Source organism: Camellia sinensis, chromosome 14 (assembly GCF_055761805.1).
Source record: "Camellia sinensis isolate YWXY chromosome 14, ASM5576180v1, whole genome shotgun sequence".
Lineage (NCBI taxonomy): Eukaryota > Viridiplantae > Streptophyta > Magnoliopsida > Ericales > Theaceae > Camellia > Camellia sinensis.
Genome location: NC_138974.1, coordinates 27,757,738 through 27,829,826, shown reverse-complemented (window position 1 = coordinate 27,829,826; position 72,089 = coordinate 27,757,738). Strand labels below are relative to the sequence as shown.

The 72,089-nt window shown below is 42.6% G+C and overlaps 2 protein-coding genes across 2 annotated transcripts; one reads left to right on the top strand and one right to left on the bottom strand.

The window, feature by feature from the left end:
* The first annotated feature begins 28,277 nt into the window (after nucleotides 1-28,277).
* On the top strand, nucleotides 28,278-32,756 carry LOC114302482 (uncharacterized). The gene is made up of 5 exons (XM_082904704.1): nucleotides 28,278-28,636; nucleotides 28,685-29,503; nucleotides 29,576-30,152; nucleotides 30,234-31,424; nucleotides 32,262-32,756. Exons 1-5 carry the CDS (start codon nucleotides 28,278-28,280, stop codon nucleotides 32,754-32,756), a joined length of 3,441 nt encoding a protein of 1,146 aa, XP_082760830.1.
* A 30,747-nt stretch (nucleotides 32,757-63,503) lies between these two features.
* On the bottom strand, nucleotides 63,504-65,400 carry LOC145806869 (uncharacterized). The gene is made up of 4 exons (XM_082904702.1): nucleotides 65,037-65,400; nucleotides 64,752-64,857; nucleotides 64,156-64,682; nucleotides 63,504-63,880 (listed from the first exon to the last, which is right to left on the bottom strand). Exons 1-4 carry the CDS (start codon nucleotides 65,398-65,400, stop codon nucleotides 63,504-63,506), a joined length of 1,374 nt encoding a protein of 457 aa, XP_082760828.1.
* Between the last annotated feature and the right edge of the window lie 6,689 nt (nucleotides 65,401-72,089).

Sequence of the window (72,089 nt, the reverse complement as noted above, 5' to 3'; positions counted from 1 at the left end):
GTGCTTGATCTAATGCTAATTAGACTAACTAGCTTATAGCAATCCCGGTTGTCCCTTTACTATTCTGTTGTATTCCGGACTCAGTTCCGTGGAGTTGGTAGTTGTATCTACCTTGTTGTCATCCTTTAATTCCATTTGTTCGGGTTTTAGGATGTATTGGGCAGAGTTGTTACAGGTTGGTTAGGCTTTGGTTTCAATTCTTTGTTGCCCAATTTTAAAGAGGTCCGCTCGAGCAGGTCTTTTTGCGCTCGAGCGGAGATTGCACGCTCCCAGTGTTTTGGTGCTCTGCAGAACTTCTGCAAGCATGTTTTTCACGCTCGAGCGGGTTTATTTACGCTCGAGCAGTGGTGCTCGAGGGGGTAGTACTTTTTAGTGTAAGTTCTGGGAGGGGAAAATCCACGCTCAAGCGGACTGGTTTTCGCGCTCAAGCGGATGTACTTTATTCTTGTGTCTTGGCACTCGAGCGGGAATTTTTACACTCGAGCGGATCTAGTTTTTTGTTCTTGACGCTCGAGCGTTGTGTTCTCCACTCGAGCGGGAATGTCGTATATCAGTTGGTAGCTGGGCATTTTAAAATCACTTTTTACATTCTCTCTCTCTCTCTCTCTTACTTTCTAAAAAGCCATTTTGAGAGTTCCTCTCTCTAGAAACTCCCTTCTCTATAGGGTTTGATCTAGTTAGAGTATTTCTTCTTCCTTCGGCTTTTGTAAAAGTTGGGTTGATCGTCGAGGGCTATCCATTGATCCGAAAATATTGAGTTTTGGAGCACGTTGAGTTTCTTCATCTTCTTTCCTTGAGCTCCGAATTTGAGGTAGGGATTCCTACTCACTGTTATGGGTTTTAACCTAGATTTTGAGCTTATTGTTTAAATAGTTGATTTTGAGACTTAGGGTTTCAAAATGTGTTAAAGAGGGTTTTATGATTTTGAGCTCATAATATGTATTTTGGGTTTCAAAATGATGATATAGTTGTTAGTTGGTGATATTTGAACCTTTGAGTTGATATTGAGAGTTGGGGGCAAAAGCCCTAATTTGTTGTTTAAAATTAATTGGTATAATTAATTTGGGAAAATTGTAGCTATATGGAATTGAGTTGGAAATAATGAAATTGGTTCATTATATGGTAGAATAGTGGAGTTAGATTTATTAATCCCTCATTTTTGAAAACATTGATATTTTATCTGTTGGAGCTTTTATTATCTGTTTAGAAATAATTGCTTGGGCTACCGGTGGAGGGTAGTTTTGATTGTTGTAGACAATGCATGATAATTAGGCAAACTAAAACTAATCAATTGGATATGTCATAGGGTATGACGGTTGATAGAATACATTAACGTTATGTATTGTTTGATTGTGTATATGACCTTTGTGTATATATGTTGTGTGTGTGGAAGGAGATAGGGGATGTACTGCACGGTTTAGGGGAAGATAGGGGATGGACCTCTAAACCGGATGTTGTTTGGGAGGAGATAAGGGATGGACTCCACTGATACAGCTCATATGCTTGTCAGATAATGTGTTGATATATCTCATATGCTTATCTTTGGAAGTGTTGATACAACTCATATGCTTATCATTGGAAGTATTGATATAGCTAATATGCATATCTGTTGAAATGTGGATACAGCTTGTATGCTTATATGTTGAGATGTTGATACAACTAGTATGTTTATCTATTGTAAAATGGGAAATGTTTAATATGAGTCATTGTCTCATATAAGTGGTTGGCCAGGTTCTGAGCCGTTGATATAAATTGTGAAATTGATAAGAAATGGAAATTGAAATGAAACATGAACACAGTGGTCATGAAATGGAAATGGGTTATGAATTAGTTTATGGAAATTGTGCATTTATCAATTGCTAATGTCTTAATCATTGCTCATACTGTGTTTAGCATATCTCTACTGGGCGTTGGCTCACCCTTTATGGGACATTATTTTCAGGTACAGGTAGTATGCCACCTCCAAGGACATAGCTTGGGTGAGGATGAGAGTTGAAGACTCTTTTGTTTATTTTGATGTATTACTTGTAAATTCAAGCCAAGGGCTTAATATGTATTGAGTTAGCACTCTTCTTTTTATAACCAAGTGTTGACTTGGAAAGCTGTAAGCCCATAGGGCATTTGCTTTTGTTGTTAACATGTAATACAGTTGTAAGAATTACTCTGATGAATAGAAATGGTTGGTTTCTTTTATATCAATGCTTGTCTATAGTGATGGGTTTTATGTATTTTTTTTAGGGCGTTACAACTTGGTATCAGAGCGTACCAGGTTCGAATACTTTGGGTACGTGGGAAGTGATTAGGATCACAATAGGTTTGTCTCGCTTGATAGAGACTTAGATGTAGTGTCATATGCTATGTGGGTATGGAATGTAGTTTCTAGGATGTTGATTGGATCCTTGGGTTTCTGGGAGTCTTGTTGGAAAAGCACTTGATCAATACTGTTTCTAACCGGAACTCTAGTAACGCCTCAGGACTATCATTATCCGGAAATGAAATTCGTAAGTGCTTATGTGTTTATGTGCTTACGTGCAGTGAATTACAGTTGTCCATGTATTAGGACGCGAGTGTTTAGTTTTGGCACATTTATGAATGTGCTAACGTTCTTCGTTACTTTTATTAGGATGTCAAGACGAGGATGTGGTAGACGAGGCAGGTGTGGTAGGCAGGAGATACCTTTACTAGATGATATTCCGGCACAGCAAGAGAGGGTTGGCCAGGCCAATGTAGCCGAGCCAGCAGGTTAAGAGGCTTTGGGCGCTTTAGCTCGAGGGATAGCCAATGCTTAGAGGGAGTCTGTGGGTATTTTCTGAGTTGAGAATCCAGTTCAGGCTCCAGTTCAGGCCTAGGTTGTTGAGGCAGGGCCTTCCTTCTTGAAAAGGGAATTATTCCGGTTCAATCCGGACGAGTTTGTTGGGGATCTGAAGGAGCCACTTAAGGCTGACGAATGGTTGGAACAGATGGAGAAGACGTTCGAGATGCATGGCATCGAGGACGGGGCTTTAAAGGTGACCTTGGCATCCTTCCAGCTGAAGGGAGATGCGGGTCAATGGTGGAAGTACGAGAAGGGCAATGTTGGTAGTGCATGGGAGGCGTTTGTGAATGCTTTCCAGGAGAAGTTTTTATCTTCAGCTGCTAGGGAGAAGCTGAGGGAGCAGTTTTGCCAGCTTAGACAGCAGGGCTTGTCGGTGGCTGAGTTTGAGGCTACTTTTACTAGTCGGTCCAGGTTTGCACCTGAACTGGTGGCGTCCGAGGAACGCCGTTATTTTGAGTTTGAGCGGAAGTTGAGGCGTGGACTAAAGTTGAGGATTGGAGGGTCCTTTATCCGAGAATACAGACGTTTGGTTGATGCTACTGCTCATATGGAGATTATGATGCAGGAAGAAGACGAGGGGTAGGGAGGCTCCAAGAGGAGCCAAGATGGTCAGGGTGACGGCAGGAGATAGAGGGGTTCTAACCCTCAGCAGTCTTAGGGTGGTTTGGCTAGATCGACCTTTCCAGTGCCGAGTGCGGGCTCTGGGAGAGGTAGTCAGGGAGGCTTGACTTGTTTTGCGTGTGGCCAGCTGGGTCACAAGTATTCGGTTTGCCTGCAGAAGGGAGGGGGTCAGCGAACTGCTTCCTCTTCAGCTAGACCTCAGGGCCAGAGTCAGGGCAGGGGCCAGCCTTTGTCTTGCTATCAGTGTGGTCAGCCTGGGCACCTGAAGAGGTTTTGCCCACAGTTGAGTGCTACTTCAGGAGCGTCTAGTTCTAGGCAGACGCAGAGTTATCAGCCAGCTCAGTCTGTGCAGGCCTCGAGGGCCGATCCGGGAGCTTCGTCATCCTAGTCAGTGCAACAGTCTTTTGCTCCTAGAGGCGAGCAGGTAGATCAGGGGCCTACAGGGCGCATGTATGCTGTTACCGCGCAGGATCTAGTGCCGGCTCCATCAGTAGTGAGAGGTACCTTTCTATTTTGCAACTCGGTTGCTAGTGTTTTGATTGATACGGGTGCATCTCATTCTTTTGTGTCTGCTGCATTTGCATCTGTTTTGGAATTGGAGTTGGCACAGTTAGCATCTCCTATATGTGTAATATCGCCTGTTGGTGGTGAGTTGATCTTGAAACAAGGTGTTAGGGGTTGTGATATAGAGGTCGCCGACCATAGGCTTCATTTTCCCTTTGTTGTCATGCCTATGAGGGGTTTTGATGTTATTTTGGGTATGGACTGGCTATCGTCATATCGGGCTGTTATTGATTGCTACCGCCAGAGGGTCACAGTTTGTACCTTGAGCAGGGAGTGTTTCCATTTCTTGGGGGATCGGGTTGGTAGTGTGTTGCCACCGATGTATGATCCGCGAGAGCAGAGTGAGCTTAGTGGTCTACTTGCTAGCTTTATGAGTGGTGAGTGTGATGAGACCCAGATTGTATTGCCAATAGTGGTTTGTGAGTACTCAGACGTTTTTCCCGAGGATCTCGTTAGTTTGCCACCTCATCCAGAGATAGAGTTCTCTATTGATTTAGTGCCCGGCACAGCGCCGATTTCTATGGCACCTTATCGTTTTGCCCTAGCCGAGTTGAGTGAGTTGAAGACTCAGCTCCAGGAATTGCTAGATAAGGGTTTTGTTCGCCTTAGTGTTTCGCCATGGGGAGCACCAACCCTCTTTGCTAAAAAGAAAGATGGCGCCTTGAGATTGTGTATCGACTACCGAAAGTTGAATCGGGCTACGGTTAAGAATAAGTACCCTATGCCCCATATAGATGATCTGTTTGACCAGTTGAAGGGTTCCCGTTATTTCTCTAAGATAGACTTGAGATCGGGTTACCACCAGCTGAGGGTCAGAGAGGAGGATATTCCAAAGACGGCATTCCGTACGCGGTATGGCCATTATGAGTTTCTGGTGATGCCATTCGGGCTTACCAATGCACCGGCAGTCTTTATGGACTTGATGAACCGGATCTTCCGGGAATTCTTGGATCGATTTGTAGTCGTTTTCGTGGACGACATTCTTATCTATTTGCCTTCTGAGGAGGAGCACGAGGAACACTTGAGAGTGGTGCTCGAGTTGCTTAGAGCCCATAGGCTGTATGCCAAGTTTGGGAAGTGTGAGTTCTGGCTAGGAGAGGTCAAATTCTTAGGCCATGTGGTATCCGGGGAAGGGGTGTTTGTTGATACTTCCAAGGTAGAGGCAATGCAAGAGTGGGCACAGCCTAAGAGTATGTTTGAGATCCGCAATTTTCTGGGATTACCTGGGTATTACCGTCGGTTTGTAAAAGATTTCTCCAGGTTAGCTTCGCCGTTGACTAGATTGACGCGAAAATGGGTCAAGTTTGTGTGGAGTGAGACTTGTGAAAATTCGTTCCAAGAGTTGAAAGTTAGATTGACCACCGCTCCAGTTTTGATTATTCCGAAGAGAGAGTTGGGTTATGCAGTCTATTGTGATGCCTCACGAGAGGGTTTGGGTTGTGTGTTGATGCAAGAGGGGAAAGTGGTAGCTTATGGCTCACGTCAGTTGAAAATACACGAGAAGAATTACCCTACACACGACCTAGAGTTAGCAGCAGTGATCTTTGCCTTAAAGATTTGGAGGCACTACCTTTATGGTGAGAGGTTCGAGGTGTTCTCGGACCACAAAAGTTTGAAGTATCTGTTTACACAGAGAGACTTGAATTTGAGGCAGAGGAGATGGATGGAGTTCATTGAGGACTATGATTTTGAGTTGAACTATCACCCGGGAAAGGCCAATGTTGTGGCCGACGCCTTTAGTAGGAAATCCATTAGTGATGTAGCTTGTATAGCCATCCGGGAATGGGAGATGTTGGGTACGCTTAGCGAGTTTAACTTGCTTCTGAGTGAATCAGCTGAGGCTGCGGCCTTGTTTTCTGTTGTTGCGCAGCCTACACTTGTGACTCGAGTGTTAGAGGCACAGAGAGGTGACCTTGAGGTAGAATCCCTCTTAAAGAAGATCTCAAATGGGAAGGTTGAGAAGGGTTTAACGGTGCATCCCGACCTGAGTGTGAGATACCGAAACCATTTGTTTGTGCTGGAGTCTTGCCGAGAGGAAGTACTCCGAGAGTTCCATCATTCACGTCTTGCGGTGCATCCGGGAGGCACTAAGATGCATCGGGATTTGGGTCCCCAGTTTTGGTGGCGGGGTATGAAGAGAGATGTGGCTGTGTTCGTATCGAAGTGCCTTACTTGTCAACAAGTGAAGGCCGAGCATCAAAGGCCGGCGGGTTTGTTGCAACCCTTGCCTATTGCTGAGTGGAAATGGGAGCATGTTACTATGGACTTCGTTGTAGGTCTTCCGAGGACTCAGCGGGGTAGTGATGCCATTTGGGTGGTTGTAGACCGGTTGACTAAGTCGGCGCACTTCATTCCTATGCGCGTGAGAGATTCGGTAGATCATCTCGCCGACTTGTATATTCGGGACATAGTGAGATTGCACGGGGTCCCAATGACGATCGTCTCAAATAGAGATCCTCGTTTTACTGCTAGGTTGTGGCAGAGTTTGCAGAGTGCCTTGGGCACTAGGTTGACCTTTAGTACGGCTTATCATCCTCAGACTGACGGGTAGTCCGAGCGTACTATTCAGATCCTTGAGGATATGCTTCGAGGTTGTGTCCATGACTTTAGTGGGACGTGGGAGAGGCACTTGCCCTTGGTGGAGTTTGCCTACAACAACAGTTTTCAGTCTAGCATCGGTATGGCACGTTTGAGGCCTTGTATGGCCGACCGTGTAGGTCTCCAGTGTGTTGGGACGAGGTGGGTGATGCACCTTTGTTGGGTCCGGAGTTGGTTAGGGAGACGACGGAGAAAGTTGAGCTTATCCGTAGGAGGCTTGTTACAGCCCAGAGTCACCAAAAGAGTTATGCTGACCGTAGGAGGAGGCCTTTGGCGTTTGTGGTAGGTGATCATGTCTTCTTGAAAATATCACCTAGGCGAGGTTTGATGAGGTTCGGGAAGAGTGGGAAGTTATCCCCTCGGTTTATCGGTCCCTTTGAGATCCTTGAGAGGATCGGCGAGGTTGCTTATCGTTTAGCTTTGCCGCCGCAGTTGTCCAGAGTGCATGACGTGTTTCATGTGAGTATGCTTCGGAAGTATGAGCCGGATCCGTCCCATGTGTTAGATTGGACCGACTTAGAGGTAGATGAGGATGCCTCGTATGAGGGGAGACCGGTACGGGTCTTGGATAGGCGGGATCAAGTCCTGCGTGGCAAGACCATTCCTTTGGTGAAGGTTTTGTGGAAGCATCACAGAGTGGAGGAAGCCACTTGGGAACGTGAGTTGGAAGTCCGCGAGAAATATCCGGACTTGTTTGTTGATGTGTAACCATGTATTGGAATTTTTGTAATATCGTTGAACTTTAAGGGCATTATATGTGTCTTAAGTTGTAAAACATTGTGAATGTTTTGGTAATGCAGGTTGTTATGTGTAATGTGATATGCCTCTTGAAAAGAGATGTGATTGACCGGTAATGGGTCGGGTTGTTTAATATTATGTTGTAATATTGTTGAGAATGGAGAAAACCTGTTTTTGAAAAACTTGTGTTTAATTTCGGGGACGAAATTCTTTAAGGGGGGGAGGTTATAGCGATCCCGGTTGTCCCTTTACTGTTCTATTGTATTCCGGACTCAGTTCCATGGAGTTGGTAGTTGTATCTACCTTGTTGTCATCCTTTAATTCCATTTGTTCGGGTTTTAGGATGTATTGGGCAAAGTTGTTACAGGTTGGTTAGGCTTTGGTTTCAATTCTTTGTTGTCCAGTTTTTAAGAGGTCCGCTCGAGCGAGTCTTTTTGCGCTCGAGCGGAGATTGCACGCTCCCAGTGTTTTGGTGCTCTGCAGAACTTCTGCAAGCATATTTTTCACACTCGAGCGGGTTTCTTTACGCTCGAGCAGTGGCGCTTGAGCAGGTACTCTGGCGCTCGAGCGGGTAGTACTTTTTGGTATAAGTTCTAGGAGGGGGAAATCCACACTCGAGCGGACTGGTTTTCGCGCTCGAGCGGATGTACTTTATTCTTGTGTCTTGGCGCTCGAGCGGGAATTTTTGCGCTCGAGCGAATCTAGTTTTTTGTTCTTGACGCTCAAGCGTTGTGTTCTCCGCTCGAGCGGGAATGTCGTATATCAGTTAGCAGCTAGGCATTTTAAAATCACTTTTTACATTCTCTCTTTCTCTCTCTTACTTTCTAAAAAGTCATTTTGAAAGTTCCTCTCTTTAGAAACTCCCTTCTCTCTAGGGTTTGATCTATTTAGAGTGTTTCTTCTTCCTTCGCCCTTTGTAAAAATTGGGTTAATCGTCGAGGGCTATCCATTGATCCAAAAATATTAAGTTTTGGAGCACGTTGAGTTTCTTCATCTTCTTTCCTTGAGCTCCGAATTTGAGGTAGGGATTCCTAGTCACTCTTATGGGTTTTAACCTAGATTTTGAGCTTATTGTTTAAATGGTTGATTTTGGGACTTAGGGTTTCAAAATGTGTTAAAGAGGGTTTTATGATTTTGGGCTCATAATATGTATTTTGGGTTTCAAAATGATGATATAGTTGTTGGTTGGTGATATTTGAACCTTTGAGTTGATATTGAGAGTTGGGGGCAAAAGCCCTAATTTGTTGTTTAAAATTAATTGGTATAATTAATTTGGGAAAATTGTAGCTATATGGAATTGAGTTGGAAATAATGAAATTGGTTCATTAGATGGTAGAATAGTGGAGTTAGATTTATTAATCCCTCATTTTTGAAAACATTGATATTTTATCTGTTGGAGCTTTTATTATCTGTTTAGAAATAATTGCTTGGGCTACTGGTGAAGGGTAGTTTTAATTGTTGTAGACAATGAATGATGATTAGCAAACTAAAACTAATCAATTGGATGTGTCATAGTATATGACGGTTGATAGAATACATTAACGTTATATATTGTTTGATTGTGTATATGACCTTTGTGTATATACGTTGTGTGTGTGGGAGGAGATAGAGGATGTACTGCACGGTTTAGGGGAAGATAGGGGATGGACCTCTAAACCGGATGTTGTTTGGGAGGAGATAAGGGATGGACTTCACTGATACAGCTCATATGCTTGTCAGATAATGTGTTGATATAGCTTATATGCTTATCTTTGGAAGTGTTGATACAACTCATATGCTTATCATTGGAAGTATTGATATAGCTAATATGCATATATGTTGAAATGTGGATATAGCTTGTATGCTTATCTGTTGAGATGTTGATACAACTAGTATGTTTATCTATTGTAAAATGGTAAATGTTTAATATGAGTCATTGTCTCATATAAGTGGTTGGCTAGGTTCTGAGCCGTTGATGTAAATTGTGAAATTGATAAGAAATGGAAATTGAAATGAAACATGAACACAGTGGTCATGAAATGGAAATGGGTTATGAATTAGTTTATGAAAATTGAACATTTATCAATTGCTAATGTCTTAGTCATTGCTCATACTGTGTTTAGCATATCTCTATTAGGCGTTGGCTCACCCTTTATGAGACATTATTTTCAGGTACAGGTAGTATGCCACCTCCAAGGACATAGCTTGGGTGAGGATGAGAGTTGAAGACTCTTTTGTTTATTTTGATGTATTACTTGTAAATTCAAGCCAAGGGCTTAATATGTATTGAGTTAGCACTCTTCTTTTTGTAACCAAGTGTTAACTTGGAAAGCTGTAAGCCCATAGGGCATTTGCTTTTGTTGTTAACATGTAATACAGTTGTGAGAATTACTCTGATGAATAGAAATGGTTGGTTTCTTTTATATCAATGATTGTCTAAAGTGATGGGTTTTATGTATTTTTTTAAGGGCGTTACAACTAATCCCAGGAAGTGAGGAATGCATGCATGCTTGATCCTTCACCCAAAAAAGCCACTGTTTTGCTGTTGCAGCCTCTGTTTGCACATATGATCATTGAAAATTCTGCCAACTTCTAGAACACCTCTGTTTCACCTCTGGAACACACTGTGCAAGAACCACTGATGGCCGACAAGAGGGACAAGGGGCCAGTTGGCTACCATTGGTGGTCGGTCGGCCACTGATGGTGGTGGTCAACCACTGCTGGTTTACATTTCCATGCTGTAACAGAGTGCAAAACAGAGCAAAACAATGTATTCTCACAGGTTATCTGTATTGTTTACCCTCCTTATTATCACACAAGCTCAAAGGAGAGAAACTCTTTGCCCTCAAACCATCAATCAAACAATTTCCATGCATGATGGCTAAGGAACCAAGTTTGTAAAAGTTCAATAAATGCACAATAAGACCAAAAAGACCATCACCCTATCATGCATGATTAAAGGCAATTGAGACTAAGGGAAATGGCACATTTCATCACTTTTGAGTATGAATTGTCCCATTTTCCTTGTGTTCAAATTAACGTCCGATTTGAACACATGCAATGCAACACAAAGAATGCTTAATCTTGCCTCTTTTACTTGTCCATTTTGTTTACTCATTTTAATTACCAAACCATTCCTTAATCTATTTGTCCATTGGTGAGTGTTCTCTAAGGGAAAGAAGGCTCAAACCACAAGGTTGATTTAGGCATGAAAGAGACCTCATGTCGTTAGTAATGAACCCCAAAAGGGATTAAACCAATAAGCACAAACACCTCAATTTCATGCTATAAACAAGCAAATGGTTTGAACCACTCGCAAAGAAAAAATAAAACTAAGAAAGGAGGGAGGTTGCAGAGATGGTTAAGTGTTGAAAATGAGTGATAAAAGCATGAACAAATGCTATCAACTCAAACAAGAAAGTGTCTAGAGCCTAAAACACCAAACTTCTGAGGACTATTGCACTACAGCCATGCAGAATAAGACTCAACTGACCCAAACGACCCAAAACAGAGCTAAAAAAGGTTATTTCAGAGACAAAAACATGCTGGAATTAAGCTAAGTTAAGCTAGAAAAATATGCTAACATATGAAGCTAACTAAGCATGCAAACAAGACACAAGGAGGGGAGACTAACCCCTCCACATTTGGACTTCAAAACATAATTTTAGGCACTGAAATAGCTCTGAAAAATAGTGTTTAAAAGCTCTGAAAAAGATGATGCAAGGGTGGGAAACACAAGGGCAAAGGCCTCTAAAACAAGGTATAAAGAAGGGCTATCAACCCCTCGACATTTAATAGCCTTAGAACCTAAGCTTCAGCCTAAAATCATAGAGTTTTTATAGCCCAAAATCAGTTGGAAAACATGCTGGAATGAAGACAAAAGTAGCTAAAACAATAAGCTAAAACATGGAGCTTTTGAGCTAGTAAACAAACATAAAGAGGGGTAGCTAACCCCTCTATTTTTGGGACATTAACACAACATTTTTAGCCTCTGAAAACATCTGAAAATTAGTAGTAAAAAGGCCCAAAAAAATTGATTTGAAAGTGACAAACAAAGGCACAAAAACTTTACAAGCAAAAAAGCAAGAAAGGTGAACCACCCCTTAACTGAAAATGGCCTCAAACCACCACTTTTTAGCCACAAAAATAGAGTTTTTTTACAGTTCAAAATCAGCCCAAAAGCAGTTGAAAGAGATGGGAAAACAAGTATGCAAAACAAGTGTAAAAATGAGAGTGGTATACCTCTTGAAGCCAAGACACAATTGAGGCAATAAATCAAGCCAAGACCACCTTCTAGAGCTCAAAGAGGGTCCCAAGTAACCTCAGCCCAAAGATAAGCAACTTTGGTTAAGGGTTGATAGGTAAACTTGAAGTGTATCTACATTTGTATGCACAAAAGTTCAAGAGAGAGAAAGAAATCTAGAGAGAGAGAATTGTAGAGAGAGAGAGACTTCCAAAATTTTTCCAACCTTGAAAACAATAGAGAAGTTCCTCCATATATAGAAAAATGTGAGCTCAGGTCAAAAATATCAATATAGGACAGCTGGAGTAGTGGAGAACAGTTGGAGGGAAAATATCTGCACAAAAACTGCCTTTTTACACCAGTGGCCGACCGGCCACCACTGGTGGCCGAAAAAAGTCACCCTTGGATGACACATGGCCAACAAAGCCCATTCAGGGTCGACACATGGACGTTAAAGCCCATCCATGGCTAGAAAACTCCACCAGTGACCGGCCAGAAAAATCTGCTCTCCAGGTCCAACTTCAAATGGGCATATCTCCTTCATCAAAACTCCTTTGCAGATAATTTTTGAGTCTAAATTGAAGCCCCAGAAGTCTTCTTTCCAATGGTGGAAGCCTCATATCTAAATTTCAATTGTGCAAAAATATATGCATATTTTAGTGAAAATTGCTCAGTTTTGGTCCTAATTGGATTCATGCCTAACTTCTCCTCAGCTAGTTTTCTTTCCTCCCCTCCTATTTTATTCAATTCCAAACCCCTAAATAAGATGTTTTGAAAGATTTTTCAAAGAGTTCACCTCTCTTTCATTTATTTCCACTTTGTCCTTCCTCAGTTTATCGAAAAATGCAACATTTAACGAAATATGAGCCTCGGAACATCGTAGAAACTTTTTTCAAAAATATTTTGAAAGAGAGGGTTTTAAGGTCTAAAATCATTTTGGTCAAAATAGTTTTCGTCCAAAAATAGGATGTAAGGTTAGGATTTGAAGCTCCTCTTGCTAAAGAAATCGAACCTTTGCACAACATAGCCTTTATCCTCGAGTAATCAACCAGAGGCGCCCAAGTCTTAATGGCGATCAAAAATGGGGTGTCTACAGTGTTAGGTGTGAGAGGTATATTAGGTAGTCTTGCCGAGGTACCCTTTTTGACTAATCGACCTAGTTACATATCGGAAACCATAGAGACTGTTCCAAACTAGGAAAGGTTACTTACCCGAATGCAGGAATTGTATAAAACTGCTTGTTTTGTGTAGTGAACCCCTAGCTCCTGACGAAATTAGGACAGGGTAACCTTACCCCATCATAGGGGTGTTTTGGCTTTCACTTGCTTGATATGTGCTTTTGGAGTGAAACTTTGCATGAATGTATGTATCGGTTGCAAGTCTGGTTATCAGTTTTGGAGCAGAAATCAGTGTTTGAGTACAGTTCTCCAGTTTAAGATTGCAACTGTGGGTTGTTTGTGTCTGAGCCGAGGTGCTGTGCAATTTCTGATTTTTGTTTCTTTTGCTTTATTTTCTTTTTGCAAGATAATTTTTCACCATTACTTCAAATGATTCTGTTACCCCCCAAGCACTATGGACCCGAGTAAGGCGACTTTACCGATCTGGAAATCTTGTAAGAGGACAGCTAGTGTTTGCTTCATGCCCACCGATTACCAGACGGAGGAGGATCATACTTAACTCACCAGTCCAGCAGTCACCTTTTCAGGCCTAGTCGTCTACTTCTACACTGGAAAAAGAGTATTCACCAGTTCTGATAGCTCAGTATTCTGCAGTCAGCATGGAAGATATGTTTTGTCAGCTCTAGTAGACTATTGAGACCATGCAGCCAGGTGCTACCTGACAAGTTGAGGTCACAACCCGCCAAACTGAGGTTATAGCATGCCAAACAAAAGTGATAGATAGGCTTCAGCAACAGCAACCAGAACCGGCAGTAGCCTCTGCATCCCATGCACCCCCAGCGGGAATTCCAGCACCTGGGGTCACAATTAATGTCCAAGAAAATGCAGGCATTTAGGTAGATCCCATCCCACATCAGACCTCCAAGGCACCGATTTACCCGACGGAGGCGCCGTTTGAATTTGAGGTTGACCCTACCGCATTGAAGGTCAACAAGCTAGAAAAACACTTCAAATGAACACAGGGTGTAAACTCAATCCCTGATATTGAGGATGGCTATACTGACTCAGCAGTGACTTTGCTAGACAGATTCATGATGCCACACATAGAATGGTTTGACGGCTCTGGGGGATCCTATGGTCCATCTCCAGTTATTTTCAGATATCCTACGACCAATGGGTTTCACTAGACCGCAAAAGTTGTCACTTTTTGGCCGGACCCTGTCAAGTATAGCGGCCATCTGGTATGCCAAACTTGAGGATTCTATGAAAAGAAATTGGGAGGAAATGGCTAAGGCCTTCATAGCGCAGTACTCCTATAATACTCAAATCGAGGTCATTACTCTTGATCACGAAGCAACTCGCCAGGAGCCAAAGGAGGGCTTCTCAGATTTTGTGGCCCGGTGGAGGGTCAAGGCTTCTATGATGACTATCCAGCTATCTGAAAAGGACTAGGTCAGAATGGTGGTCCGTAACTTGCAAGGAAGATTATTACAGAAGATGATAGTCTTGCCTTTGTCTATTTTTGCTGAGTTCCATGAAATAGGGGTTCAAATTGAGGATGCGATGAAGCAGGGGCTGATAGACCATGAGAAGGAATAGCCCAAAAGGCCCTTTACCCGCAGTTCCAATGCAGCCATGACTGGTGGCACCTGTGCACAGCCTTCAGATGTGAGCATGGTCACCACCACACCTAAGACTACTAACTCCTTTATCGGCATATCCAACACAACTTCACAAACCTCAATCCATCAAGCCCAAGGCCAGAGGGTCTTTACCCTACTTTACATGTCCTTCTCTAAAGCCCTAGGGGTCCTGATCAGAAAAGGGCATCTTAAGCCGTTAGAACAAACGCCCACTGCCCGATCCTCTCCTACCTACGCACAACCCAGCCAAATACTGTGCTTTTCATTAATAGCATGGTCATGACACTAATCAGTGCTACAGACTGAGTCATGAGATTTAAGATCTCATTGACATCAAGGTGATAGCACCTCTCGAAAAACCCAACATCACTACAAATCCTTTTCCACCACATAATCAAGCTCCTCCCACCCCAGCACATAAACCTCATCCATACACTGGTTGTCTCTTATGGCCCCAATATATATATCACCCGCTCTTACCTATCTAAGCTGGCATTGTTCATCCCTGAGAGCACAGACTTATGCATAATGAACACGTCAACAATCCAAACTAAATCCGTGGTGGTGACAATGGAAGATGAAGGAAGGTCAGCCTTGGCAGAGAATATCAGTCCGTTGCCTGAGGGCTCTGAGGACTTATCTGATCGGGTGTACAACCCGAGCTGTTATATTGTCCCAATCAACCAAGATAAGCCAGAAGTGGTGTTGCCGATAGGGATAGAGGTCAGTGTAGTCCAAGAAGATGGACCAAGCCAGGGATTAGATGATCTAGTTGACCTGGAGGAGGATATGGACAATTTACAGTTCTTTGATGAACATGATCAAGGAGACATGCATATTAATTGGTTCGATCTGAACGGGTCAACCGATAATTCAGAGTTGCTAAGTGATGAACTCGATATAGATGAGGGAGCTGAGCCGAAGCTGGAAGAATAGAAAGTGGGAACCGCAGCAATGGCCAGAACGGCCGATAAGAAAGGTAAACTGTCAGAAAACACTAGTGAAAAACAAGTAGCTCAGGAATTGGACATAGTTAGTACTGTACCTACAAAACAAGAAGCCGCACTAGAGCAGTTGAGACAATAAATGAGTGGAAGCGATCAGAAAACTGGAATAGCTCAACGCCCTGCGGGGAATGTTTCTGCTGAGAGAACACTTAGACTGGAACCGGACAATTACTTGTCAGTTGCGGAGGTATGTGGTGGGAAGATGATAGTCTGCATTTTTCCCACACTGATGAAGATTAGGGTGAGGGCCTTCTTGATAACACCTGGTATATGGAAGAAGTTGACCATATGACAAGAAGCGGCCGATATTTCAAACCCCCGCATCTAGACCAACCCAAGGCATCGAGGAAGGACAAAGAGGTAAAAAAACAGAAGGAAAAACTGTTAGAGGAAGAGGCTGTACTGAAACAGCTGAAAAAGATTCAAGCTGACATATCTATCTGGGGGCTACTTATGGCTTCGCGAGTGCACAGACAGGTTGTACTATCGGCGATGGATAAAACTAAGTTGTCCATTGAAATTACCCCGAAGCAATTGGTGGGATTGGTCTTCCTGAGAGGCGCTGCACTAACTTTGACCTTTTCGGATAAGGAATTGCCGCCGGAAGGCTCTATACACAACAAGCCTCTATACATATCAGTAGAGTGTTGAGAAAAGTGGGTACCAGTGGTATTGGTCGACACCGGGTCAGCAATCAATGTCTGTCCATGCCGCACGGCTTATGCTATGGTCTGAAACTAGCCAATTTCATGCCTACGGCCTAGGTGATCCGGGCGTAAGACAATACAAGCAGAGAGGTGATGAGAACAGTGCAGATTAGAGTACAGGTTGGCCCGGTTCAACAGGATATTGAGTTCCACGTCCTGGATGTTTCGGCCACTTTCAACCTATTACTTGGGTGACCCTGGCTGCATCAAGTAAGAGTTGTCTCTTCCACTCTCCACCAAATGCTGAAGTACCCCCATGGAAAAGGGGTGGCCATAGTCTTCAGAAATTCATCTATACATCCTCCGCCAGAGGTCACTCCACCTGTGCTGGAAATTGTGCATGGCGAAGAGGATGTTTTCATTTTAGGGTTTACCTTGGCTGAGGCCCAAGTAGTGCAGAATATCTTGGCTGTTGATGAGAGCCTATAGGTTAGTGTCCAGTCTGTATATCTCATGAATAAGTTGTAGCACATGCCCGAAATGAGATTAGGAAGAAGTGGCCGAAAGGGCATTACTACATTGGCCGACGTGCCACATAACCTGCACGCTTTTGGTCTTGGCTATACGCTCACCAAAGAGGACTGGGTAAGGAAAGGGAAAGAAATGGTTGGAAGAGTTAGAGCTAAGCAAAGCGTGAAGCGCTATGAACTTGTGCATCGACCTATCCAGGGAACCCTAAACGGCTATTTTGTTCGGGAAGGTGAAGACTTCCCATTTTGTGGTTTCCTCGAACCTTAGTTCAACCCTGAGAAGCAACGGGTTCCCAGCTTTGAGATTTTCTTTAAGTTGTAGCTGCAAGAGAGTGATACAGAGGAACAGATTGAACTAATCGTTGAGGCTGCAAAGAGCACATAAAGTGATTCCAATAGCAATGAACTTGAGGTAGGAGCAGCACTGGTATGTCTCCTTTCGGATCCTTAGATCAACTTAGAGAGCTTGGGGGATGACCTAACAGTTTAAACGATCGGAGACCAACCAGGTGCCAACCCTTCTAGTGGTATTCTGGATGCATCTGACGCACCGTCCCTCATTTGGCAACTGGAGGAGGGCTTCCTATCCAGTAGTTCTGAGTCGGGTAGTGAACCAGAATCTAATTCTACAGAGTCTGTGGAGTCGGAATCAGATTCCATTTCCTTTGAGTCGGAGTCCGGTATTCCTGGGGTTGATAACCCGAATGCTGAAGTTTTGTCCAGGTCGTCTTTTTCCTTTTCTTTTGAGTCGATTGTAACCGAGGAATTTGATGAGCTTGACTTTCTGAATGTGAATACCATTGCAGTTTTTGAGTACTTCTTTGTGCCATTTGTATATTGCATTGATTATGATTTTCAAAAATTTTGATGAAAACGATGAGGAAAGAATTCCTCTGGTTTTGAAACATTTGATTGATTAAGAGGAGGAGAGGTTTGTAAAACCTCTTGTTGATGAAATCATTCCAATTAATGTAGGTACCAAGAAGGATCCGCGTCTGGTCCAGATCGGGCCCACGTTGTCTTCGGAGGAGTGCGAGCGCTTAGTCACTTTATTAAATGATTTCAAAGATGTTTTCGCATAGTCCTACGAAGACATGCCTGGAATCGATCCTGAGATTGTACAGCATTGGATCCCTCTTGACCTCGAGGCCCGACCCATCAAGTAGAAGCTTCGGAGAATACGCCCGGATTATGCTTTGAAGATTAAGAAGGAGGTCACCAAGTAGATAGATGCGGGGTTCTTGCTAGTATCTGAGTATCTAAGTTGGTTGGCCAACATTGTTCTGGTGCAAAAGAAAGATGGCAAAATTCGGGTGTGTGTGGACTTCAGAGATCTGAAGAGAGCCAGTCCGAAGGGCGACTTTCCTCTACCACACATCGACGAATTAGTGGACTTTACTGTAGGCAATGCGTTGCTCTCCTTCATGGATGGATTTTTCGAGTATAACCAGATTCTGATGGCACCTGAGGATAGAGATAAAACTGCTTTCACTACGCCGTGGGGAACCTATTACTATAAGGTGATGCCGTTTGGGCTGAAGAATGCTAGGGCTACCTATCAACAGGCTGCAACCACAATTCTGCATGATATGATCCGTAAAGAAGTTGAGGAGAGAGAGGGCCACTACACCGCCTTGAAGAAATTCTTTCAACAGATTAGAGAGTACAGATTGAGGTTGAATCCATAGAAGTGTACTTTTGGCATAACAACAGGGAAAATACTGGGGTTCATGATCACATAGAGGGGCATCGAGGTAGATTCTTCCAAAATCAAGGCCATCATAGAAATGCCACCACCAAGGACTGAAAAGGAGGTGCGAGGCTTTCTAGGTAAAATGCAATTCATAAGACGGTTTATTTCAAAATTAAACTTGACTTGTGAACTACCATTTGGTCTCCTGAAGAAAGAAAAGAAATTCTGATGGGACGACCGATGTCAGTTTGCTTTTGAGTAGATCAAACAATACCTTCAAAATCCACCTGTGTTGTCACCGCCAGAGCTGGGGAAGCCGTTGATTCTATATCTGTCAAAAATGGACACGAAAATGGGATGCATGCTTGCTCAGGAATCTGTGGATAGGGTGGAGAAAGCCATCTAATATTTGAGCAAGAAAATGCTGGACTATGACACCCGTTACACCCCATTGGAGAAAGTTTGCTTAGCCTTGGTATGGGCTACTAGGAAGTTGAGGTACTACTTGTTAGCCCATTCCGTAATTCTAGTTTCAAGATTAGATTCCATCAAATATCTCTTTGAGAAACCAGCCCTTATAGGTAGGCTAGCTCGTTGGTTGATTCTCCTTTCCGAATTTGATTTGAAGTATATGATTCACAAGTCTGTCAAGGGGAGAGTGGTAGCAGAGTTCTTAGCAGATCACCTAGTGGAAGGGGGTGAAGTGGTAGAATACCTGTTCCCAAATGAAGCTATTCTGCAAGTCGAGGAAGAAATTTGGACAATGTACTTTGACAGAGCGTCTAACCAGTACGGCAATGGAATAGGGGTGTTGCTGATAGCACCCGACAATTACTATATACCCTTAGCCTTCAAACTCCGCTTTAAGGTATCTAACAATGAAGCAGAATACGAGGCATGTATCGCTGGTTTGGAAGCCACCCTAGAACTACAAGCAAAAAGGTTGGACGTCATTAGGGACTCGAACCTAGTTGTATCTCAAGCAAATGGAGACTGGAAGGTCAAAGAAAAAAAGATGAAGATCTATCACCAGACTCTGGATGTTCTGATTCCTAGGTATGAGAAACTGACCTTCACGCATCTACTAAGAGAGAACAACAGGTTCGCTAACGCTTTATCAACTCTATCTTCTATGATAGACATCCCGTTTGGAGTCCGGATGCGTCCGATCATCATTGAATAGTGATATATGCCGGCCTACGAGACTATCACCGCAATAGATGAAGTGCAAGATCAAAACCCTTGGTATTATGATATCTGGAACTTCTTGGAAAAAGAGGTTTATCCACCAGGGGTGAATGCTAAAGATAAGAGGGCAATATGGCGAATGGCCGCTCAATTTATTATCTGCGGAGGTAAGTTGTACAAAAGAGGTCATCTGGGAATGCACAAGTTGTGCGTCGATGCAGAAGAATTGAAGCGTCTAATGGAGGCCATCCATTTGGGAGAGTGTGAAGCACACATGAACGGAGTAATGTTAGCCCGAAAGATTCTCAAGCAAGGTTACTACTGGTCTACCATGGAGAAGGATTGTATTGGTTTTGTTCGGCAATGCCACAAATACCAAATCCATGCAAATTGCATGAATATCCCACCGTCGAAGCTGTACAACAAGACTTCACCATAGCCTTTTTCAGTTCGGGGAATCGACGTCATTGAGGCAGTTACATCAAAAGGGTCAAATGGGCATGAGTATATTCTGGTGGCAATTGATTATTTCACAAAGTGGGTGGAAGCTCAGTCTTATGCAGTGTTGAAAGCAGCACATGTGGCTAAGTTCATCCGAAACAACATCATTTGCCGATATGGAGTCCCGAACGAGATTATTTCAGACAATGGCTCCCACTTCAAGAAAGAAGTGATCGACTTGTTAGAGAAATACAACGTGACCTTTCATAAGTCATCTTCATATCGGCCACAAACCAATGAAGCTGTTGAGGCAGCCAACAAGAACATCAAGCACATTTTGTAGAAAATGGTTGAGACCTACAGGGACTGGCTAGAGAAATTGCCATTTGCCCTCTGGGGCTACAGAACTTCAATTCGGACATCTATTGGGGCAACTCCGTACTCTCTTGTTTATGGGATGGAAGCTGTTCTATCTATTGAAATAGAGGTTCTGTCGCTGCGGGTTATGGCTGAATGCCAGATAGCAGAAGCGAACTGGCAGCAGAGCAGGTTCGAAGAACTAATGCTGTTTGATGAGAGAAGGCTGAAAGCACTGTACCATGTTCAAGGATATCAACGCAGGATTGCTAGTGCTTTTAACAAGAAAGTTAAGTCTCGGAATCTTAAGGAAGGGGATTTGGTTTTGAAAGACAACTAAGCTCCCATCCATGACCGTAGGGGCAAGTTCAGACCCAATTAGACTGGTCCGTTCATTATCAAAACTATTTGGTTAGGTGGAGCTGTTATTCTCATGGACTTGGATGGCCTAGAATTTTTCCAACCGATCAACATGGACACGTTGAAGAAATATTATCCTTGAAAGGTTCTAGGCCGTAAACCTGAAAGGGCGACCTAGGCAAAAATTAGAGCACAAAAAATTGGAAATGATGAAAAACTGAGCTCGCAAGGTTGAAAACCCAGAAAGGGCGGCCTTGGCAAAAGTTAGAGCGCAAAAGGAGAGCGTTAATACTCGAGTGAACCTGAACTGAACTACATAAGACCTGATTCCCATCTTGGGGATACGTAGGCAATTTCATCTCAAAATTTGGCCGTAAACACCTCCAAATCAACTATGTCCATGTGTTTGATCAAGGCATCTTTGTCTGTTCCTTATTTGAAAGTTTGGTTGTGATCCTTAAGCAGTGCTATTCAGACAAGGGGCAATTTTCCATTTCTGGATTCAGGGTTGTACATCTCGAGGATAGATTCCATGTATGTCACGTTGTGATCCTTATTGAAAATGGTTTTGAAAAGTTTTAATAAAAGTTGATTTTGTTCAAATTAATCTTTTTATAACTTAGACCATTTTTTGACCAAAAAGAAAGCTTTCAGTGCCCACAACTTCAATTTCATTGATTTCAATACAAAGTTCTCCAACTGTCTTGATACAAATCAAAGTTGCTTTTTATTACATTAAAAAAGAAAACTTGAAAAGTAAGATCAAAGCAATAAACTTGGGGCATAGATGAGTTAAGTGTTCCTGCGTCCCTTGCTTGTGCTTGTGGAAGCTCCATATGCTAAAGTGGGCCTAGCTTGTGCCTCATCTATAAGCCAAGCCATGCATTTGCCAGAAAGTGCGCAGTTGAAACTAAGGGAAGGAGCCATAAGCTCTCTTGTTCTCCAAGCAGTGGAACATCGAGCCAATTGTGAACCTCGGAATGGGAATGAAGCCAGGTACTCTACCCCTTCCTATGGACAAATCTGGTCATGTCCAAACTAACGGCTGAACTGAAACGGAAAGTAGAATACACAGTGTGTAAGGCCAATCTGCTGAATACCCAGCTGCCAAGTCATGTTGTAGCTCATCTCGGGCAAATCAAACCAGGGGCAACACCAAACAATGTCAGCAGTAGACCTATTGCATATCCAATGGCACCACCACCCTTCGTTCAGGAAATCAACTAGCCGTTGGCGAAAGAAATAGCCCGTGCTGAATATGTAGGCCAAGAATCCCCTACCTTCAACTTGTCCATGAGCCATATCTGGGAAGGAATGAAAAATAAGAGAGATTAAAGAATAGAGAGGTGTGCGTTGAGAGAAAAGTGAGAAAACGGCTTTGAGAGGAAAAGCAGAGCATGAGTGCCAAGTGATATGAGAAAAACATATGAGATGTGTGGAAAACATTACTTGAAGAAGTAGTGGACTCCCCACAAATTTATTTGTCTCCGCCAATGGAAAGTGTCTAAACCAATCAAAGTCTCAGCCAATGTCAAGCTAATACAACTCCTGCCCTCTTTCAGGCCTTGTGCCGCTTCAACTAGCCGAATGCTAGACCCTCCGAAACTAGGGGTAAAGAGGAAGTGTGCTAGAATACACAAACAAAGGACGTGTTGTCGAAAACCCCACCAAAGAAGGTTTCCTCGGTCACCGGCTTCAGAAAATCGATGAATCAGATTGGGAATACCAGCTCTCCATTGTGAATAAAGGATCGGGCCTCGTATAGAGTAAGCCCACACATCCGTCCTAAAGCTTGGGCGTGACCGAAACGGGGTTGAGGCAAGATTTCCTCATTGCGCCGGGACTCTATTAGTGCTTGAAATTCTTCAATTTTTGGGCATAGCTCTTGTCCCCCGAAGCTAAAGACGTGCGTAATCGGGTTTCAACATCTAGCCGCGACATGGAGGAACGGAACGCAAAGAGAAGTTTGGCTCAAAGAGAAAAGGGCATTGAGGCTAAAACCACGAAAATTCACTTTTTCCGAGCCATCCAAGGCAGTTATCCAGTCTCGAAGTCTGTTGACAAATAATATCTTCATTTTGAGAGCAAAACATCAAGAACTTATGTGTTTGCCAAAAAAGCAGCATAGGAGGTTTATTTATAGAGTTTGAAAAGCAGATGAGCATGACACTTGGACAGCACTGACCGACGTCACACCAATGGCCGGCCGTGCATTAGTGATGGTCGGCCGTGCATCAATGAGGCCCGGCCGGGTCTTGGTGCTAGCCCAGTGCAAGTCTGCTACAGTGAAGCTTGGCCTTTGTGGGGATGAATAACAATTGTACTTTTGGGTTTTGTTTTGCTCGAACTAAGTGTTTGTCAGCTTTTTCGAGTTGTTTTCGTTTTATTTTTCGTTATTGAGTTGTATTTTGTGTTTTGATCGGTTGTAAGTTATTAACCGATTTATGAATCCATCCAAGAGCAAGGCATTTACTGTTCCGACAAATGCAAAAATCATAGTGTACAAAGAAGCCATTCAAAAAAACTTACTTTTCATGATTGTTGGGCCCAACTCCGATCATTGTTTTATACGACGAAAATAAAAGAAAGCTTTTGAAAAATAAAAGGATAATCCGAAGATAGTTTTATAACTACATAACAAAACGAAAACAAAAGCAAAGTAAAATGAAATTAGCATCGCTGTCAATAGCCCATCCTTGCTTTTTTCCTTCTCGACTGTGGAGGAGGCGCATTGCTGTCATCACTAGGGTTGCTCGATTGTAGGTCCATCTCCTCTCCCTCATCCTCAGGTGTTGTGGACCCATCAAAAGACTCCTCGAAAGGCGAGCGCTGCCTCACTTGATCTCTCTCCCGATCAACGCCTCCCCGGCCTCTCACTGAGCCCCGTCTCTGCCTACTGACTGCAGAAGGTCTTGTAGGCACTGCTGGTGCTGGCTCAAGCTGAAAAAGATATCAGATATCAAATAGAGTGACCCGAAGTATACAACATGGTAATGATAGTAAGTTATACATAGAATGTACCTCAATCCCATGGGTGACTAAGGCAGTCTGCCTCCTCCGTACCATGATAAGTAGTCGGTTGATCGTTCGAAGGAGCTCGTTACCATATGCTCGAGGAATTTGCAAAACAAAGGAAGCTAAGAAAAATAGATAGAGGTAATTGAACAATAAATAGTAATGGCTGAGAATAAGCTAAAGTGCAACATGGACTAGCATAAAAATAAAGTGTACTTGCTCAATGCCAAGGGCAAACACAAGTCTGCAGTCCCTCTCCTCAATGGGCTAGAGCGAGATCTGCTCAATCACTCCATCTGGGCGCATGTACATAATCTCGATAGGGAGCACAGGCAATCCAGGAATGGGGGCAGCGACAGGCGCACCTCTAACGGGCACATCGCCAGCCCCAGTAGGAGGAGCAGCAGTAACCTCTGGTACAGCTCGAGCAATGCCCGGGGTAAGAGGGGCCATCACCCGAGTGCGTAAGAAAGTCATAAAGTCGCCAGGCTCGTGGTGACAATTGCCATTCTCACCTATCATCAAAAGGTCTAGGTCAGGACCATCTTGTAAATCATCTACTATCCTCATACCAGCAGGAGCAGGATGTGGAACATCAGGGTTAGCAACGCCCTGAGTTTGGTAGATGAATCTCTCCCCCAGGTAGTATGGTCGGCTAAAAGGTCCCTTAAATAGGATCCTCAGCGTGGAAGCATGCCAGACAGTGGTATAGGTCGCCCTCGACACGTGGGGAATGCCTGCCCAAGGGTGCTAGTCGACCTGAGAAAATCAGTGCAATGTCAGAATGGTAATGTGGTGAGAAAATTTGTGTAGTGTCAGAAAATCAATGCAGTGTCAGAATGGCAGTGTGGTGAGAAAATCAGTGCAGTGTCAGAAAATCAGTGCAATGTGAGAATGGCGATGTGGTACAGTGCAACAGTACAATAGTATAAGAAAGATCATATAATGTGGGAAATGGTGCAATACCTGATTCGCTATGATAGTGTCGAAGAAACGGCGAAAATATGGAAAGTTGCGATCCATAAGGCGACGTCACTCCAATCGTGAGTTGTAATACCGAGAGCATGGTACGGACAACTTGATCGACCTCACTGGAATTGGGGCCAATGAAGTAAAGTAGGTATAGACCTAAAGCTATAAATCAAAGATGGATAGATGGCATGAGAAAATAGATCAAATGACTAAGAAATGCAACAGTGAACAGAATATAAAGTGCATCAGGAAGATGAGTGTAGGATGTGCCTCCCAAACCCTCCAGTAGCCACTAAGTGAATCTGCCTTGCGGCGGGAAACGAAGCTCATATAGCAGTATAAGGTGGCTAAACCTGCACCGCCCTAGTCGTAATTTGCTACCCAAGGAAGATGTACCAGTGCCCCGAGGGAGTATAATCCCACGGTATTCTCCCTATTTGCAAACAGGGTAGTACCGAGGAGATATGCTAGAAAGCCGCGAGTGTACTAAGCTACCTCATTTGCAGTAACCGGCTGTGTATCGGAGAAATGGTTATAAAACTAATGTCCGGAATCGCCCGAGAAGATGGAGCTATGTATCTCTCCACTGAGTCATATTTGGCTCGAAAGGGGCCGAGCCACCAACCTCAACCCGTAGACCGGTCAACATCGAGAAATCATATAGGGTCAGTGTTATCTCCCCGGTAGAAGAGAATTGAAATGAGCTGGTGGTGTCCCATCATCTCTTTACCAGGGCCCCGTAAAGCAAAGACTCAGCCCTCATCTCTATGAGTTTGGAGCAAAAGGGCCCAAAGTCAGCGACATCTACCAACGTGCGGACCTCCGTGGGAAGCCGCTCGTACTAACGCCGGGGGCCGAAGATAGAGCCATAGCCGCCTACCCTCCTGGCGATCACCTATCAATTAAGAGTTTTATCAGTGTATGTGCAGCATAGGTAAGTGATTTGTGCATCAAGTTTAACATTTCAACGTACGTGTAAAGTAAAATGCAAAGCAAAATAGATAAGGAGTTGTGTACCGTGGAAGCATCAGCAGAGATATGCTCCATGGGCTCTCGTAGTAAAGTATCCTTGTCTAGCCCGGGAATGAAACCCTCGAATCTTAGGATGCCGCCAAGAGGTGGCATGTGTGTACGTGGTCGGTATGTGGCTACATCGAAAGGCCTCTCGGCAAGAAGAAGTAATGCAGCGGCTTCCTCTGCCTCTATATCTGCGTCAAGGGCAGCGCAAATACCTATAGCAGGCTCTAGAATGGAAACCTCGTCACTAGCCATGAAAAAAGGTGAAGAAAAGTAAAGGGAATGAGTAAAAGTATGTGAAATCCTAGAGTTTCAAACCCTAAGAGAGAGAAAATGAAGAGAGGGTGAAAAATCAAGAGAGAATAAGACAAGATTGGGAAAAAATGTGAGAAAATGATAGAACACAAAGAGAAAACCCAAACTTTAAACAAAACAATTTTCAACTGGTTCAAAATTAAGAGGAGAACAAGTTGTTTTAGGAAATATTTGTGAGGTTGTTGTGAAAACTCAACAAAGAGAGGAAATGTAGAGAGAAGGTGGTTTAGAGAGAAGAATGAGGGTTTTTCGACCTAGAGTGAGATCAAAAATGAGTGTTTTGTGTGTTTTAAGAGCCACAGGTGTGGCGTTTTACCGATCTTGTAATAACCCGACCCTCGTCTATGTTTTCTGATATATTTTCAGCCCTTGTTTTGTGCTTTTAAAATGTTTACTGTGAAATCCCATGAAAAATTATGGTTAAGTAAGTGAAATTTCCTAAGGTGGGGAGTTTCTAACACCCGCATCCTTTAAATCCTTTGGAGAGTGTATGTAATTCTCTTATTTTCATTTTGGGAGTCTTTGGAGTTGTGAATGTTGGTTTTGGAGGAGTGTAATCCGATTTAATCTTGTTGGGTTTGGTTGTTCACATTTGTTCGGCTTAAAAGTTCCTCGGAAACTTAGAAATTTTGCCTTGGGGTCGACACTAGCCTTCTTAAGGGTCGACCCTTGCATGTTGTAATGTTCCTGGGAGTGCCGCTGGAAACTAGGGTCGACACCAGCCTTGGTGGTGTCGACACTTCCCTCTTGTTGCTGCCCACAAGGGTCGACACCATTCTGGGAAGGGTCGACCCTTGTTTATTGCAGAATCTGTGTGTGTTGGTTGCTGGAAATTAGGGTCGACCCTGTCCTGTCTAGGGGTCGACACCATGCTTGGTGCACAGATTGTTTTTCTTCTTAGAGGGTCGACACCTCTGCCCGAAGGGTCGACCCCTGCGTGTTTTTTTTTTCAGATTTTTGGGCTGGTTTGGGCCTTACTTTTGAGGGGTTTTGGGCCCATTATTTTATTGGCCTTAGGGCTACATCTCTACTACTATAAATAGGCTCAAAACATATTTTCATTTCATTGTTCTCCTCTTTCCTCTCTCTCAAACCGTGAGTTCTTCTCTCTCTCTCCAAACTCAAGCTTTGGCACTAAGATCTCTAGATCTACTCACCTAGAGTGTTTGTTTCACCGTGGTCCTTTGAGAAAAAGTGTAGATCTCGTCAAAAGCTTCCTTTAAGTCCGATTGGTTCGCGGCTTCGTCGCCTTTGGTTTTTGGGTCGTCATCTCTTGGCTTCAAAAGGAAACACTCCGGGAGGAAGTAGCACGTCATCACAACACTGTGAGTAATAGTATACGGAATGTACATTTACTTACCGTTAATATCTGTTATGACCATTCTGTTTTCTGCTAAACACAACATTAACATATGTATTGATTGGAACTTGGTGGCAATGTAAGGTTGACAAAATTATGTACATTTCTGATATTTCTGGGCCGAAAGGCTGTTCAGTAGATTTCTGGGCCGAAAGACTGTTCAGTATATTTCTAGGCCGAAAGGCTATTCTGTATATTTCTGGGCTGAAAGGTTGTTCTGTATACTTCTGGGCCGAAAGGCCATTCTGTATTTCTGGGCCAGTAAGCCGTTCTGTTATACTAGGCCCAAGGCCATTCTGGAAAATAAAACAGCATCAGACTAACTACTTGGAATCCACTTTTGTGTATGCACTGTTCTATATTATGATTTAAATTGAACATTAAACTGTTTACATGCCGTTATTCACTGAGCTTGTCTCACTCTGTAACTTTTGTTTGATTCTGTAGGTAACCAACGTGGACGTCAGTCCTAGCGTCAATATTATCTATGTTTTGTCAACCTAAGGACGACCAGGCACTTGGAGAAGCCCTTTGCATACTAATGCAGTTTTGCTAGATTTTGTCATTTTGTACTAATGTTTTGTTGGTCAAAGTTGATTGTATCTAACGTTTTGTCGTATGCCCAACCTCTGGGCTGGACTTGTATTCTTTTGTGTATGTAACTTAATCTCGGATGCATGTTCACTATATGTTTAATTTCGAGACGTGGTCTTGGCAGTTTGGTAGTCGCTCAATGGATGTGTCTGCATGTTATTTTATTATTAACGCTTCCGTTCAGGCCCCAGATATTTTTATACAACAGGATTAGTGTCTGTTTCTGGGTAGGTCATGCCTGGAATTTTAGGGGCAAGTTTGGGTTATGACAAGTGGTATCAAAGCACGAGTTGCTATCTCACACACGGATCCATTGAGCCTCAGGATGTCTAGAAAGATGTAGGCATCATGTAGTAAAGGAAGATTGATAGCAACGTTAAATGTTTTCTGTTAATGCTAATGATGATGACCAATGTCTATTGTATTCTTTTGTGTATGTTGTACTTGGTTGTTTTATAGACTATGGTGAGAACAAGAACCGAAGATCATGAAGATGCTACCTCAGCACGGTTGGACAGGATGGAAAGAATGATTATGGAAATGGCGGAAACTCTACGACAACAACAACGGCAACAACAGCCACAGCCGCCACCACCACCAGTACCCCCATCTGTAGTGCAAGATTTTCACACTGAGGACCGCACCATTACACTTACAAAGGAGTTTAAAAAAATGAAACCACCATCATTTAAAAGAGGAATTGAACCAATGAAGGCTGAGGCATGGGTGTTAGGGATAGAGAAACTGTTCGAAGTTTTCCCTTGTACTGAAGATCAAAAGGTGCAACTAGCTGCTTTCACTCTTGAAGATGAAGCACGGAGGTAGTGGATGCTTACAAGAACAATGCATTAGGGGTTGACATGGGACAGGTTCTTGGTGTTGTTTTATGATAAATATTTTCCCCAGAGTATGCGAGACAAGAAGGTGACTGAATTTGAAACACTGAGACAAGGAAACAAAACTGTTGCCGAATATGAAGCTCAATTCACAGAACTAGCCCGGTTTGCACCTCACATGGTAGATACAGAATATAAGAAGGCGCGGAAATTCGAAGGAGGATTGCGGGGTACTATTCTGGACCGAGTTAATGTGTTGAAATTGCCTACCTACGTTGATGTGTTAGAAAGGGCTGTTATAGCAGAAGGAAATATTGCTGCCCAAACTCGGGTTCTTGAATGGAAAGGAAAGAGGCAGAGTAACCAATGGTTCAAGGGGTCTACTACTCCACCAAACAAGAAGCAAAATTTAGGGACCTCCAGCACTACTACTTCTCTTCAAAATTCAGCTCCTGTGTGTCCAGAATGTGGATGGAGGCATCGTGGGATTTGTCACCGATTATCTGGAGCATGTTTCCGATGTGGCAAGATGGGTCATTTGATAAAAGATTGTCCGCAAAAGAATCAACAAAATGGTAATAAGGCTGCTACAAGCTCAGCAGGGTCTGCACCGGCTCCTAATGCCAAGCCAACTGCCAAACCTGCGAACAACAAGGACACTACGAGGCAAGGCAAGGTATTTGCGTTGGTTCTGGGAGATGTACAGAATGCAGCGACAGTGGTATCAGGTACATTTATGGTTCATGGTCATTCTACTTATGTCTTATATGATTCTGGCTCTACCTGTTCCTTTGTGTCAAAATTATTTGCGAAAAACTTAGATAAACCTGAAGAAGAGTTGACTTATGTGCTGTGCGTATCTTTACCTATGGGAAATTCCATGCTCTGTACCTCTGTATAGTCTGCTTGTGAACTTCTAATTAGGGATGTCCGTGTATATGCTAATCTATTACCACTTGATATGACTTCTTTTGATATTATTCTGGGAATGGATTGGTTGAGTGAATATGGTGCCACTATAGACTGTCTGACGAAGCAAATCAGTTTCCACCCTCCGGGACAATCAGAATCTATTTTTCAGGGACAGGGAATAACTCCACCACCGTATGTGATTTCTGCAGCAAGGGCTTGTAAATTAATTCAGAAAGGGTGCCAGGGATACTTATGCAGTGTTTTGAAGGGGTCAAGAATAAATGAGAATATTGATGCGATTCCAGTTGTCTGTGAATTTCCGGACGTCTTTCCGGAAGAATTGCCAGGAGAATTAGGAGACCGTGAAATTGAGTTCACGATTGAAGTGCTACCAGGAATCCAACCCATTTCTAAAACCCCGTATCGAATGGCACCAGCGGAAATGAGGGAATTGAAGACTCAGTTGCAAGACCTATTGGATAAGGGGTTTATCCGTCCGAGTGTTTCTCCGTGGGGTGCACCAGTTCTGTTTGTGAAAAAGAAAGACGGAACACTCCGATTATGTATAGACTACCGGGAGCTTAACAAAGTAACAATCAAGAATAAGTATCCATTACCGCGGATCGATGATTTATTTGATCAATTACAAGGGGCACAGGTCTTTTCCAAGATTGACTTACGGTCCGGATACCACCAATTGAAAGTTAAAGCTGATGATGTTGAGAAGACAACTTTCCGAACCCGATACGGTCATTATGAGTTTCTGGTTATGCCCTTCGGAGTTACTAACGCACTAGCAGCATTTATGGATCTGATGAACCGTGTCTTCAAACCTCATCTAGATGAGTTCGTAGTGGTCTTTATTGACGATATCCTTATTTATTCAAAGAATGCAGAGGCTCATGAAAACCATCTTCGTTTAATCCTTCAAACCCTCCGAAAAAAGAAGTTGTATGCAAAGCTAAAAAAGTGTGAATTCTGGCTACGTGAAGTGGCATTTCTGGGGCATGTTATAACTAAGGAAGGAATTTCTGTTGACCCAAATAAGATTGAAGCGATCATGAACTGGCCAACTCCTACCAATGTGACTGAGGTGAGCAGTTTTATGGGGTTAGCCGGATATTACGGAAGGTTTGTTCAAGACTTTTCCAAAATTGCTGTACCGCTCACACAGTTGACTAAAAAGGGAGTTGCATTTGAATGGTCGGAACCGCGGGAATCTGCTTTCCAAGAATTAAAAATGAAGTTAACTACAGCTCCGGTCCTTGCACTACCATCTGGTACTGGGGGATTTGTGATTTATAGTGATGCTTCACATAAGGGACTTGGTTGTGTTATGCAAAACGGAAGGGTTATCGCTTATACCTCTCGACAGCTTAAACCTCATGAGAAAAGCTACCCCACGCATGATCTTGAACTAGCCACAGTGATTTTTGCTTTAAAGATTTGGTGGCATTACCTGTATGGCACTACATGTGACATTTACACCGACCATAAAAGTCTCAAATACCTTTTCACCCAAAAAGAGTTGAATATGCGCCAGCGGCGGTGGTTGGAACTTATTAAGGATAATGATTTACAGATCCACTATCATCCTGGTAAAGCCAACATGGTGGCAGACGCACTTAGTCGAAAAAATGTGGGAAATTTGACAAGTCTATTGACAGAGAAAAAGGAGTTGATAAGTGAGCTGAATAAGATGGGGGTCGACTTGGTGATACATGGTCAGGAAGCTTTAATGGCAGCAGTGATGGCCCAACCAACCTTACTTAAGGAAATTAAATTGCATCAGATAGAGGATGAAGCTCTAAGGAAGATATGTGATGAGTTAGGAACAAAACCAAAGTCGGGATTCAGTTTGGTAGATTCGGTGCTCAAATTTCAAAACCGAATATGTGTCCCCAATGTGTTAAACCTTAAGCAAAAACTGATGGAAGACGCACATACCTCAAGGTTCTCAAGGCATCCAGGAAGTACCAAAATGTACTGAGATTTGAAGCAAAATTTTTGGTGGCCAAGTATGAAGAAGGAGATCGCGGAGTTTGTTTCTAAGTGTTTGCAATGCCAGCAAGTAAAAGCAGAGCATCAAAGACCTGCCGGTTTATTGCAACCCCTCCCCATCCCGGAATGGAAATGGGAACATTTGACCATGGATTTTGTTGTGGGGTTACCACGGACTCATCGGGGTATGAATTCAATATGGGTCATTGTGGACCGATTAACTAAGTCCGCTCACTTCCTACCAGTAAAGACTCAGTATAATGCAGATAAATTGGCGGTAATCTATGTGAATGAAATTGTGAGGCTTCATGGTGTTCCGGTCTCAATTGTGTCAGATAGGGATCCTAAGTTTGTTTCCAGATTTTGGTAGGGTTTACAAGAAGCAATGGGTACAGAACTAAAGTTTAGCACAGCTTTCCACCCTCAGACTGATGGTCAATCTGAGAGAACGATACAAACTCTCGAAGATCTGCTCCGAATATGTGTACTAGATTTTCAACAAAGTTGGGAAACTCATTTACCGTTGATAGAATTCGTATACAATAATAGTTACCATTCGAGTATTGGAATGGCACCCTATGAAGCTCTGTATGGAAGACCGTGTCGTTCTCCCGTGTGTTGGGCCGAGGTTGGAGATAAATCTTTACTAGGGCCTGAAATCGTTCAGTTGACAACTGAAAAGGTTAAAATCATTCAGGAAAGACTGAAGACTGCTCAAAGTAGGCAGAAGAGTTATGCGGATAACCGACGAAGAGATTTGGAGTTCAAAGTGGATAGTCATGTCTTTGTGAGAGTCACTCCGATAAAGCGCCACCCAAGATTTGGAAAGAGGGGTAAGTTGACACCCCGGTATGTTGGTCCCTTTCAGATTCTGGAAAGAGTGGGTCCGGTAGCTTACCGAGTTGCCCTTCCGCCACATATGAGTCAAGTACATAATGTGTTTCATGTCTCTATGCTTCGCGGATACCTTCTGGATCCGTCGCATGTCATTGATTACCACCAAATTGAGTTGGATGACAAGTTAATTTACGAAGAAAAACCAATCCGCATTTCGGACCGACAAGTAAAACAATTACGAAACCGTGAGATTCCAATGGTAAAAGTTGAGTGGCAAGGACATTACGGAACCGATGCAACGTGGGAAAGAGAGGAGGAAATGCAACACCAATACCCACACCTGTTTCAATCCTAAGGTAAAACAAGTTTGGAGGACCAAACTTATTTAAGGGGGGGAGAGTGTAATAACCCGACCCTCGTCCATGTTTTCTGATATATTTTCAGCCCTTGTTTTGTGCTTTGAAAATGTTTACTGTGAAATCCCATGAAAAATTATGGTTAAGTAAGTGAAATTTCCTAAGGTGGGGAGTTTCTAACACCCGCATCCTTTAAATCCTTTGGAGAGTGTATGTAATTCTCTTATTTTCATTTTAGGAGTCTTTGGAGTTGTGAATGTTGGTTTTGGAGGAGTGTAATCCGATTTAATCTTGTTGGGTTTGGTTGTTCACATTTGTTCGGCTTAAAAGTTCCTCGAAAACTTAGAAATTTTTCCTTGGGGTCGACACTAGCCTTCTTAAGGGTCGACCCTTGCATGTTGTAATGTTCCTGGGAGTGCCGCTGGAAACTAGGGTCGACACCAGCCTTGGTGGTGTCGACACTTCCCTCTTGTTGCTGCCCACAAGGGTCGACACCATTCTGGGAAGGGTCGACCCTTGTTTATTGCAGAATCTGTGTGTGTTGGTTGCTGGAAATTAGGGTCGACCCTGTCCTGTCTAGGGGTCGACACCATGCTTGGTGCACAGATTGTTTTTCTTCTTAGAGGGTCGACACCTCTGCCCGAAGGGTCGACCCCTGTGTGTTTTTTTTTTCAGATTTTTGGGCTGGTTTGGGCCTTACTTTTGAGGGGTTTTGGGCCCATTATTTTATTGGCCTTAGGGCTACATCTCTACTACTATAAATAGGCTCAAAACATATTTTCATTTCATTTTTCTCCTCTTTCCTCTCTCTCAAACCGTGAGTTCTTCTCTCTCTCTCCAAACTCAAGCTTTGGCACTAAGATCTCTAGATCTACTCACCTAGAATGTTTGTTTCACCGTGGTCCTTTGAGAAAAAGTGTAGATCTCGTCAAAAGCTTCCTTTAAGTCCGATTGGTTCGTGGCTTCGTCGCCTTTGGTTTTTTGGGTCGTCATCTCTTGGCTTCAAAAGGACACACTCCGGGAGGAAGTAGCACGTCATCACAACACTGTGAGTAATAGTATACGGAATGTACATTTACTTACCATTAATATCTGTTATGACCATTCTGTTTTCTGCTAAACACAACATTAACATATGTATTGATTGGAACTTGGTGGCAATGTAAGGTTGACAAAATTATGTACATTTTTGATATTTCTGGGCCAAAAGGCTGTTCAGTATATTTCTGGGCCGAAAGGTTGTTCAGTATATTTCTAGGCCGAAAGGCTGTTCTGTATATTTCTGGGCTGAAAGGCTGTTCTGTATACTTCTGGGCCGAAAGGCCATTCTGTATTTCTGGGCCAGTAAGCCGTTCTGTTATAACTAGGCCCAAGGCCGTTCTGGAAAATAAAACAGCATCAGACTAACTACTTGGAATCCACTTTTGTGTATGCACTGTTCTATATTATGATTTAAATTGAACATTAAACTGTTTACGTGCCGTTATTCACTGAGCTTGTCTCACTCTGTAACTTTTGTCTGATTCTGTAGGTAACCAACGTGGAGGTCAGTCCTAGCGTCAATATTATCTATGTTTTGTCAACCTAAGGACGACCAGGCACTTGGAGAAGCCCTTTGCATACTAATGCAGTTTTGCTAGATTTTGTCATTTTGTACTAATGTTTTGTTGGTCAAAGTTGATTGTATCTAACGTTTTGTCGTATGCCCAACCTCTGGGCTGGACTTGTATTCTTTTGTGTATGTAACTTAATCTCGGATGCATGTTCACTATATGTTTAATTTCGAGACGTGGTCCTGGCAGTTTGGTAGTCGCTCAATGGATGTGTCTGCATGTTATTTTATTATTAACGCTTCCGTTCAGGCCCCGGATATTTTTATACAACAGGATTAGTGTCTGTTTCTGGGTAGGTCATGCCCAGAATTTTAGGGGCAAGTTTGGGGTATGACAGATCTGCCCTTCACCGCTGTCGAAGGCCTGCCGGCGTTATTGACGCTTGGTCGTGCATCACCGAGGCCCGGCCGGCCTTCCATGATTTCAATATGTTTTGTTTGTTTTGTTTTCTGCTGTTTGTTGTAGACACCCCATTTTTGACCGTCCTCAAGACTTGGACGTCACCGTTTGAACACTCGGTGATTATCCTTGTTTGTGTTCGTTTGGAGTTCCCGGAGGCCTCAGCTCGCGTGCCTTGCCTCAGGATCTCCGAACTCGACCGTTTAGTGTCTGGTTTTGCACCAAACACTTGCATCTTGCCGGCCGATTGCTGTTCATCTGCTTTTGCAGATATTTTTAGACAGCTGTATTGCTTTTGCTCCCCTCCATACACGTGTATGGAGGGATCTCCCTCTTGCAAAGCTTGTCTTGTAAGCTTTACAAGAGGCATATAGAGAAAAAGCTCTCTCTAAGGCAAAGAGAGGCTTTTAGACATTTTTGAGGAGAGAAGACAGAGGAGAGCTCTGGTTTTTTTCTAGGGTTAGGGTTAGATATATACCTTCTATCTCTTTTCCTCTCATTTTGCACACTAGGTGTTTTGTGTCTCACTATTGCACACAAACACCTAGTGTTTCACCTTCCTCTTGGAGCTGAGGTTCTAAGGGCTTGTTCTTGAGTTTCTTGACTAGTTTGGAGCCAAAGGAGGCCATTGGAGCATCTTTGTTGAAGAAGGCATCAAGGGTAAGATTCTAGTCCTTTTTTTCCCCATTCTTGCATCAATTTTCTACTAGTCTTAGAGATATTTTTGTGATTATTGTATAACATAAAAAAGTTCTATTTTTAGGCCCTCTTTATTGTTTATTAAGAGTGTTTTGTTGTTTGAGGGTTGTTGACCACCCTTAGGCCTCAAAAGGCCTCATTTTGAGCTATTTTGTGCTAGCTCCGGGATTTTGGTGTTGAGGTCTCTTCACCACTGAAATCTTGAGGGATTTCAGTGGTGAAGATGATGCTTTGAAGTCCCAAGAAGGAGAGGGCCACCCCCTCTCCTTGTTGTCCTTGAAAAGGGCATATTTTGGCCTCCTAAGGAAGCCTATGTTTGAGTGTGTGTTGAGCATGTTTGGTTTGTTTTTCATGCTTATATATCCATAATATAACATGATTTCAAGTTGGTTTTGGAACTTCATGCATGCTTAGCATAGTTGCCATGTAATGCCTTATTTGTGCCTTAACATGTTCTAGGTTGTTAGCCTTTGTTGAAGCATGTTTTAGGCTTAGTCTTGTGAAGATTTTGTGCATATCTTGCCATGTTTTAGCTCTGTCCATAGTCGTTTGGGTTGATCTTTGCATGCTTGATATAGCTCCTTTGTATTTAGGCTTGTTGGCCTTGAGCATGTGCATGTGTAGCATGCCATCCTTGCATTGTTTTGGTGATTTGGGATCATTCTACATGCCATTTCAGTCCCATTTCCATGCTTATTTGATTGCCTTGCATGCCTCTTTAATGCTTTGAAAGCATGTATTGCAATGCTCCATGTTTTAGCCATGGTGTATGCCTTTGTATTTGGGCCATTTAGATGCCATCTAAGTAGTCCTTTAGCTTTGTTTTAACATGCTAGACCTCTGATCTTGGTCCCTCTTTGCATGCCTTGTTTGGTCTTGTTAAGTGTAGTTCATTGCCTCGTTGATTTGCTTTGAACACTTAGGCCATTTGTTGCATGCTTCACTTGATTTATAACTTGATTTGGCATCATTTTATAATATGATTTTAGGGCTCATGTCGCATGCTAATTGTCCATGTTTGTCCCTTTCAAGTGTGCTTGAATGTTGCTTGATTTATGCCCAAGTGTAGGCCTTCCATCATGTGTATGTGTGCATGTGTTTTGGCTTCTTGTTTCGGTCATTTTGGCCACTGTTTTAGGCCTTATTAGAGTTGCCTAATTCATGTATAAGACCATCTTGCCATCCATTTGCATTGCCACATGCATGTTTGCATGATTGCATGAGTTCATTACCATGCCATGTTGCATTCCTAGCTTGTATGCCTAGGTTGCATTGCATCTTGCATGCATTCCTTGTTCCTTGAATGGGTGATAGGGATTGGGAGTTTTGTTTGATTGGTTTGCATACATTTGAAACCAAAATTGCATACTTGGTTCCTTGGGCCATCATGCATGGAAATGCGTGATTGGTGGTCCGAGGACCGAGGCACATGTCCCTTTGAGTCATCACAATGATAAGGGACATGGTTGGTGCATACATGCCTTGAATTGTGTTGCCATGCTTTGTTTTGCCCTCTGTTGCTGTGAGTTGCAGGTTCTGCAGGAATACTCTGCCGACCGGCAGTGTAATGTGCCGACCGGCACCATTTTCTCTGCCTACAGACCCTATTTTGTGTCGATGGCCATACTACACTGCCGGTGGAAGTTTCATTCAGCCGGTGGTACTCCCCAGTGTCCAGGGATGTAATTCTGAGGTTTTGACAGCCTCCAGAGGAGGAAAGGAAGGAAAACAGAGGCAGCCTATGCATGGTGGCGCGCTTCCCGAGGCGTTTTCCTGCTTTAATTAATTTATTTAATTTGTTAATTAAATCAGTTAATTTGTAATATTAATTAGCTTGTGTAGTTAATTAATTTGTAATATTTATTCGGTCCCTCCGAGTGAGGGCAAATCTGTAATAAGTGTGCGTGAGTGTGTGTATGTCTTCCAACCTCACTTCTTTCTTCCCTTTTACTTACCCGCTTTAATGGTTAGTATTAGGGCACGTTTAATTTAGCATACCTCATGCTATGCATGCATGCATCCATGCATTTGTATTGCATGCATTAGGCTCGGTACATCACGCTAATTGCATCAATACTTCAACTCCCAAACTGAATACGTGATAATTGTGCATTTTCACATGACATGTTTAGGATAGCCGAACCTATTCTAGCAACATTTTGTATGCGATGCATTAGGCACTTCACATGGACTTGGATCATGCATGTTTGCTAACAAGTTCTTTGTTTTGGCACGGAGTACTATGTAAGTATTTCCGCTTTAGCATATCACATGAGTGTGAATATTGCCATGACAGCATGCTTAACATGTGGCTAGATGCTTATGTGTTAAACTGTTTCGAATGCCTGTGGGTGAAGGTTGGATTGTTTGAGTTGGAAAGACTCGTTGAAATCCGTATTTTAGCCTACTTGCGAGTAGCAAATTCCAAAGCATTTTCAAACCGAACGGATATGCAATGTTTATTTCCAAATTAGGCAATCTAGTCTATACTTGTTTGCTGCGCGCATAACATAGTAATTCTAGGCTAACAATTGGTATAAGAACACATAACGTTTTCAAAACTGGATATCACGGTTAGTAGAGGCCGGTCTTCGGACCGAGCGAGAGGGGGTGCTCATAGCTGACCTTCCCCGATCGTACCCAAGCTCCCGAGCCGAGACAACTCCGGTGATGACGGACATGTGGCCTTCGGCACCGAGTCAGGGTTTCCTAAATTCTCCCATTTTAAAATATTTAGGTGGCGACTCTGTATCTGGCAAAGCAGTCCATGTTTGGCACTACTTTTTCAAAAATCTATTTCTCAAAACGATTTGCCAGATTTGGACTCTTTGGTTCAGATTAAGAACCGTGACACAAATCGAGTCCGAACTGTAGCAGGAGGCCCGCGGGCGCGTCTACAGTTTCTGGCGACTCTGCTGAGGATTTTAGAGAGCTTGACTTGAACTCGTGATATCCCATTTTGACTTCATTTATGTGTTTCTTTGCATTGCATGTGCATTGGTGCGCCTAGGAACACAGTGTTTGCCATCTGCCATTCCTGAACGGTTTGCCGGAGGCTTGTCTTGTCAAGGCATGTCCATAAGGCTGACCGGCTATGGGCTCTGACAGTATGGGAACACAAACCCCGGTTTTACCGGGGCACCCCTTTTGACCATTCGACCTAGTGCATATTCGGATCCATAGTGACCATTCCAAGCTAGGACAGGTTGCTTACCCGATGCTAAGTTGTTTGAAACCGCTGTGTGCATAGTGAAACCCTAGCTCCTGACAAAATAGGACAGGGAAACCCTGCCCCAACATAGGGGTGTTTTGTTCTCTTTACTTGCTATGTGCTTTTAGAGTGTTGCTCTACAGGAACGCACATGTCAGTTCGCAAGTTTGAGTATCAAACCTGGAAATACCGGTATCAGTATCAGTTGTGAGAATCAGTTATCCGCGGGTATCGGTTCAGCTTTCAGGAACAGTGACTTCTGGGAACAGTGATCAGCAGTAGGGTACAGTTGTTTGGCTACACCCGTGTTCGATCAGTTTGGGCTGAAATGCTGTCTGTTTTCCTTTCAGTTTAGAGAGTTGCAGAGTTGAAACAGAATAGCCAGTGTCCCCCCTTGCTGAGGCAGGATTTATGGCGGCGCCAAGTTCAGAAGAAATTGTGGTTATGACGGCTGTATCGGAGCAGGGGACCACTCCGCAGAATGAGGCCAGCATTAGTATGTCACACCCACCCAGGATGCCTGTTGTGCACCCGGTCTGGGCTCCCCAGTTATACCAGGCTCGTGAGCCCACCACCTTCGAATTGATGGGAATGATAGGCGATCTCCAAAGGTCTGTGGCAGACCTCGCCTATGGAATGTCGGCTTCACCGCCAGCGGCGCCGTATGCCGGGAATTTTGTACCACAGGAGCCCCCGTTACTGGGGCGGATTGTGATAGAGCTCAGCCAGCCAGAGGTGGCTTCCGGCTATAGCCACGACATGTCAGCACCAACCCAGACCCTCGATCAGGCTGAGGCCAAAGGAAAGGACAAGGCAAAGATAGACGCCGACCCCATTGAGCAACTGCTGTGGGCAGTCGAGGCTCTGAAGGCCAGAGGAATGAGCAAGCAACAAACATCTGCAATAGTGACCAAAGCTGTAGATGACGCTTTCCCCGCTCCAACCAAAGGCAGTTCAAGCCAGACAGAAAACCGGGATGGGCCCCGTCATGCCCAGACAATTCCAGTAGCTCCCACCCCTGCATCGGGGAAGGTTCAAAAAGCCAAGGCAGCGCCAGCCGATCCTTTCGCCAGCGCATCTGGCAAGAATCCTCAAACTGCAAAGTACCTGCCCCGAGGGCGCAGGGTTTTTCATGACCTCCACATGCCTTTGTCTAGGGCATTGCTAATATTGGCGAAGAATGGGCATCTTAAGCCTTTGGAGCCCCGGCCACTCTCGAAGAATCTCCCCGCCACTCATGATGCTACCTTGTACTGCGCGTACCATCAACAGTCCGGTCACAGTACCGATGGATGTTCCCGCCTTCGTCATGAAGTGCAGGATTTGATTGATAACAAGGTTATCCTACCACCCACCTCGGGCAAGCCCGTCACCACTCAGTTGTTGGATTTCGAGGGCTCAGATACTGCGAGTATGTGAAGTGAACCGCCTGCGGGCAACATTTGGTACATTTTGGATGAAGCGTCTGGCACGCATTTTTGAGCATCGGTGAAACCGAGTTTTTGTAAATCCTAGCTTGGATATCGAGTCAGTCTTTTGTTTTGAGTCTGTCTCTTTGTCTTGAGTCAGTCTTTTGCTTAAGGGTCTATCTTGTTGTATCGAGTCAGTCCCCGTTGTATATAATACCAGGTAATTCTGGGGTTGTCCCCCCCGAACACCATTTTGTTTTGTAATTATTATCTGTTTTTGTTTTAAGTCTGTTTCTGCCGAGGGGCCAGTTGCACCAACAGAACCGACTGAAACAGCTGTTGCTATCTCAAACTTCATGCTTGCTTTCAGCATAAGTGCCGGAGAATTTGATTGGGCTGACAGTACATCTCGCCTGCTCTCCTGCGCGCCAAACTCATTGCATTAACCTAAGTTTTCCAAAAAACAAACTTTTTGAACACTGCGGTGATGAAAACGAAGAGGAAGGAATTCCTTGGGTTTTGCAAAATTTTGATCATTTTGAGAGAAAGAGAGGCGTGCTAAGCCTTTTTATGAATGAAATCATGCTTGTCGGCGTGAGTACTGAGAAGGACCCTGGCCTGATCCAGATTGGTTCCACACTATCTTCGGCACGAGCGATTCGTCGCTTTCTTAAAAACTTTCAAAAACAAATGTTTTACGCGGCCCTGCGAAGACCTGTGTGGAATCCCTCTTGAGGTCGCGCAGCCTAGGATCGCTCTCAGCCTCAAGATCCAACCTGTTTGTTTTCCGACTTTGAACCCGTTCAGAATGTTCAGAAAGTTCAACGGACAAACGCCATGAAAGGCCCGTGTGGCCAGTTTTGAAGTAGCCTTCGATCAAGAAGCACCCAAGCCGAATCAGAAGGAGTAGATCTCGCCGGAAGAAGCTCGTAGAGTAACCCTGATGGATTCTTCTGCAAATCAGTGCAACAGCCATTCTCCTAGACACAGAGAGGCTTCAATTTCAAAAAACCATTTGGCATGGACTTGCTACACTTTTACCCTTTGAGAGGCTCGCTGGGCCGAAAACCCGGAAGGGCGGCCCAGGCAAAAGTTAGAGCAAGAGAAAAATACGGAAAAAAAAAAAAAAAAAAAAAGCAAAAAATACAAAAAAGAAGAAAAGAAAACCAAAAATGCAAAAGAAAAAAGAAAAAAGAAAGGAAAAAAGAAATAGAAAATGAAAAGAAGCTCGCAAGGTCGAAAACCCGCATTGGGCGCCTTGGCAAAAGTGAGAGCCAAACAAAGTGAAGGTTAAAATACCCGAGTGGACCTTAACCGGAACTACGTAAGGCTTGATTCCCATGTTTGGGATACGTAGGCAACTTCATCATGAAGTCCAGCCCCCAACGCTTTCATAAGCGTCTCAGTCCATGCAATGGTTTCAATTTCACCTCGAAGTCCAGTGGCCAACACCCTTCAAGGTGATTGTGTCCATATATGTGTTGTGACCGTCTTCGCCATCGCAGTGTCCAAGAGCTCGACCACCGCCAATGAAGACTGTCTGCGGATTGCTGCGGCACCATCCCAAACAAGGGGCAACTTTCCGTTGCCACAAGCCGCTGTGAGCCGCCATTCGAACTAGGGGCAACTTTCCGTTGCCTCCCACCCCCCCTTCAAACCAGGGGCAATTTTCCATTGCCTCTGATCCGAGGTTGCGCATCTCAAAGGGTAAGTTCTATGCTTGTTGAGCATCAGCTGTTTGCAAAAATAGTTTTTGAAAATTTTTACTGAGGTTGACTATTTTCTCGAAAACTATTTCATTTTCCAAAATCGGACCATTGTCTTGGACCCAAAAAGGAAAATTTTCAGTACTTGCAGCCTGACTTGCATGCTTTTCAAATCAAAAATCGAACAAGTACGTTAATCCGACTCTCGTTTTGATCAAAACCGTTTCAGTAGAAAGCAAGAACGAAAAAATGGTTAAAATGATGAACTAGGGGCACAGTTGAGCCAGGCGTTCTGTCTTTCCCCCGTCATCGACGTACTCGCCAGAAGGGCGCTCTGCCCGCCGGAAGAAATGGCCGTGAGCTAACGGTGTTGAGCATGAACCCACATCGTTCTATTTATCCATCAATCACCCCGGGGAGGGATGGAAAATGGGAGATTGAAGAATAGAGAGGTGTGAGTTGAGAGAAAAGCGAGAAAAAGGGTTTTGAGAGAAAAATCCGAGCTTGAGAGTCGAGTGATGTGAGGATCACAAATCAGAAAGGGTGGGAAACAATACCCAGATTGAACTGGCTCCTCGTGGTCCGAGGTCCCCCATCTTCGTTTAAGCGTCTGTGTGTCGTGTCCTTTTGATTTGGCGGTCTCGCATTTTGTTTTGAGTCTCTTCCGAGCGTGTCTCGTTGTGTTTAAGTCGTGTACCTATATTTGAGTCCTCCCTGCTGTGTTCAGTTGTAGGCTCGATATCTCGGTTTGGAAAACCCTCTTTTGATTTCAAAAATCATTTATGCTCAGAATGCTGTGCCATTCTCTACATTTGAGCATGTTTCAACCATAGCTGGTTCCATCTTTGAGGTCCGTTCTGTCAGATTGGGGCTGTTCGTTTAAGAATTTTCCGTGTGCAAATAAATTGAATGCTGTGTTATGGGCTGTGTGCAGATTAATCCCCAGTAGAGCAAGGGCTGTGTGTCCAGAATCAGGCAGTGGATTGCTTGGGTTATTTTGGCCGTTGGCTGTTTAAGTTATCTGATTATTACAGTGCAAGTGTTCAATTTTCAGATAACCAATCAATTCCATTTACATTGAGGTGTAACATGATGAGATGCGATGCAATGCATGAAATGTGCAAATGTAAACACTTTTTCAAATAAAAAGTCCGTTTCATTTAACTATCTTTTCAAATGTACAAGTTTTGGAAACAAAAATCTGCCTGCGGCAGTACAAGGTAATCTATCTACCAACAAAAAGAAAAGTACAAGAAAGAAAGAAAAGATAGCAAAAATCTGCGTCTATGTCCAGCGACTCCAAGGGCTGTCAGTCCGTCCTAGTCCTCTTCCTGGACGAGGGTCCAGGAGCATCATCAGCGTCGTCATCAGAGCCCGAGCTAGAACCGTCTGCGGTCTCCTCCTCCGATGACCCTGCCTCCGCCTCTGACTCCTCGTCGTCATCATCGTCCGGGACTGGAGCTCGCGAACTACTCCCGACATGAGTACGCCCTCCCCTGGTGCGAGGAAATATCCTGCCCTCCTCATCTCTCCCCCGAGCAGGGACAGAAGGTCTAATCGGAGCACCTCCTGCCATGGGAATCTGGAAAGGAGGCTGAAAAAGTACACGAAAGGGAAATGCATCAGTATACTGTAGACAGTTTAAAGGTGCAGAATACAGTGTGTGAGTACAGTGTATGGGTGCCGTGAGCAGTTTATCAATCCAGAATGTAGTGTGTGAGTGCAGTGTATGAGAATGCCGTGAGCAGTTTATCAATACAGAGTACAGTGCAGAATGCAGTGTATGCAGTGTGTCAGATGCTGTGAGATCAGTGTATCACGTGTTGTGCCGTGCATCAAATTATGTGAATCAGTGTATGAATGGTTTGAGGCCAGTGCCAGAAGAACATACCGGTATGCTGTAGACGGCTAGGAGGTCAAATGTCCGCTGGAGCATCCCCATCATCGAGGCATTCATCGCCAACGACTGACGGGTGTACTCAGAAGAAGCCTGCAAAAATATCAGATGCATCAATATTCTGTGGAATATCAAGTAAACTGAATTGAATAACTGTACAAAATGCAGTAGAACATACCGGCGGTAAGTCGGGGACGTCAACGAACTCGTGCCCAGCCGGTGGAGGGGCGAAGGGGATCTGATAGGTCGACCCACCCTGCCCCTGGAAAGTCAGTACAGCAGGCAGGGCGGGCCAGCCAGCTCCTCGTCCTCCCCGCACTCCACCCCTGCCACGGACCCGGGCCCTCCTCGAAGATCCGGCCCCTGCTCCTGCTCTGACCCCGGTCGCCGATGCTACAGGTCTGGCCCCCTCTGCTCGATGGCCGCTCAAGGGACGCATCAGGTACGTCCGTACGTACTCCTGATAGTCGCCGGTGCCTCGGAAGCCGGCCTCCTCCCAGCCGATGGAGTAATCATCCAGCTGCTCAAGGGTCAGCCCCTCGGTCTCCCTCATCTCTGCAGGAGGGTGAGCCGGGACTATCTGCTCAAGTAACCCGCGGGTCTGGCGTAGAAAACGCTCCCCCAGGTACCAAGCCCGACAGACCGGGCCCTCAAGCAGAATCCGGAAACGCGAGGTCTCCTCAGCACCAGGGAACCGACCCCGCATCGCCGACGGCAAGGAAGCCCATGGCCGCCATGTGATCTGAAAGTGACAGACAGTTTGTTATCTACTGTTATTGAAATATGTAGTGGGAAAGCGAAGCTAAATAAACTGAAAGTAAAACATACCTCGGCCGGGGTGATGGTGTCGAAATATCGACGGAAGAAGCCGAATGTCTCCCGCGGTCGCCGGGTGCATCTCCCGTCGAAGCGACTCGAGAACGGGACAGCCGGAGGAGGCTCCGCGACTGGTACGGGTGCAAGCCTAGGGAAGTAGGCGTAAACCCACAACTGCAAAACAGATGTCAGTATGACCATCAGATAAAGCAGGATATACAGAATGAAGCAGAAAAGGCAGAGCCGTGTGTTGTGCAGTGTACAGTGTGAGCAGTGTACAGTCAGTATAAAGCAGAATGTATGTGTGTGCCGTGTGTACAGTATACAGTAAGTGTAAAGCAGACCGCAGTGTGTGAAGTGTACAGAGTACAGAAAATATCGGACAGAAATGAAAAAGTGGAGAAGAAATGTACCTCCCAAGCCCGCCAGTAACCTCCAAGCAGCTGGCCGCTGCCACGAGAGGCCGAGCTCATATACCCATACAGGGTGGCCAGAGCAGCGCCGCCCCAATCGTAGTGCAAGATATCCCGGACGTCCACCAGTGCGCTGAGAAGGCAGAGAGGCACGGTGTTCGCCCGGTCGGCGAAGATGGTAGTCCCGAACAGGAACATGAGGAAGCCGCGAGCATACCTCTCCACGTCCTCCTCGGTCATCTGAGTCTCCTCCCCCAATGCGGGCTGGACCCGGAACTGTGTCTCGAACCAGGAGTACCGCACGAAGCCTGGACGAGCTAGCGGTGGGGCCTCCCCCAGTAAATGGACCTGAGCGGCGGTCCACTCATCCATGTCTGTGTCGAAAGGGATCGGATCCCCCCCTACCCCGATGCCTGTGAGCATCGAGAAGTCATAAGGGGTCATCGTCATATCCCCTGCAGCAGAAAAATGGAAAGAATCGGTGGTGTCCCACCACCTCTCCGCCAAAGCGGCAAGGAGAGGTCTGCAAGTGGAGAGCCTAGAGAGCCCTCGGCAGAAGGTGCCGAAGCCCGCTCGGTCCACGATGCGCTGGACCGCATCAGGGAGCTCATCATACCACTCCCGTGCACCATTATTCCCATACCCGCGAATGGTATGGGAACCCTCCTGCAAACAGAAAACAACAATTGCAAGACAACATTCAAAACGCAGTTTTAAAAGGACAGATATGGCATGTATGCAAGTTTGTCAGATTCAGGCAAATACCGGGAGCCGGCGTGCTTACAGTGAAATACGTGGGCTGTGTCAGCGTGTTTGGGTGTTTTAGAACAGATATAGCATGCATGCGGGTTTGACAGATTCAGACAAGTACTGGGTGCCAGTGTGTATGCAGTGAAATACAGTGTGCGCCGTGTGTTTGGGTGATTCAGGGCTAGTGCAGTTTGTGTGCATGTGTCAGTCTCAAGCAGATATCAGTTGTATGTATGTTTACAGTCAACTACGGTCTACGGCATATCAGATTTCAGCAGTTAGAGAATACAACTAACTATGACAGTTTTTGTATCCTACATTGCGAAAAGTAAAGCAGAAGATGAAGAGTTACCTCGGAAGTGCTGAATGACAGATGGGAGGTAGGCTCGCGTAGTAGTAGCTCAGGCGCCGCGTACCTCTCAAAGCTCCGGAACTGACGCAGGCCGTCTGGGGGCAGAACGTGGATCGCCGGCCGGTAGGTCGCCGGGTCGAACGGGCGCTCGCTCAGTGGTAGGAGCTCGACCCCGGGATCCATCTCGTGGTCCGGAGGAGTCCCGCCACGTGGAATGTCGTCCGCCATGTAGAGGGTGGTGTGAAAATGGCCGGAAAAGGAAAACCGAGTCGGAATACGAAGAGTCAACTGAAAAGTCAACTCCCGAGAGGGTCGAAAATGGCCGGGAAGGCCGGAATGTGAAAAGGCACGGAAATGAAGAGAAAAGTGAGGGGAACAAACCCCGAAAAGGCGAGAACGCCAAACGAGGCACCGAAACGAGAATGTGATCGGTGGAAAATGTCCGAAACACGAAGAGGATCGCGAATCCGACGACGAAACGGGCGTAGAACGCGAAGAAACGGAGAAACGGGGAAGAGAAAAAGCACTAGAGAGAGAGAGCAAGAGATTTCGGCGGTGGAGAAATGAGAAAATAGGGTTTGAAACCCTATTTTATAACACCCAAGGTGAAAAGACAAAACTGCCCCGCACCAGCAACTGTTTGCCGGTCGGCAATGTTTTGTGCCGGCCGGCACTTTTTTGTGCCGATGGCCAGCCAGTGGCCTCCCCTTTCGGCCGGTGGGGTTCCCACAGCCTTGGTTAGGCCATATGAGAAGTTTTTGGTCTTCATAGCTCAAGAAAGTGCAAGAAAGTGCATTTCCGACGTTCAACCGGCCTCCGTTTTGACCGCGGGCCGTGTCTCCAGTGCGTGGCACTCGAATTCGTGCAAGGTGTATCCTTTTCGTATCCTTTTGAATTCAAAAGTTACCCCATGTGTGTTGCACAAGTTCATCACTCTACTTCGATGCATTACATCGCACTGTCGTGCGCCACACATTTGCATTGTTATGCACGTGTTACATGCGTTGCAACACGCACCCCTTTGCATTGTCGTGCACATTTCTCATGCATCATCATTGCATTTCCATTCCATGCATTGTCATGCATTCCGGAATACGTGCGTTGTTGCGCATTTAAGCCTGTTTACATTCCGTGTGGCGTGCGTGTCACACTGGTCATCGCACTGTTTTGTGCATTTCAAACCATCGCACTGTTTTGTGCATTTCAAATTGTTCGCGCTGTTCTGCGCATCGCACTGTTTTGTGCATTTCAAACTTCGCGCTGTTCTGCGCATCGCACTGTTTTGTGCATTTCAAATTATCGCACTGTTTTGTGCATTTCAAACCTCGCGCTGTTCTGCGCATTGCACTGTTTTGTGCATTTCAAATTGTTCGCGCTGTTCTGCGCATCGCACTGTTTTGTGCATTCCAAACCTGCGCACTGTTTTGTGCATTTCAAACCTCGCGCTGTTCTGCGCATTGCACTGTTTTGTGCATTTCGAAATCTCGCGCTGTTCTGCGCATCGCACTGTTTTGTGCACCTCGCTTGCATCTTGCATGTATCAATTTCGCGCTGTTTTGCGCATCTCATTGCATTTTGCATGCATTCCATCGCACTGTCCTGTGCACTCGCGTCGCCTAACGCATTGCGCTATTTTGCGCATCATCCCACCGTGATTCCCGGTCTGGCGAGACCTTAAACACGCATGGTCTGGCGAGACCTTAAACACGTACGGTCTAGGAGACCTTAAATCCTTGGAAGGTGTAAGACCTTTAGTGTTCGCATTGTCGTACACTTCGAAAGCCGCGTGTTGTCGCGCATTCCATGCAACATGCATTTCATACATCATTTGCATTTCAAAAAAATGCATTGTCATGCATACATTTTGGCATTGTTTTACGGTCTAGGAGACCTTAAATCCTCTGAAGGTGCAATTCCTTTGGTGTTTGTCGTGCCCGAACGACTTTTGGTGGTCTGGTAAAGCCACCTGCTTATGTTCGCGGTGAGTTCCTAGAAGACCAACTGGGATGGTGGAAACTAGAGTTCGAACGGCTTATGCCTAGAACGCAAAGGTTCGGGAGTTCCGAGACTAAAGTCTGGTTTAAATACTCAGGGGTTTACCCTCGGCTTGAAATCTGTATGGAAGCCCCATAGGTTGAGGCGGCGTGTCTACGCCTCAGTTCTGGATACTGAACCAACCTAGTATATCACCCTATTGGTAAGATAGGGAAAGTTGCGATCATAGTCATTGCATCGTAGTGCATTGTCATGCATTTCCATTGTAGCTCGCATGCATCCATTGCATTTTCCTCAGTAGGTCGCATTGCATTGCATTGTCATGCATGTTGTAAATATCCATTCCATTGCATGTTTGTAGATATTGCATTGTAGATTGCATGCATTCATTGCATCGCCTTCCATCCATGGCTTGCGCCTTTCCAGGTTGAGCTTGGTTCGGTATGTGCCCTTACTTTTCATGTTAAAACACAGTTCTGCATGTGTATCGCGCCGATTCCACGCTGATATGTTGGTTGAGGGTTACGGCACCTTTTCTGTGTTACACATGGCTCGTATTTGTACATGCCTTTCCTAGGCAAGATTTGGTTTGGCTTGTGTGCCATATCCATTGTATCCATACCCACTCCATTGCATATTTGTAGATATTGCATTGTATATTGCATGCATTCATTACATCACCTTCCGCCTATGGCTTGCGCCTTTCCATGTTGAGCTTGGTCTGGCATGTGCCCTTACTTTTCATGTTAAAACACAGTTCTGTATGTGTATCGCGCCGATTCCACGCTGATATGTTGGTTGAGGGTTGCGGCACCTTTTCTGTGTTACACATGGCTTGTATGTGTACATGTCTTTCCTAGGCAAGATTTGGTTTGGCCTGCGTGCCATATTCATGTCCATTACATTGTAGTGTAATTTTTGCATCCGGCATTAGGATCATTGTCCTTTCTCCAGCGGGTTGTTTCCCCACTTATGTCATTCCACCCAATACTTGTTCTTGTGTCTGTCTACAATACTCATAGTTCAGTTGACCGTTCTATGGTAGACAGACTTGTCACCTCCATCAATCTATTTGACATAGGTGTGGCTTCAAACCGCTCGTGATTGGATCACGATTCAATTGCTTTGCATGTAGCTTGCATTGTTTCAATTACATTGCATGTTCATTTGCATTGTTTATACATTGTTTTGTATATATTGCATTTCGTTTTGCATCCACATTTGCATTGTCATGCATGTTGCTAACCATATTGTACCTGTTAAGTTTGTTTTCTTTGCAGGCACGATATTGTATGTACGGTTCATTTGAAGTTGGTGCAACCAGACGAGCCGCACAGGTATTGTATCTCCCGAGTGAGACGTATTGAGAATTCCATAATTCTCTTACATCCTTTCTGCATTGTAGTGTAGTTTGGTATGCTAGCTTAAAATTGTCGCATGTTTGCTTCATTACAGCTTCCTTTGCATGATCATAAGTTATGCTCGGCTCCGTGCATTGTTTTGCATTTTGCCCCTGCCTTCGGGCGCATATCTTATTTGTCCTGTATGTTTGTCTGAGTCTTCGGCCTTGTCAAAAATGGGTCGTCTCTGGGCTTTGACATTCACTCCCGTCATTGTTATGACTTCCGAGTTCTGTCAAAGAGGGGCAACTGTAGACACCCCATTTTTGACCGTCCTCAAGACTTGGACGTCACCGTTTGAACACTCGGTGATTATCCTTGTTTGTGTTCGTTTGGAGTTCCCGGAGGCCTCAGCTCGCGTGCCTTGCCTCAGGATCTCCGAACTCGACCGTTTAGTGTCTGGTTTTGCACCAAACACTTGCATCTTGCCTTTGAGGGGCAGGGTGGGGCTTGTAGACCATCCCCACCCATCACCGGCAGTGGCTAGATGCCACCGGCTGGTTTTTGCTGCCACCGGCAATATAGTTTGCCGGCCGGCACTCTTTGTTGCCGGTCAGCACTATTTGTTGCCGACCAGCACTCCTTTTGGCCAAGATGGCATTTTTTGCCGGCCGATTGCTGTTCATCTGCTTTTGCAGATATTTTTAGACAGCTGTATTGCTTTTGCTCCCCTCCATACACGTGTATGGAGGGATCTCCCTCTTGCAAAGCTTGTCTTGTAAGCTTTACAAGAGGCATATAGAGAAAAAGCTCTCTCTAAGGCAAAGAGAGGCTTTTAGACATTTTTGAGGAGAGAAGACAGAGGAGAGCTCTGGTTTTTTTCTAGGGTTAGGGTTAGATATATACCTTCTATCTCTTTTCCTCTCATTTTGCACACTAGGTGTTTTGTGTCTCACTATTGCACACAAACACCTAGTGTTTCACCTTCCTCTTGGAGCTGAGGTTCTAAGGGCTTGTTCTTGAGTTTCTTGACTAGTTTGGAGCCAAAGGAGGCCATTGGAGCATCTTTGTTGAAGAAGGCATCAAGGGTAAGATTCTAGTCCTTTTTTTCCCCATTCTTGCATCAATTTTCTACTAGTCTTAGAGCTATTTTTGTGATTATTGTATAACATAAAAAAGTTCTGTTTTTAGGCCCTCTTTATTGTTTATTAAGAGTGTTTTGTTGTTTGAGGGTTGTTGACCACCCTTAGGCCTCAAAAGGCCTCATTTTGAGCTATTTTGTGCTAGCTCCGGGATTTTGGTGTTGAGGTCTCTTCACCACTGAAATCTTGAGGGATTTCAGTGGTGAAGATGATGCTTTGAAGTCCCAAGAAGGAGAGGGCCACCCCCTCTCCTTGTTGTCCTTGAAAAGGGCATATTTTGGCCTCCTAAGGAAGCCTATGTTTGAGTGTGTGTTGAGCATGTTTGGTTTGTTTTTCATGCTTATATATCCATAATATAACATGATTTCAAGTTGGTTTTGGAACTTCATGCATGCTTAGCATAGTTGCCATGTAATGCCTTATTTGTGCCTTAACATGTTCTAGGTTGTTAGCCTTTGTTGAAGCATGTTTTAGGCTTAGTCTTGTGAAGATTTTGTGCATATCTTGCCATGTTTTAGCTCTGTCCATAGTCGTTTGGGTTGATCTTTGCATGCTTGATATAGCTCCTTTGTATTTAGGCTTGTTGGCCTTGAGCATGTGCATGTGTAGCATGCCATCCTTGCATTGTTTTGGTGATTTGGGATCATTCTACATGCCATTTCAGTCCCATTTCCATGCTTATTTGATTGCCTTGCATGCCTCTTTAATGCTTTGAAAGCATGTATTGCAATGCTCCATGTTTTAGCCATGGTGTATGCCTTTGTATTTGGGCCATTTAGATGCCATCTAAGTAGTCCTTTAGCTTTGTTTTAACATGCTAGACCTCTGATCTTGGTCCCTCTTTGCATGCCTTGTTTGGTCTTGTTAAGTGTAGTTCATTGCCTCGTTGATTTGCTTTGAACACTTAGGCCATTTGTTGCATGCTTCACTTGATTTATAACTTGATTTGGCATCATTTTATAATATGATTTTAGGGCTCATGTCGCATGCTAATTGTCCATGTTTGTCCCTTTCAAGTGTGCTTGAATGTTGCTTGATTTATGCCCAAGTGTAGGCCTTCCATCATGTGTATGTGTGCATGTGTTTTGGCTTCTTGTTTCGGTCATTTTGGCCACTGTTTTAGGCCTTATTAGAGTTGCCTAATTCATGTATAAGACCATCTTGCCATCCATTTGCATTGCCACATGCATGTTTGCATGATTGCATGAGTTCATTACCATGCCATGTTGCATTCCTAGCTTGTATGCCTAGGTTGCATTGCATCTTGCATGCATTCCTTGTTCCTTGAATGGGTGATAGGGATTGGGAGTTTTGTTTGATTGGTTTGCATACATTTGAAACCAAAATTGCATACTTGGTTCCTTGGGCCATCATGCATGGAAATGCGTGATTGGTGGTCCGAGGACCGAGGCACATGTCCCTTTGAGTCATCACAATGATAAGGGACATGGTTGGTGCATACATGCCTTGAATTGTGTTGCCATGCTTTGTTTTGCCCTCTATTGCTGTGAGTTGCAGGTTCTGCAGGAATACTCTGCCGACCGGCAGTGTAATGTGCCGACCGGCACCATTTTCTCTGCCGACAGACCCTATTTTGTGCCGATGGCCATACTACACTGCCGGTGGAAGTTTCATTCAGCCGGTGGTACTCCCCAGTGTCCAGGGATGTAATTCTGAGGTTTTGACAGCCTCCAGAGGAGGAAAGGAAGGAAAACAGAGGCAGCCTATGCATGGTGGCGTGCTTCCCGAGGCGTTTTCCTGCTTTAATTAATTTATTTAATTTGTTAATTAAATTAGTTAATTTGTAATATTAATTAGCTTGTGTAGTTAATTAATTTGTAATATTTATTCGGTCCCTCCGAGTGAGGGCAAATCTGTAATAAGTGTGCGTGAGTGTGTGTATGTCTTCCAACCTCACTTCTTTCTTCCCTTTTACTTACCCGCTTTAATGGTTAGTATTAGGGCACGTTTAATTTAGCATACCTCATGCTATGCATGCGTGCATCCATGCATTTGTATTGCATGCATTAGGCTCGGTACATCACGCTAATTGCATCAATACTTCAACTCCCAAACTGAATAAGTGATAATTGTGCATTTTCACATGACATGTTTAGGATAGCCGAGCCTATTCTAGCAACATTTTGTATGCGATGCATTAGGCACTTCACATGGACTTGGATCATGCATGTTTGCTAACAAGTTCTTTATTTTGGCACGGAGTACTATGTAAGTATTTCCGCTTTAGCATATCACATGAGTGTGAATATTGCCATGACAGCATGCTTAACATGTGGCTAGATGCTTATGTGTTAAACTGTTTCGAATGCCTGTGGGTGAAGGTTGGATTGTTTGAGTTGGAAAGACTCGTTGAAATCCGTATTTTAGCCTACTTGCGAGTAGCAAATTCCAAAGCATTTTCAAACCGAACGGATATGCAATGTTTATTTCCAAATTAGGCAATCTAGTCTATACTTGTTTGCTGCGCACATAACATAGTAATTCTAGGCTAACAATTGGTATAAGAACACATAACGTTTTCAAAACTGGATATCACGGTTAGTAGAGGCCGGTCTTCGGACCGGGCGAGAGGGGGTGCTCATAGCTGACCTTCCCCGATCGTACCCAAGCTCCCGAGCCGAGACAACTCCGGTGATGACGGACATGTGGCCTTCGGCACCGAGTCAGGGTTTCCTAAATTCTCCCATTTTAAAATATTTAGGTGGCGACTCTGTATCTGGCAAAGCAGTCCATGTTTGGCACTACTTTTTCAAAAATCTATTTCTCAAAACGATTTGCCAGATTTGGACTCTTTGGTTCAGATTAAGAACCGTGACACAAATCGAGTCCGAACTGTAGCAGGAGGCCCGCGGGCGCGTCTACATTTGTGTATTGTTGATTTATTTTATCTTGGTTTACTTTGTTTTATAGTTTCGGGATCTAATTTTTGAGTTTTAAATTTATGTTTTAATTTTTTGAGTCTGCCTAATCATTAGTTTTGGTTTGACTCGAATCAAGGGTTGCAGGTCAACAAAAGAGAAGAGAAAAAAGAAAAGGAAAATATAATAACAGAAACACAAAGAAAAAGTGCAAAAATATATGAAAGAGTGAAAAAGAAAAACGAGAAAGAGGAAAGAAGAGTTGTTGTTCTTATTGTGTGAGCTAGTTCGTTTCGTTTGAAGTTTGTTTATTCTACTATATTTGTTCAAAGTGTTTGGACTGGATCATGGCTCACTTCATTTTATCGTTTCTTATCAGACATTATTGTATGTACGGTTCATTCAAAGGAATTTCAGGTGAAGTCACTCTTCCCCTTCGAATTGTATCGTTTTCATTTTCTCCTCTCCCGTGAGACGCGCTTGGACGTATTCACTTTCTCTTTTTACGTGAGACACGTTTAGACGTATCCACTTTCTCTTCTCGCGTGAAAAGCGTTTAGAGTTATTTACAGGCGCTTCACGTGAGACGCGTTTGACTGTATTCATTCTCTCCTCTTGCGTGAGACACGTTCGGATTCACTCCTTCAGTTAAAAATATTCGGGTGCATCCTGGTGTTCACACCACCCTTCGGTTAAAAAACATTCGGGTGCGCCCGGTGTTCACACCACTCTTCCTCCTATTGTGTGAGATGCGTTAGGATTGTTTGCATCGGTTAAAAACATTCGGGTGCACCCGGTGTTCACACCATCCTTCCTCCTTTCGCGTACAACGCGTTAAGATCTCAGTTGAGACCTTGGGTGTGCCCGATGGTTGTGTTGCTCTTCGCCTTTCCTGCGCGACGCGTAGTTAACCGTGTATAATTTTCTTACATCCTTTTTGCATGAAATGTAGTTTGGCTCATGATTCCCGTGCGTGGCGTGTTTATTTACTTTTCTTTTCAAGTTTGAGGTGGTTGTACCTTGTTTTAGTTTGTTTAAATGTGGCATTTTCGTTGCATTGCATTTGGATTTAAATGTTTCATTGCACAATCTCATTGTATGATCATAAGTTATGTTCTTGCATCATGCATATCACTTGCATCTTGCCCCAGAACTACGTTGGTTTGATTCCTTGCAAAGGGATACGTAGGCAGCCTGCAGGCGCAACCATTATAGTTTATGTCTTCTTTTTTTGTCCAAGTCTTGTGGCCTTGTCAAAATGGATCGTCTCTGGACTTTGACATTCACTCCTGTCATTTCATAACTTTGAGCTCTGTGAAAGAGTGGCAACTGCAGACACCCCATTTTTGACTGCCCGCAAGACTCAGAAGCTTGTTTCAATGCACTCAATGATGAAAGTTGAATTATGATTTCACAGCGATTCGGAATCAATCAGGCTTCCAAAATAACTTCACATCTTCAACATTTACTTTGTTTAAACCCTTGGGTCTCATTTCTGGACCATTTCTCACCCTGAGCTGAGTTTGAACCAAAAGAACAGGGGAGGTCATCAAGGCCCGGCCGTGCATCAGTGATGGCCGGCTGTGGCTATGAATGGCCGATCGGCCTTCGATGGCGATAAACACTGTTCTGGGCGGGAGGCCGCCAACTGTCTATTTTTGAAGATATTTGTCACCTTTTCAGCTCGAATTCTATAAAACTGAAGCTCTGGGATTGTTTTGAGGGTTGAACAAAAACTCTAGAAGAGAGACATAAACCTTGAGAGCCTTGACTCCTATTTTTTCCATTGCGGCATCCTTTAAGCTAATCTAGTTTGCTTACACCACCTATACACATCATATACAACATTGTCTTACCATCCTAAAGCCTTGGTTGATCTTGAGGAAGTGTTTTTCAAACTTGAGAGTGCATTGAAATTGAGTTGGAAACTCTAAGAACAAGCTTACTTCTTGAAAGGTATAAGCTTGCTTTCTCTTTCCTTGTTTATTTCTGTTCTTTACTCCATCATTCTTGCTATTTTTGTAGGTTTTGAGCTTGTTTGAAGTGTTGGAGTTGAGCTTGAAGGGTTACCAAAATGGTAGAAAGAGCTTGCTCTTTCTACACATTTATTTCATAACTCTAACTCTTCCCCTTTTCACTCTTTTTCTTTGGTATTCATACTGATTTTCAGAGGTTTAAAAGGGCTGAAAACCATGCTTTGAAGCTCCAAAAATGGAGGGATTAGCCACCCTTCCTTATTCTTGTTTGTTAGCTTCAATTCTTATCGTTATTGCCTAGTTTTTCTCCCTCTTTTCATGCATGTTTCACCTCTAATTTGCATGTATTTGGGACTATTTTGAGGTTGTCTAAGCTTTTCTATTTGGTTCATACCTTGTTAGGTACACTTGAGGTTACATAGTTGGCATACTTGTTGCTTCACATGCATTCTTGGTTCATTTCACATGCTTTGAGGCTGAAATTTGCTAATTAATCCATTAATCCATATCTTTCATTCATGAGAATGGTTTCAACCAATTGAGGTTACCCAAAGCATGTAAAGAAGACCTACACTTAATGGCTTAATCTCTTCGGAGATTCATCGTCAACGGTGTAGTCTCCTTCTCATGTTTTAGAAGGACCTCTTGTTTGACATCACTTCTCGGTTAGAGGACTTTAAACATCATATTTGGACAAATGGACTAATGAATGGCAAGGCCTAAAACAATTGGTTTAAAACTTGAATCAACACACTTGAAGAAAATGGCTAGAAAAACTTGAACTGGGTCGAACGTCATGCCAAGTTCATTGTGTCAAGGGTCATCAAACACCAATCCATGGTGTTCTTGATGTCCTTGAAGCGTCTCAACTTCCTTTTTTGAGTTCATTTCATGACAGAAATGGAGGGGTGGTCCATTTGCATTATATTTATTAATTTTTGGTCCAAGATGACATCTGAGATCGTCAAGCGATCATATCGCTCATTGATGGTTTTAGAGTCAATCCCAACCTTCTCTTGAGGCTTTCCTGTGACAGAGAAGGAAGAGAGGACAAATACAGCTTGAAAATGCTCTATCTACACTGATTTCACCTCAGAGCACAGAAACAGAGTTTGCACCAAATCAATGCACGACCAGCCCTCTGTAGGCCCGGCCGGCCATCAGTGATGCACGGCTGGCCCTTGGTGTGTGGCTGTAGACGCACCTTGGGGCTTTGCTACTGCAGTTCAGACTGAAATGTCACGGTTCTGAATCAAATCCCGCAAAGTGCAATGCGAGACCGATAAATCACCAAAGAGTCCAAATCCGGCAAATCGTTTTGGAAAACTGATTTTTAAGAAAGAAGTGCCAAACATGGACTGCTTTGCCAGATACAGAGTCGCCACCTAAATATTTTATTTTGGGGGGAATTTAGGAAACCTTGACTCGTTGCCTAAGGCCATGTGTCCGTCATCACGAAAGTTGCCTTGGCTTGGGAACTTGGGTACGATTAGGGAAGGTCATCTATGAGCACCCCCGCTCGCCGAATCAAAGATCGGCCTATACTAAACATGATATCTTGTTTTTGAAAACACATGTGTTCTTATTCCAGTTTATTAGCCTAGAATTACTATGTGATGCGCACAACACACAAGTATAGACTGGATCGCCTAAATTGGAACAAAACGTTTCATGTTTGTTTGTTTGAAAATGGTTTGAAAATGCTACTCGCAAGTAGGCTAAGACGTGGATATGCCACCCTCAGGTGGGCTTAAGAAAACAGGATTTTGCCACCCTCAAGTGGGCTTAAAACTCACATTTCGATGAATTGTTCGAATTCAAGCAATCCAACCTTCACCCACAGGCATTCAGGCAGTTATATCATATAAGCAAATAGCCTCATGGCGAGCATGTTGTTATGGCAACACTTACACTCATGCAAGATGCTAAAGCATAAAAGCTTACCTAGTACTCTAAGCCAAAACAACAACTAGTTAGTAATCAATGTATGATCCTAGTTTATGTTAAGATGGCTAATGCAACACATGCAAGAATGCAACTAAGATAGGCTCGGCTATTCTAAGATGGCATATGAAATGCAATAGTTGATACATGTATTAAACTTGGAGTTGAAATACAATGTAGTTAGTATGATGCGCCGAGCCCGGTGCATGAATGAATGCAAACATGCGAAGCATAAGGATGCTAATTGAAATATGCCCTAAACTAACCATCAAAAGCAGGTAAATAAAAGGGAGAAAGACGTGGGGTTGGAAGACATTCACACACTTACGCACACTTATTACAAAATTCGCCCTCTCGACGGAGGGTCCGAAAGAATAATACAAATTGACTAATTAACTAACTAACTAGCTAATTAATTATTACACAACACTTAACTAATTAAAGAAATTAATTAAGCTACTAAAGCGGTAAAGAGGCCTCGAAAAGAGGGACAAATGCATGCATGCTCGGCTCCGCTCGGAAATCTATTGCCATGCTCATGCTGCCTCTATTTACACTGCTCTGCACCTCTAAAACTGTGCAAGTCTCAAGGATGCTTTTGAATCACCTTCTAGGTGCTGTGAGAGGCCATCGGCCAAGTGGAAAGGCCATCGGCCAAGGGGAACTAGTCATCAACCAATAATGGAGCTCTCGGCCATAAATTGGTAGCCGGCCGGCACTGAAGATGGCCAGCCAGCCATCTCTCCCTGCGGAATGCCGTTTGCTGCAGTAGAGGACAAACAGAGCATGGCAATGCATTTTCAAGGCAATGTGTGCACAAACACCCTCCATATCATGTCATGAACTCAAGGGAGTATGGTTCTCGACCCTCGGGTCATCAATCACGCATTTCAAAGCATGATGGCCAAAGGAGCCAAGTGTGCAAATCAATGTGGAATGAATGCGATAAAAAAAAAACATATGAATGCCTAGAACTCTATCATGCTTGATCAAGAGCATCGGTGACCGAGGATTGAGGCACGTTTCGTCACTTCAAGTACGAACGTTCCTCGTTCCCCGTATTTGGTTTGACACTCCAAACCAAACACAATGCAATGCATGCAACCAAGTACAATGCAACATAAAAATGCAAGGCAATGTAACATGAGCATGGCAAATGCAATGCAACCTAGTCAAGCATGTGACAAAATGCAAACTAGCAAGCATGCAAAATGCAACCTAAACGTACAAACATGCAATGTAATAGGTATGCGACAACAATACCAAAAACAAGGATGTGACAACATGCAATGCGATAAGCATGCAACGACACACAAACTGCATGATCCATGGACTTACGCTAAAAATGGATAGGCCTCAGCCACACCAAAACAGTGGCCAAAATGATGAAGTGATAGATTGAAACGCACAATGAGCATATACATGCAATGGTCCAAGAGTTAAGGCATAAGGTCACAACACCCAAACATGAGTGAGGGGTGACAGTCATGGTAGTATGGTGACACCATAAGCTTTGAAATTATGTTAAGAGTGATGCCAAATCAAACACATAACACAAGCAAGGCATGCTAACGGACTTCAAGTTCAAAGCTAGCCAAGGTACTTAAACCATGGCCATATCAACCAAGCCCAAAAGGACCAAGGTGACCCAAAACAGTCCCAAGGTAGTCCAAAACAAGGCTAGAACATGTATGGGATGAGGCCAAAACATGCTAGAAAGGTGAGCACAAAACAAGACGCATATAAGGCCAAAAAGGGCAATTGCACTACACCTATTACAACCAAACATGGCATGACTTAGGCCAATAAAATCAGAGTTATGGCATGTTAGAATAAGCCCAAAAACCCACTTAGATGGCATCCCAAAGGCCTAAGTATGATGGCATGCACAATGACCTATTCTTAAGGCATGAAACACAAACTATCCAAAGCATAGAATATGTGATAAATGCAAGTGTGTGACCATGAAACATGGACTAAAATTACATTTCACATGATGCCAAATCATGAAAATACTTCAAGTAACACATGCTAATGAACTCAAGGCATAAAGCTTACAAGCTAGAATGGACCAAGGCTATGCAAAACAATGCATGCATGACCAAGACAACACCAAACAGAGTTTAATCATGGTAAAACATGAGGGAAAGCTCCTTGGAGTGGGGCCAAAACATGCAAGAATAGTTGTCCAAACACAAGATGCATGTTATGTAAACATGCAAGATTACTCTACAAGTATGTGAAGCGTGCAAGATGTCGTCAAACCAACATGGAATAGAGTTAAGGCAGGTCCTAAAAACCACTAAAAAGTGCTGAAATAAAACCAAGGCATGCTAAGTAAACATGCTACTCTTATAAGCCAACAACACAAGCATATGAGACATAAGGAGAGAGGGGTGTCCCCCTCCTATACAAGACTCCAAAACCACTTGGATTTCAGTGGTGGGAAGGTCAAAATAAGATGATCCCAAAGCTTAAAAGTAAAGGCACAAAACAAGGCCAAACAAGGCCTAAGAGGGGGTAGACAACCCCCAACCAAAAAGTGACCTTAAGCAACCATAACAAGCATACAAAATCAGAACTTTTTGTAGTTTAGAGTCAAGCTTGAAACAATATAGAAGTATGTGTAAAAGCTTAAGCAAGAATGGGGTATCTAAAGTTTAGAATCTCACATTTGAAGAACAACTTCAAGAACACAAGACCAACAACTCTCTCTGATCAAAACTAGCTCAAGAACCTTAAAACCAACCTCCTAGTACCTCATCACACAAGGATGGTGTAACTCTAGGTGTTCTAGTGCAAAAGTATGGACAAAATGCACTTTAGAACACAAATGCACACACAAATGTAGAGCGAGGGAGATATAGAGATAGATAGATATATAACTTCTCCTCAGATTTTTTTTTCTAACCCTTGAGAAGGGAGGAGGAGCTCCCTTCTTATAGGAATCCAATTCCAAGGCTTCTTGAAGAAGCTAACACAAGGTGTAAATCCCTTCATACACGTGTATAGAGGGAATAAAATGTGCATGCCAGTTGTGACAGCTGGCATAAAATATCTGCCAAAAGCAGATGGAAAGGGGTCGCCAAAAAATATGGCCGATTGACCAACAAAGGTGGCCGATCGACCAAAAACAGTGTCGATCAGCCAGCACCTTTGGCCGATGGCTTCATGCCTTGGCCGATGGGTTGAGGAAATGGCCAACAAGCCACCCTCTTCCCTTAAAAGCAAAAACACAAGTGCTTGGTCCACAACCACGCACAAAACAGTCAAGTTGAGAGATCTTGAGGCAAGGTGCGTGGCCGAGACCTCCGGGAACTCAAAACGAACACAAGCATAGATGATCATCGAGTGTTCAAATGATAACGTCCAAGTCTTGAGGACGGTCAAAAATGGGGTGTCTACATGGCCAGCAGTGCAATTTTGCAGAAATAGAGGTAGTGGCTGTAGATGAAACAGAGGCGGCCGAGCAGACAGAGTAGCTTTCGAGCGATGCACGTGCAACCTCCATCCATCTTTCTTGGTGTCCATTTCAAATGTGTTGTTATTTAATCGTTTCACTAGCATAATGAATCAAGTTGTAATATTTAATTAGTCTAATTACTTGTAGCTAATTAGTTGATGTTGTAATATTTAATTAGCTTAGCCTAGTTAATTTCTTTTAATTAGCTTTGATAGTTAGTTAATTACTCATTTCAAGTGTTGTAATAATTAGCTTAATTAGCTTAGCATAGCTTAATTAGTTAGTTAGCTTTATTCATTCAGACCCTTCTTCGCGAGGGCGTAATGTTGTAATAAGTGTGCGTACGTGTTTGTATGTCTTCCAACCCCGCGTCTTTCTCTTTTTTATTTATCCGCTTTTGATGGTTAGATTAGAGGCATATTTAAATTAGCATACCTTATGCTTTCATCCATTCATTCGTATTGCATGCACTGAGGCTCAGTGCATCATTCAAATTGTATTGTCATTTCAATACTTATTTGAATACGTGTTTAATTACATGTTATCAAATCAAATCATATGTCATATTAGTAGCCGAGCCTATTAATTGCATATTACATGTGTTGCATTAGACATTTAACATAGCTAGGAATTATGCATATTTTGCTAACTCATGTTTTCCTAACTTGGAGTACTAGGTGAGTTTTATGCTTTAGCATACTTGCATAAGTGTGAATGTTGCCATGATTAGCATGCTTGTCATGAGGCTATGTGCTTACTTGTAAAACTGCTTGAATGCCTGTGGACGAAGGCTTGTTATTTGAATTGGAACAATTCAACGAATGTGTGTTTTAAGCCCACTTTGTTGAGTGGCAAATCATGTTTTAAGCCCACTATGTTTAGTGGAAAATCCGTAAACTTTAAGCCCACTTGAGGTGGCAAATTCAAACTATTTTTCGCAAACAAACATGAGTTGAATTATTCCAAATTGAGCAAACTAGTCTATACTTGCTTGTGCGCATCACATAGTAAAGCTAGTTTAATAAACCGGAATAAGAGCACATAATGTTTATAAAAAATTATATCATGATTAGTAGAGGCCGATCTTTGATCAAGCGAGTGGGGGTGCTTAATTCATGACCTTCCCTATTCGTACCTAAGTTCCCAAGCCAAGGTAATTTTGTTGATGATGGACATGTGGCCTTTGGCACGAGTCAGGGTTTCCTAAATTTTTCCAAAAATAAAATATTTAGGTGGCGACTCTATATTTCCCAAAGTGGTCCAATTTTGACATTATTTGATTTAAAATCGATTTTTCAAAATGATTTGCCGGATTTGGACTCTTTGGTGTTTATCAATTTCACATTGCACTTGTGAGATTAGATTTAGAACTGCGGGAGTCCGAACTGTGAGGCCTTCTTTTCAAACCTTTCCAAAAGGTGGGGCGCGGAAAAAGGCGAGTCCACAGGGCTTGTATTCCCGAACATTACATAGTTGTTCGGGAACACGTTATCGAACAAACAAGTAATGTCCGGGCCTGTATTCCTGAACATAAAAAAATTCAAACTTCTAGGAGCTTTAAGAATTTTGACGGTTGAAAGTGTTAAGAAGTCTTCATGTTCAGGCCTATATTACCGAACATTACATAGTTGTTCAAGAATACGTTACCGAACAAATAAGTAATATCCGGGCCTGTATTCCCGAACATAAAAAAATGCAAACTTCTGGGAGCTTTAAGAATTTTGACGGTTGCAAGTGTTAAGAAGTCTCCATGTTTGGGCCCGTACTCCCGAACATTACATAGTTGTTCAAGAACACGTTACCGAACAAATAAGTAATGTCCGAGCTTGTATTCCCGAACGTAAAAAAATGCAAACTTCTGGGAGCTTTAAGAATTTTGACGGTTGCAAGTGTTAGAAAGTCTCCATGTTCAGGCCTATACTCCCGAATATTATTTATTTGTTCAGGAATACGTTACTGAACAAATAAGTAATATTCGGGCATGTATTCCCGAACATGAACAAATGCAAACTTCTAGAAGCCTCAACAATTTTGATTGATGAAAGTGTTAAGAAGTCTCTATGTTCAGGCCTATTCTCTCGAACATTACTTATTTGTTCAAGAATGTGTTACTCAACAAATAAGTAATGTTCGAGCCTGTATTCCCGAACTTGCATAATGAAAAGTTCTGCAAGCCTTAACAATTTTAACCGTTGAAAGTGTTAACAAATTTCCATTTGGTCAAAGTTTAATATTTTTAATTAAGATTGGAATTCTTCAGATAATAAAATTGGACTTCGCGTTACCAACCAGTTTCATAAATAAACAAAATTGGAATTCTTCAAATAATAAAAAAACATGTTATAAACATGCACATCTACTTCGCTAGAACTTCATATGTCTACATCTAACTCTATTGTCTCAGTTGTCGCTACACTCGATCCTACGAGTGAAGTGAAATGTTGCACTCGGGCATTGTAAGTTGTCTTCCATCCTACAGCAACAGGTAAATGGTAACGTCGCCAATTCGTTGCCATAGGTGGCACCGGGTGACCACGCACCAAGAAGATCTACGAATATGAAATAATGGTAAATTGCAATTTACTTTTGTATTGCTAATAACGAAAACAAATTTGTTTCAATAATGGGCCTCATAATGAGCACCTGAACGAAATGGTTGTTGTTGACGAACCCGATACATATCTCCTTGCGAGATGCAATCGATATTGGGATCGTTCTAAGAGGGAGAAAAGTAAGGCATTGTTAAGAAGATAAATGAGATAACACAACATTGTAAAAAGATGATATTAGATGACCCATGTCAGGCATTGTCATCCAATGACTATATGCAACATTTGATTCAAAATACGCTAAAGTAGTAGTTAACTCATGAACTCTTTCTTGGCCCCCAAACAAACTCTTATAGTGATCTATATGGGCATGTAATTCTTGTAGTAAGTCTTTCCTCACTTGCAACCATCCATCTTCCCCAAATCCCATAAATCTAGCAATGGTTTGGAATCCACAATTACCATCAACATCAACATTTTTCACGAGTTGAATATATGGCCTCAAACTTGAAGGAAATTCACCTACAAAAGACAAATTGGTTTTTTTTTTGTTGATCGATGTGGGTATACCTACACACATACAATCCATTGCCAAAGTTAGTTAATACATGTTGTATAGGTGTAAACATAATTAATCAGTTTGCAAACTCACACCTTTGGTCGCTGCATTGATTTTAATTTCTTTGGGCACGTATTTTTCTTCAAACCTACACTTGGTGAATAGATGTCCTGTGCAGATGAAACAAACTCAAAGGCAAAGGGCTCACGATGAGTAGAAGTATCAATCTTCAAGGATGGTCAACCCCGTGGGTTAAGCTTCACTTCAAGTTCAATCAAGAATGTACTCTCAGGTGTATGTATCTCCCTCAACTTCTTTAGCATTTGAACCTGCATAGTTCGATCTACCTCTTCGTAACATCGAGCAAACATAAACAACTCTGATTTGCAATCCAAAAATGAATTTGATTTTTTAGGAGTATTAAGCATGTCCAGCTTGGACCAATGTGGATCTACAGAAGTTAGAGGAATTGGTCGATTTTCTCTCATATAATCTGCTATTTCATGCGCACACGGTAATCCATGTGTACGCCGAATAACACAACCACATGTAACAATGTCAATGCCAGCAAAAGATGCTCGCTTGGACTCTGCCAATATCATTTCTGATGCTGCAACAGACACGTTTCCACAAAGATCTTTAAATTGAGTAGGCTTGAAATTATGTTGCACAACTGTCTTGCTCTTCCCAAAAGATGATTTGATGTCAGTGTGTTGCAACTCAAGCAAATTGTGTATCCTTGACCAATTTGACTGAAAACTCCCTCGACTTGATCCAAGATATCTCTTGAGCTTTGCATGTGAACTCTCTACCCTATATATGTAAACCATTATAATGGTAAAACAGGAAAATATACATTTTTTTAAAAATAATTAAATTTACCTGTTTGTTGTTGAATTTCCCAAGTGCATACATGTATCTGTCCATGTAGCTACAAATCTCTCCTTATATGTATCCAACCAAAAAGATGTGACATATTGAAGTGCCTCTACATAAAAGGCAAACTCATTTTGTAGCAATACGAGTCGTTGCATGTACACTTCTTCAAAAGATGACATAACCAACATATTCCAACTTGTTATAACATATCCCATTTCTCCTTCCACTCAAACAATTTTTTGCATTTGGCCAACACATTTTTATTAATATGCCATCTACATAACAAACTTGTAGCTTGTGGAAATATCGTTGCAACAGCATTCATTAGACTCAATTCTCTGTCTGAAACAATAACATTGGGAAGACTTTTCTCATCCATCAAACTACGCAAAATACCAAGTGCCCATGTATAATTATCCTTCCTCTCATACTGGAGGTATGCAAAATCCACAGAGAAAGTCTTTTCAGTGGATGCTACTCCTACAATCTCTAAAAGTGGCAAACGATATCGATTGGTCTTATATGTACAATCCATTAGTAACACACGTAGGAATATACGTAGCAAATCCAAACTAACTGCATGTGCAAAGAACAAATCGGTAACAGTCTCAGTATCTTTACAGTTCCTATGCCATTCTATGTATTTGTTCATCGCTAACTGACCCAATAGTAGTTGCATTTCAGATCTCCCAGCCTTCTCAAAAACTTTATGCCGTTGACGTGCATTGTAGAAACATTTTCACTATTGCGTTGTTTAAGTGTGACTAATATCTCACTTGGTCATACCATACTCTTCGACATATTAACCAACAAAGAAGTTTCCTCATGTGATAACCTCCTAGCATAAGAATGACCTTCAAGACAAACCGCAGCAGGATGATTATGCACACCACATATCACGATCAATGTCCAATCATCGTTTGTATTTAATTTTTTAGCTTTTAACAGAAAAGGACAGTCACATTTTTTAGTACCGGTTAGGTCTAGTGTTTTTCCTAGTGTCCCTATAACACCCACTCCTCTCACAAGCAAGAGTTAGTCTTGGTTTTTTACGATAAGTACCACCCGCATCTGATTTCTTCACAACAATAACCAAACCGTTTCTCCTCCCAACATCACATGCCCACCGAATTAATTCATCTCGAGACTTGAATATCTAAAATTTTAAAAATAAAGTAATGATTTTGTTACCAATACACACATAAAGAAATAAATTAATGCACATTAACAATATATATTTGAAAAATATTTATATATAATTTTCAATACGTTCGTATATTACCTCGTGAGTCACAAATTCATTACTATAATCTATTATGAATTCTGAGCCAACTTTGCTGCTTCTATTTGACTCACCATCATCCTAAAATAAATAACAATACAAATTAAATTTCAAAATTTGATTGGTAAAACAGGTTCGAACCTATGAATAACGTTTGGTTACATGCTTCCGAACAAATAATAAATGTTCGGTTACTAGTTTCCGAACAAATAAACAATGTTCAAGCTTGAGTTCTCGAATTTCAGTCAAATGTTCGGGAGTTCAATCCCGAAAAAATGACGAACAGATTTTATATTTTTTGTCATTTTTTTCAAGAAACTTACCCTTACAAGCCCAATCTCCTCTGAGCTAAGAACAACTTCAAAGTTATAAATCTCCTCTAAGCTTTTATTGTCGTACTCTTCTCGTTTTATGGAGTTGTAGTTGCTTGAAAAACTTCCACTTATTGTTATTGCCGGAGGAGTGTAGGTAATCAAATGGTTACCAAAGGGTTTTTAAGATTTTCAGAGTGGGTAAGTTTTGAAGGTGAGATTTGGGAGAGATGAATGAGTGGTGATGAAGGTGGGTGTTTACATAAACCCTAATTCACGATATAGTAGGTGTATAGGTTTAATTGTAAGATGGGGTGTCTCAACATTAATAATGCCATTTTTAGTAATTTCATTTAAGGTTATTATTGTAACAAAAAAAAAAACAAAAAATTAGGGGTCCAACATAATTCTTAGGGTGCTAATAGCAACACTCTTTTTTTACTCTCTAATTTTTTTTGAAACTGAAAATTTATTATTAATATATATGAAAGCATTTTTAAATTAATTATATAGTCTTTTCAAATATATTTCCTTTTAGTGAAAATGAGATATAGATTTCAAATTGCATGATCAGTACGTTTTAATGATAAAAAAATTAATGATAAAATCACTTTTTAGAGGTAAAATATTTTAGTGTCATTGCTGTATTTTTAATGATGAAATTGGGCATTTAATGATAAATTTAATTTGTAGGTATATCAATAAAATTATAATTAAAAAAAATGATTAAAAAATATAAAAAATTTCAACATACAAAAAATAAAAATTTAAAAACTGTATTTAATAATCCAAAACTCAACAGAATCATCATTGAACCACAAATATTCTTGCCCCATATCTCCCCCCCCCCCCTCTCTCTCTCTCTCTCTCTCTCTATATATATATATATATATTGATAACCCACACATGCAAAATTGCAAGAGAGAAAAAGCAAGTTAGGAGACAGAAGAAAGAGAAGAAGGGAGATGGCATTTGGTAGCATTAGCATGACTAGGTCAATGAACCTAACCCTAGCAATGTTGTTGATGATAGTTGGGATGATGAATAGTGGTGGTGTGTGGGCTGAAGTGGGCTGCCTAGATGATGTTGAAGCCCTTGATCAATGCATGGAATACTTCAACAATAGAGACCCAGAAAGCCCACCATCACAAGCTTGTTGTGTTGCAGTAAGGGCCGCAGACATACCATGCGTGTCTCAATTTGCAACCCCAAAAGCCCTAGATGTTGTCAGTGTTGCAAAGGTTGCCTTTGTTGCTCGAGCTTGTGGTAGACCTCTTCCCCATGGATTCAAATGTGGAAGTAAGACCTACCTCTTTTTCTTTTTCTTTTTCGTTTTTATTGTTATTATTTTTTTTAGAAAATTATAATAAAAAAATTAAGAAAAAAAAAACTTAGTGTTTCACTTTTATAACGAAATAAACTCTAAATTTTTAATTTTGTTTGTTTCAATCATAAATTTTTTTATTTGTTTTCATTTGCCTATTTCAGTTAAGTAAACTTGATAATAATAATAATAATAATAAATATTTTAATTATTAAACTCAATGAAAATAGATATTTTAGATATTTTATACTTACATTGAGTTTAATGATTAAAATGTTTTTTTTTTTTTTGGTTGATTTTAGTTAACAACAATAGACAAATAGCTTAGATTGAAAATAAATCAAAGATTATGGTTTAAATTAACAAATTAAAAATTTATTTTGTTATAAAGTCCAACTTTAAATTTTTTTTTTTTTTTTAGTTGCCCCTTTTTTTAGGGGCCAAAGTTAGAATGTTAGCAAGTTACATGTAAATTAACATACATGTTAATGTCTTTTCTTAACTTTGAACTTGTGGTACCTAAGTGCCCTTCAAAAATAGAATGGTCATGTCACGATATGTTTTATATGAGTTCTAATATTTTTTTTTTTTTGAGCCAAAAAAAAGGAAGCAGGCCCCGGGATAACCGGTTGGCAGCCTGGCTTGACACAATTCATAGGAATGGACCTATCACCAAGGCACCAATGAAACTCAACTATACGCCACAGACCGCCGAGGGTTCGAACCGGAGTACAGAGGGGGGTCTCAAAGAGAGCACTTCCACCTCCCCTAGGATTCGACTCTGGGTCAAGCCTGTGGAGATGAGTTGCTTTCTCCATCAGGCCACCACCGCCGGTGGTATATGAGTTCTAATATTGTTACATATTTTTTTATTACCCATTTATAATGAGAGTGGACCCCCTCAATTATTAATATAAAATCCATTCCCATTATAAATAAGTAGTAAAAAAATATTGTAAAAATTGTGAGACTGTTATCTTACTCTATTTTTTTAAGAATATGAATGTAGTTATATTAAAATAAAATAAATTATATTATTAAAACAAACAACAAAATCATGAAGGGCAAAACATTCATGAGTGTGTGGTCTACTTCTATTATACAAAGATTGGTGGCTTATTGTGTAAATATCATTTGGATTATGGATCCTATAGAGTAAATTTTACTGCTCAATAATTTGGGATCTTTAATGTTATACATTCAATTTATTTAAAATTAAAAGCCATATTGACAGAAATTTTTTAAGAGTTGATTATATTAAGGCAATATTATTTTATCCTCTGATTTATCAACCCATTCATATTGATCTCCTTAATTATAAATATTATATAAATACACATTTCTGAAGGTGGTTTAGAGGGAATAAAAGTTATCAACAATGATTCATCCCCCATTTTCCCCCCACCCCCTTTGACCCCCTCTCTCTCTCATTGGTTACATTTTCTTTTTCTTTTTCTTTTTTTTCCTGCTCCTCCAATCACCACCCGCCACGTGGCAAAGGGGGGTGAAGGGGTGACCCCCAAAAGGGGGTCCCAAGCATTATTCTAAAAGTTATATATTTTCTAGTTGGAGTCAAAATGTATGAATTCATAAATGAGAGGAGTAAGTTGATATTTACAACTAGTTGAGAGGCCTTGGCGAAATTAGTAATTTTTTTTTTTTTTTGTTTAATGAATAGCCTCATTTTTTGGTTGATTTATTTGTGTAGTATTACTAATTTTATTCATCTGATTCATTAAAGATGGTTAATTGTGCATTGACATGTTTGGTTTCAGGTTTGACAATTCCATAAGCTTCAACGGTTTGACACTTCCATAAGCTTCGAACGGTGTTAACATTGGGAGGAGAGAGATAGAGAGAGGGGTGGCTCTGGTTTTGTAATGAATTGTTCGCAACGATGTATCTATGAGTTCCTGATTTATAAATAAAATTAAAAAATTTTATTGACGTTCATTCATAAAAACGTGTTAAGAAGATTTAAATATAACATATCTTTTCAAAACACACATTAATAAATTTCATTATGTAAACTTGCTGAGTTATTGATTATGACCATTCTTGTCGATATTGGTGTATCAATATAGTGTTTAGTTTATTGAAATGAAATGAAATTGAATAATTATTCCATCATTCATTTTTAGTTGACAAAAATAAAAAATATAAATAAAAAATACATTACAAATAGAATCATTATATACCATTAAAAAGAAATGATCATTCCATAAAGAAACTTAAAAAATGATCATTTTAACTCATTTCATCGAACCAAATAGAATAAAGGTTATACTTATAAATTAAGGGATTGCATCCACTCCTACAATTTCATATCTTGTTGTGGTGGGTAAAAATCAAACCACTTAGGCTACGGCGGTGACGTGGCAGAGATAGCTCAATTTCTAACCTGAAAAACATTTGGATAAAGGCAAATGGGGTGGTTGGAGCAGGTTGGGGACCCTTCGATGCCTAAGTCAATAACAGAGGTAGACAAAGGTGCAGGATTAACTTAGTGAGGCCCTAGTAGAAGTGTTTGCATACTTCCGTTGTGCTGATTGCTTCCCCTTTTATAGCTTACTCCTACTAACCGCTGTTGGCTGTTAAGCTTTCCCCCACTCCTCATATCAGCCATCTTCCTTAGGGATTATGCTCTATTAGGTGCGGATTTCTAGGAGTTGGTTAAGCCTAAAATAAAGGGACGTGGGTTGACTAGGTTTGCGCCCTTCTTAGACGCGCTTTCTTCCATCTCTCTCTTGTCCTAAAACTTCCCTGGCCTAGTCAGGTCCTAGGCTGCCAGGCTAGACTCAAACTTTCCTAGGCTGACTTTCCACCTTGCTAGTGATGTTGCCTTTCTACTACCAACCCAGGAATTCCAATCCTGCCTTATGTTGACTCATTTTTTGCCTTCCACAATTGCCTCCAACTTTGGCTTTTTTTTTTTTTTTTTCCTAGGCTTAAAAAGGAATCAGAATTTTAATTACAACTGCAAGAGTTTTTGCCTGTGATCATAGGGCTTTGTGCCTATCGTTTCAACTTTTAAACTGCGTAATGTCCCTTCGCCTGTGGCACCGCCTCTGTCTTAAGACACGTGGCCTCACGCCATAAGTCCTAAACCGCCACGTCTATCATACGAAGTGGCAGGCACATCTGTTTGAAATTATTCCTAGCGCTATAAATTTCCCACTAGAGTCCCTCACTCTTTCAATACTCACTGGTTCCTTCTAGAGAAAAGTAAGAGAGAAGATTTCTGCCACAGCACTTTTAGTCTGACGATCTTTTGTTCTGATCTTCCTTTCGTTGCTTGTAAGTCCCTATCTTTCTCTCACATTTCTTGATTTACGTTCCTTTTTTTGGTCTTATAGGCAAGTATCGCGTCCTTCTAGAATTTCCTTCCTCATTGGCTGCCTTTTGCAAGCGATTTGGTATTCTAGAGGATGTCTATGTTTTCTTGCGGAAGGATGCTGACAACCTCGAGGATGGCCCAGATTACACTTGCATGCCCCTTGTCACCATTACTGAGAGAGGATTAAGGTTTTCCCTAAACCCACGTTTAAGAGAGTGCATGTGCTCTTAGTCCCTTGCCCTCATTCAACTCTCTGCTAACATTTACAGAGTTATGAATGGGGTTTTTGAGTTGAATCGAGCCTAGGGCACCTATCTTGGTCAAATGAAGATTATGCCAATTTATGTTCTTGCAGCCCTTAATGTCAAGGCCCTTACTGAGGACCTTAAGTATTACTTAAGGCCAAAAAATGCCTCAAAAAGACTCATCACCTTTCTTCCCAAAACCAACAAGGACCTAGAGAAAGATATTGTGACGATTTCTAGGAACTGGAAATTTGAGAGCTCTCCCCATTCCTGGCCTGTACCTAGAGCCTTCGAAAGAGCAGGTCCTTTCTGTTCTATATTCCTTATTTTTTCTTTGAATTTGTATGGCTGACTTGTTCTTTAACTGTTCAATCTTTTTCTGCCAGATCCTAACACCAACATGGTGAAGCCCCTCTGTAAATACTTCATTCGTTAAGAGAAACTAGAGAAGATCTGGAACCTTCTTGAAGAAGAGAAGTCTGCTCCTAAACTTATGGGTTTCGAACCCTCTACCTCCTATCTAAAAGACGAAAAACAGTTGTCCCAAGCTTCCTCAAAACAACTGGAAAGCTCCACTAGTAGCCTTGCCAAAAGAATTTCTGATTTTGTCATCGACCTTACTAACCTATCCATGAATGTAGAAGGTGAGGACTTGGCTGCTGCCCTTACGCGACGTTCTTCAAGGATTGCAAAAACCACTAACCCATCCTCCATGAAGAATAAGAGAAAAATTGCAAAAAGGTGCTAAACTCCTGAATGTGAAATAGGAAGTAGGAGCCGCGCTTTCTACTGCCGCTACTACTACCGTTGGTATTAGTTCCGGTGCTAGTGAGTCCATTACC

Coding starts and splice junctions, on each gene's coding strand:
- LOC145806869 (XM_082904702.1), bottom strand. CDS start 65,400: ATGAACAAATACATAGAATGGCATAGGAACTGTAAAGATACTGAGACT. Junction 64,858..65,036: donor GATATTTCCACAAGCTACAA/GTTTGTTATGTA, acceptor CCTTTTATGTAG/AGGCACTTCAATATGTCACA. Junction 63,881..64,155: donor GGAGATACATACACCTGAGA/GTACATTCTTGA, acceptor GTATGTGTGTAG/GTATACCCACATCGATCAAC.
- LOC114302482 (XM_082904704.1), top strand. CDS start 28,278: ATGGTGAGAACAAGAACCGAAGATCATGAAGATGCTACCTCAGCACGG. Junction 28,637..28,684: donor CTTGAAGATGAAGCACGGAG/GTAGTGGATGCT, acceptor GACATGGGACAG/GTTCTTGGTGTTGTTTTATG. Junction 29,504..29,575: donor GAAGAGTTGACTTATGTGCT/GTGCGTATCTTT, acceptor ACTTCTAATTAG/GGATGTCCGTGTATATGCTA.